At 35.8% G+C, this 72,089-nt stretch overlaps 2 long non-coding RNA genes across 3 annotated transcripts; both read right to left on the bottom strand.

Moving 5' to 3' along the window:
* Window positions 1-25,558: 25,558 nt before the first annotated feature.
* Window positions 25,559-44,621, bottom strand: LOC128169729 (uncharacterized). Of its 2 annotated transcripts, none has more exons than XR_008241583.1 (3): window positions 44,537-44,621; window positions 33,041-33,176; window positions 25,559-26,874 (listed from the first exon to the last, which is right to left on the bottom strand). It is a non-coding gene; the product is annotated as an uncharacterized LOC128169729 (long non-coding RNA). The 2 variants fall into 2 exon arrangements; XR_008241584.1 differs by lacking the exon at window positions 44,537-44,621 and adding an exon at window positions 36,528-36,761.
* A 116-nt stretch (window positions 44,622-44,737) lies between these two features.
* LOC128169731 (uncharacterized) lies at window positions 44,738-48,337 on the bottom strand. Its single transcript, XR_008241585.1, has 2 exons — window positions 47,931-48,337; window positions 44,738-45,909 (listed from the first exon to the last, which is right to left on the bottom strand). It is a non-coding gene; the product is annotated as an uncharacterized LOC128169731 (long non-coding RNA).
* Between the last annotated feature and the right edge of the window lie 23,752 nt (window positions 48,338-72,089).

The following is a 72,089-nucleotide window of genomic DNA, read 5'->3' as shown; positions in this document are numbered from 1 at the left end:
CTGATAGCATGTGTACAGCTCAAGTACAAACACAGTGTCCTCTGATAGCATGTGTACAGCTCAAGTACAAACACAGGGTCCTCTGACAGCAAATGTACAGACTGGTCAAGTACAACAACAGGGTCCTCTGACTGTATGTTTACAGATCAAGTAGAAAGACAGAGTCCTTTGACTGAATGTATACATATTAAGTACAACAACAGGTTCCCCCTTACTGAAAATGTACATATATTTACAACCAAAGGACAAGCTGATCTAAAGTTTTCTCAGTGTTAAATATTCAGTGAACCTGTGAATATTAAACATACGTATGTTGTACCCCTACTCTCTACCCCCCGAAAGAAAACGTGGACACCCGAAGTTAAATGTAGAGTTGAAATAGGTACATGTACTGTACATGTAGGAATATGATACTGTACATGTAATAGCAGAAGAAAGCCCATTCAATAACTCATCTAAACGACGCCTGTAATTTCATTATTGTATTTGTATTATAGCGAATTTTCATTTGTAATCTCGATCTGCCAGACCATGCATGTATATTTGAAAATATACAATGGTTGTGCGATAACTACGAATTTTAGCATTAACGAACGCAATGAAAACTTTCAACGAGTATGTAAGATAAAAGACGATTTACGCTTGCCAATATGATAAAATTTAGCATAGATAAGGTCGAATAACCCACATGGAAAAAGTCATTCAAATAAACAGTGAATTATTTGATTATGAAAGATATAATGATAAATAAACTGTACATATGTCAAATAAGCGAAATATTTACAGTTTAGGGATACAAATTGAATATCTAAAAAATTCAGTAAGTACATGCAAGTTAACAACAAAAGCCCCAGCAGGATTCGAACTCGTGATGTACGGACATTTATCACTTATCTTCATCTTAAGTCCGACATTTTATCTATTCGGCTATTGGATAACTTACATGTTGCCGTCGATAAAATCCTTTTAATAAAACGAAATATCCTTTCGTTCAGAGGTCAGCCATTTTGTTATGATGTGTTATTCCACCTTTGATTTTCTTACGAATAGTTAGGAGTTTTTTTCTCGAAAATATATAAGGAATATTATTAAACTTTGAATCATTCTTTGAGTATTATGAGGTGATAATTTTGGTCGGGGCGTGATCAAATCCAATAAAGCCCGAAGGGCTTGATGATAGATTTGATCACGCCCCGACCGAAACTATCACCTCATAATATTAAAAGAATGATTCCTTATTACTTATATTTATATAGTTTTATGCCATCGTACGATTAAATATACATTGTATAAATATAAATAAGCAAACCCCGCTGGTGCCTCAATTTGGCGTCATTTGTATTATGGGTTATATAGTACAAAATCGGTTCGTAGTGTTATCACAAGCAAAGACACTGGAAAATGTAAATATATGCTGTGGTTTCATTAATATTCAAGGGTATCAATTTTCGTGGATATAGTAAAAATCACAGTTTCAAGGATACGTATATTCGTGGCCAATGAACCTATCAATACAAAATGTTAATAGAAATTGCACTTCAATGAACATTTAATTTTGTGGAGCAACTTAACAACGAAATCAACGAAAATTGGTATTCAACGAATATTGATGAAACCACAGTAGGTCTGAAAATTGTAATTGTACAAATACAGGGTCTCTGAATGCATATACATATACAGATCAAATACAACCACAGGGTCCTCTGACTGCATGTATACAATTCAAGTACAAACACAGAGCCCTCGGACTGCATGTGTACAGATCAAGTACAAACACAGAGTCCTCGGACTGCATGTGTACAGATCAAGTACAAACACAGAGTCCTCGGACTGCATGTGTACAGCTCAAGTACAAACACAGAGTCCTCGGACTGCATGTGTACAAATCAAGTACAAACACTGGGTCCTCGGATTGCATGTGTACTGATCACCACAGATAAACTGTAGTATACGAACTACACTGTGCACAAGTATTTTTTTAGTACATGTACATTTACAATTTTATTTTCCTGAGCCGTCTTCAAACCCCTGTCACACCGGAGCTGCGTTCTCACGGCGATCCCGCTGCGTCCTTAGATAATGTAAAACGCCAAGGTAAACGCAGTAGAGTCTTCTTCAGCGCTGTAACAACATAACTACATCTTCATCCGTCGCGGTGGGATCGCCTTGATCATTTAAGAACGCCATGTGACGGCGCGCACTTTGAACATGCACAAAATACGCGCCGTGGCTCGGCGTTCTAAACATGCCGTAAAAGCGTAGTGAGGTCGCCGTGACAGCGCCGTAAGATCTCCAACAGCGCCACGAGAGCTCCGTCGGTGCGCTCAAGGAACGCAGGGTAGACGCAGTGATAAGTTAATTGCTCTTGCACGGAGACCTAACGGAGTCCTTTGGGATCTCACTGCGTCTCTATCGCGCTCTCAATGCGCTCTCACTGCGCATCTAAAGCGTTTGAACAAGTTGTTTTCCATTTGGCTGCGTTCACTCAGCGACCCCAAAGAGCTGTTGCTGGTTCATAGCGCTCTCGTGACGTTTTTTCTGCGTTTATACTGGGCTCCCACGGCGTTTCTAGTGCGTTGTCATCAGGACCACGAAAACTCGAAAAATGATTGTTGTACAATAGCAAGCGATGTAATAATTATCAAACTGGATGTAGATGACTATGTAAAAAGCAGCATTTGCTAATATTCCAAGACCAATCGATGGACGTAGATGGAATTCACGCCATTTGGTTCTGATGTTTTCACATCTTTTCAATGTTTTCTAACAACTAATAACGGATCTTTTTTGTAGACCTGACTACTAAGAGATTAATCCTAGTCCTTCACAAATTGTTTAGAAGTAACTATGTTTCAATTACAATGTACCTTATCATAAAATCAAAACAATTTTTAAATCATTTATATACTAGTTGTAAATTCTTATTTGTTTCCCATACAATTGTACAAATTAATATTAACCTACCAAGAAGTAAAGAACGTCTTGTGAGCGCAGTCAGCGCACAGAGCACGCCGTGGACGCGCGGTAAAAACTCCTAGCACGTCATGAGCGCTCGGCGGAGACTCAGCGAGAGCGCAGTTAACCGCCAAGTAGAACTCCGTGGAAACGCAGTTATACGCCGTGAGAGCTCCGTAAGACCGCCTAGGTCGCCGTCAGGACGCCATGACTTCTCCAGTTGTAAAATTTTCAAATAAAACTGTACATTTTTTCTGAATTTTCCTTGCGATCCTACGGCGATTCCATGAATTTTACAACGCCGTGGGGACGCAGCCTGGTGTGACAGGGTTTAGTTAAGCCCAACAATGAAACCATTCTAGTAAATACATTTATAAAGAGGTTAGCGACCAGTTTCTCCATTGACCATCAATGACGGCGTGGATACCATACTCGCCCGAGGTTTGCCGATACATTTAATATTGGTACGCATGCATATTATCATAGTAAGCACATGTGCTTACTATGGATGTTCATTAATATTTTATTGGGGCATTGGATTTTTTTTTTTTGTGTTTACCAGTGTTGGCTACGTCTAATCATTATGTACTCTACATAATAGGTAATGCTCGCCATAATGTGTACATATGCACTTCCAGATTCCTGTCACTTATAAGCTGTCTGCTTACCTTAAATCAATACAGTGGTTCAAACACAGTAGCATTGAATTTTAGTATACGACATTCGAATTCCTTGTTCATGCACGGATTTTGATGGGGAAGACCCCCCTCCCTCCCCCAACACTCCTCTGGAAAGAAAGTGAGCGCACAAGATTGTAAGTTTGCAGGAATCCTCGACACGAATCAATTGGGATTTAAATGTCTATAACCTCGAAAGGCTATGTACAGGTTTCAACAAAAATATATTATGTTGAGAGTCGAAGTACATGGCTATTCAGGTTATTAAAAAACTCACAAAGCTTTCAAAAAATGGCAATGAGAGGTAAACCGATAACTAGTTGGAAATGTTAATGTAAACATATTTTAATGAAGTTATATTGTGTATATCCTAAAAAACTAGTAATATGAAAAGATTTTTTTTATAGTGTTCATACAGCAGAACTATAGAAATCAATAAAAACAAATTAAAATATTCCGGTATATTATAATTCAACATCATGTTATAATAACAAACATTTAAAACAAAAAAGTTTAAATTTTTTTTAAAAGACCACCAGTTGGATTTGAACCCAAAACACTGAATGTACGTACTCATTAAATCCAGGACGAAACCACTGCGCCACGGAGACTTGTCAATATATGCTTTAAAAAAGTACTGTTTGAAACAACGCTGTCATATCAATGGACTTTGTTTTTTATCCTTCAAAAAATAATTTGAAAAAGTATATAATTAGTCATCTCTGGGTCATCTCTCCATCTTTTTTCAAAAAGCGACATTTTTAATGTTGAAATATGTTACCTTTACACGTTTCAAATTTGTGGAGAGAAGACCCAGAGACAACAAAATCATTTAAAAACAGTTGTAAATAAGTAGGATTTTGCATGAATTGCATCGTGTTGCTATATTTAGACCCATATAATAATAAAACCTTTTGCATTTCAAATATTTTCCCACTCATTCCACATCCAACAGGAACCAAATAACGGTTATAATTCAAAAAATATTCAAACTTAATTGATGAAATTTTCACTCTCCTTGTGCGCCCAAATTCCTGCCGAATCTACATCTTAAGCGCCCACATTCTTTCAATATTAATAATTTCACAAAGTAAAATTACCAAGAATATGCCTCGGACACCCCCCCCCCCCCCCCCTGCGGCAAATACAATAATCATTCGGGACCCCCACCCTCTCCTACAACAAAATCTGGATCTGCAGGATAGAGAGCTCCACAAACTTGAAAGTGCGAAGGAGCGAAAGTAGTTCGCTTCTTCGCGTTTGCAAGCTCGCACTTTCGCCTTCGCATCTTCGCGCTTCGCCGTCGCATCTTCGTACCGTCACTCCTTCGCCTTTGCAAATTCGCACTTTCGCCTTCACAACTTTGCACTCTCGCATAGATCTACGCCCTGTAGACGAAAATGCGAAGGTCAAAGTAGCCACATCGAATACCGTTTTTGGGGCTTTGAAAAAAGAACCTGATATGGAATTAACCAAATTATCATGATCACCAGGAAATCAGCATTTATATAAAATGAGATTTATTTAAATATTTTGGTGGTTGGTGGTAGTTGGTAGTGTTATTACTGCAATATGTATACATTTGTACCAAAATGCGTTTTTATTGTTACCAATTTTAAATAAAATTAGATTAATTTTGAGTACTCATCTAAATGGTATATACATTCAACATCAAGTTCTTTTCTGGTTGCATGTGTATACAGCTCAAGTACAAACACAGGGTCCTCTGACTGCATGTATACAATTCAAGTACAAACACAGGGTCCTCTGACTGCATGTTTACAGATTTGTGCATTCTAGTAAATACATTTATAAAGAGGTTAGCGACCAGTTTCTCCATTGACTAGCTGCAGATCTGTAGCTCTCTGGTTGAAAAAATTCGGATAGACAAACCAGAGAGCTACAGTTCCAAGCGTTGTAAAAACCTCCGATTTACGCCGCCGTTTTTGTGTCGCTCGCTTCGGGAATTATATCCGACTTTAAAAGCATCCAACCGCCTAAAAAATTGGATTTATTAATTAAACATATAGTTTACCCTAACTCTGCTAACTTTGTTTTCCTTTCAATGGTTCACAACGGCCATCCTTCGCCTTGGAATGTCATCGTTTTAAAAAACTCGCCTTATGACAACCATGTTTACCTAGTAGCGAGATCTCGGTTGCGTCGATTTACCCAAATGGACCCAAATTCAAGCGGAAAACAATTATAATAAAATCCTAATAATTTAGGGAAATTTGGAAAAATAAAAGCCAAAGGTCCATAACAATAATTAAAATTATTTTAAAAAGTTGTTTTATTTTTATATAATATATGTATTTATATTATTTTAATATAATTACATACATTATATACTTTTACAAATCGAGATAAAATGCTCATCTTTATTTTTCAAAAACAATTTTTAAAGATATACTGAAATAATTTTAATTATTGTTTTGGACCTTCGGCTTTTAGTTTTCCAAATTTCCCTAAATTATTAGGATTTTATTATAATTGTTTTCTGCTTGAATTTGGGTCCATTTGGGTCCATTTGGGTAAATCGACGCACCCGAGATCTCGCTACTAGGTAAACATGGTTGTCATAAGGCGAGTTTTTTAAAACGATGACATTCCAAGGCGAAGGATGGCCGTTGTGAACCATTGAAAGGAAAACAAAGTTAGCAGAGTTAGGTTAAACTATATGTTTAATTAATAAATCCAATTTTTTAGGCGGTTGAATGCTTTTAAAGTCGGATATAATTCCCGAAGCGAGCGACACAAAAACGGCGGCGTAAATCGGAGGTTTTTACAACGCTTGGAACTGTAGCTCTCTGGTTTGTCTATCCGAATTTTTTCAACCAGAGAGCTACAGATCTGCAGCTATCCATTGACCATCAATGACGGCGTGGATACCGTACTCGCCCGAGGTTTGCCGATACATTTGATATTGGTACGCATGCATATTATCATAGTAAGCACATGTGCTTACTATGGATGTTCATTTAATTATAATGTTCATTGATATTTTATTGGGGCATTGGATTTTTTATTTATGTGTTTACCAGTGTTGGCTACGTCTAATCATTATGTACTCTACATAATAGGTAATGCTCGCCATAATGTGTACATATGCACTTCCAGATTCCTGTCACTTATCAGCTGTCTGCTTACCTTAAATCAATACAGTGGTTCAAACACAGTAGCATTGAATTTTAGTATACGACATTCGAATTCCTTGTTCATGCACGGATTTTGATGGGGAAGACCCCCCCCCCCCAAACATCCCTCTGGAAATTTCAATATTAATAATTTCACAAAGTAAAATTACCAAGAATATGCCTCGGACACCCCCCCCCCCCCCTGCGGCAAATACAGTAATCATTCGGGACCCCCCACCCTCTCCTACAACAAAATCTGGATCTGCAGGATAGAGAGCTCCACAAACTTGAAAGTGCGAAGGAGCGAAAGTAGTTCGCTTCTTCGCGTTTGCAAGCTCGCACTTTCGCCTTCGCATCTTCGCGCTTCGCCGTCGCATTTTCGTACCTTCACTCCTCGCCTTTGCAACTTCGCACTTTCGCCTTCACAACTTTGCACTCTCGCATAGATCTACGCCCTGTAGGCGAAAATGCGAAGATCAAAGTAGCCACATCGAATACCGTTTTTGGGGCTTTGAAAAAAGAACCTGATATGGAATTAACCAAATTATCATGATCACCAGGAAATCAGCATTTATATAAAATGAGATTTATTTAAATATTTTGGTGGTTGGTGGTAGTTGGTAGTGTTATTACTGCAATATGTATAAATTTGTACCAAAACGCGTTTTTATTGTTGTTTTTATCTACGTACCAATTTTAAATAAAATTAGATTAGTTTTGAATACTTATCTAAATGGTATATACATTCAACATCGAGTTCTTTTCTGGTTGCATGTGAATACAGATCGAGTACAAACACAGGGTCCTCTGACTGCATGTATACAATTGAAGTACAAACACAAACTGCATGTGTAAAGGTCAAGTACAAACACATGCATGGTCCTCAGACTGCATGTGTACAGCTCAAGTACAAACACGGGGTCCTCGGACTGCATGTGTACAGCTCAAGTACAAACACAGGGTCCTCTGACTGCATGTGTACAGATCAAGTACAACCACAGGTTAACTGTAGTATACGAACTACAGTGTGCACACGTGTTTATATAGTATATGTATATTTACAATTAAATTATCTTGAGCCGTCTTTATTTAATCCCAAAAACGAACCATTCTAGTAAATATATTAATATAAAAAGGTTAACGACCAGTTTTTCCATTGACCATCAGTGATGGTATGGATACCGTACTCACCCGAGGCTTGCCGATGAATTTGTTATTGGTACGCATGCATATTATCATAATTAGCACACGTGCTTTCAATGGATGTTCATTAATATTTTACTGGGTAATGCGGGTTTTTTCTTGTTTACCAGTGTTGGCTACGTCTAATCATTATATTCTCCTTATAAAAGGTAGTTATTTCAAGATTTCTATCATTTACCAGCTGTCTTCTTACCTTAAATCAATACTGTGGTTCAAACACAGTAACATTGAATTTCATTATACGACATTCGAATTCCTTGCTCATGCACGAAATTTTATGGATAAGAGGGATCAAGACCCCCCTCCCTCTCTCTGGAAATTTCAATATTATTAATTTCGCAAATTAAAATTACTAAGAATATGCCTCGGACCCCCCTCCCAACCGCGGCAAATACAATAATCATTCGCCCCCCCCCCCCCCAACACTCTTCTAGAAAAAAAAATCTGGATCCGCACGATTGAGGGCTCAACAAACTTGAAAGGCGAAGGCGAAATTGCGAAGATGCGAAAGAGCGATAATACGCTTATAATAGTTCGCTTATTCGCCTTCGCACCCTCGCATTTTCGCCTTCGCATCTCCAAAACGAAACCATTCTATTAAATACATTAATATAAAGAGGTTAGCGACCAGTTTCTCCATTGACCATCACTGACGACGTGAAGCTTTTAAGTTGAAATATATGTTTCAAAAATATTAAATGGATGCGTACTATAATTTGTAGACTTTTATTTTATAGCTTCACACTTCGTATCCGTATTATAAGACAAGTAAGCTTGTTTTGTCAAACAGTTTAAATTCAATTGGAATCTTAACTAGTAAATTGAATGGTTCTTTTTTTCTCACGACACCGTACGTTTTTTTATCGGCTTGTTTAAATAGGTGTGTTTTTTTAATGATGTTCCGATGGGGCCACTTCGACCCTCACACTTTTGCCTCTGGGAAGAAATGGTAGAGTGCGAAGAGTCGAAAGAGAAAGTACGAAGGCGAAGGCGCGAAAGTGCGAAGATGCGACGGCGAAGCGAGAAGATGCGAAGGCGAGAGTGCGAAGTTGCAAAGGCAAAGGAGCAATACTACTATCGCTCCTTCTCCTTCGCAACTTCGCACTGAAGTCTTCGACTCTGTGCGGTTCAAGATTTTTTTTTCGGGGTGGGGGGGACCCCCCCCCCCCGGAACCGCGCATGTAATACTAGTGCTGGCTATTCGACATTCGACAGATTTGTTTATTTATACCTGTAATTAATACACATTCTAATATAAGATTCGTAAGCCGTTATTCGTACTGTGAATATAATTTCTTTGTTTTTACCTTATCGGTCTGCGATGACCGTGCCGGAAGAGTACAGTACTATGTTAAAGACACTTTGGCATTTTCAATTAAGGTGGTATGGGACACTTCCATGTTGTGACGTATTGTTTATCGAAATAAACAATAAAATTTAGTGCATTTATATAAGTAGTTTCTTTACCAATTTTGTCATCTAAGAGCGTAGCGCAGTGAGTTAGAGGGTTTACTATGATTCTATAAGTCATGAGTTCGAATCCCACTGTGGGTTTTACAATTTTTACCTTTCAAAATATTTTTAAAGGTATTTTTGGTTAGGTATTGTAAAATATAAAAATTCTAAACCGGTGAAAGTATTTCAATCATAATGTACTTTAATCCACATTAATATCGACAGATGTCCCATACCACCTTAGGTTTAGGAAGCCCTGTGATTTCCATACCACTGGTTATTGATCATCGTATGTACAATTGACGGTGTTCGAGCAATCGTCCACAAGACATCATCCTTGTCTTTCTTTAATGTTTACGAGAGCTTCTTCGTAAAATAATTCTAAATATTCTCATACCTTATATTGAGTAAACGCTTAAGATGACACACTCTTATATTGCCCCCACGATCGCAGAAAAAGAATTGCACACAAATTGCAAATGTAGTCGTCAATTGTAAAAAAGACCGTCAGGCAGGCTAAGATTATTCTTAAGAAAGTTTATACGCTTAGAAATATCTTAGGAAAAAGTTAAGTCCATCATGTCAAACTTTGCAAAAACCAAAGCTATCATATGAATAATCTATACTAAGATTTCTCCTCATCAAAAAAACCTTGACAAGAAAAAAAAAGAAGCAAATTCTCGAATCTCAAAATCTTGATAATCTCAATTCGTTGGCGGGAGGGGGGGGGGGGTTGCGTAGTTTTTTTTTTGTTTTTTTTTTTTGGGGGGGGGGGCGGTACTTTGTATTCCTTTACCTTCATTTTCACTCTTGATGTCCTTATATTCTCTTTTATTTCTATATGCTACCCCAAAAAGTGGGGGTGGGGGGCACACCACTTTAATTCAATTTTATATATGTAACTTAAGAAATGTGTCTGCTGCGAGAAAAAGTGGGAAAAGGGGGGGGGGGGGCATTCCCCCATACCCCCCCCCCCTTCCCTTCTGCTACGTGTCTGAATTCTTGGGTGTAAAAACATTTTTAATTGATACAACAATGAACTAGAATACATGTACATTGTACATGTACTTTTTTACACTGACTTATATACAGTACCGATCAGACCCAACCTAACACCAGAGAAAACCCCAACTAAACCTGGGTTTACTTTCTGTGTGTACTTTGGGTTTACTTTTTGAAAATTTGGGTGCACTCGGGGTTTACTTTGGGTTTACTCGGGGTTTACTTTGGGTTTACTCGAAAATTGCTTTTGGAGTCAACTATACGCACTTAAGTGTGAAGCAGACATGTATTTTATCTTATCATCCTACTGCCTGTAATTCCTGTCCCTTGTATATTCCGAATACACATGTTGCGTCTGCTTTCGGGGTATTCTTCTGATCGGGGTTTACTCTCTGTGTCCACTCTGGGTTTACTTGGGGTTTACTCTGGGTTTACTCTGGTTCCACTCTAGTAAACCCAGAGTAAACCCAGAAAGTAAACCCAGGGTTTAGTTGGGGTTTACTTTTTGTAAGGTTGGGTCTGATCGGTACTGTATGTATTTGATAAGATTACATTGATTTTATTTTGATTCTATACGAATAGTCCCATTTTTTCCTTCAAATTCTTAAATAGCGCACGCTTATTAGGGTCTTCCATTACCAACGAGCAACGAGATTTGCTCTTGTTGTTTTTATTATTGAAAATTAAACATTTTTTATTGTAACTTGTAGTTAGGGAGGAAAGTTATTATTTTAATATTCATCTATTATAATCTATAATTCAATTAAGGACAAAAAAACTATGAAAGATAAAAGATGAAACATTGGCCACTGTAGCTAAATATTGCATCGAAAGGTCTCCCTTCTCTCTCTCTCTCTCTCTCTCTCTCTCTTAAAAAGCGGGGGAAGGGGTTCATACCACTCCTATCCCCATCTAAATATGCGGTCTAGTTAATACGTTTTATCATTCTCTTGTATTATTTTGATTATCTGACCTTATATACGTATCATTTTTAAAATATCTTGAATAAGATGCACCCATTTTTTGTGAATCAGAGATACATGCATGTATATTCATTTGTTGTCACTCATCATTTATTTCAGTTGTAGTAATTTATCTTGTACTTGTGAATTTATATTCATCAATCATTAATAAAAGCTAACAACATATCAATAGGTTGAATCAAGAAATAATTTGGCAGTGGCAGTAACATTGTTGTGTCGCAGTGTAAGTCGACAATGTACATGTACGTGATGAATATATTGTATCTGGGCCGTCAGAGAAAAGATAACGGGGAAGAATTACGATTTCAAGTTGCTTTGCATGAAACCTTTTTGTCCGTCTGTCTCTTTATTCTCTTTCTCTAGCCAGACACTAGGTTGTCAGATCAATTTATACTTTGCCGGATTCAGTCTGAGTCATCTATTTCATATTTAAATATTTTACCAGATAAAGACGTTAATAATAACATAACAATAATTCTCTATGAGAAACATGATGCATCAATTATTCTATCGTTAACTTACCTTATTTACGTAGCAATATACCTTTATCACCTGCATATGGAGTTTGCTTACTTGCTTTTTTGAAACATTTTATTGAAGCTTTTTTAAAATTTCACATATATATGGTATTGGTGCAAAAAAAAATATGATAATTTGCAAAAGAGTTATATACGAGAGATAGAAAGAAAAAAAGCATATGGAATTTTTGTCTCTCATTTGATTCAATACGCAAGGGCATGCTCTACTTATGAACAATTTCTAAAACGAGGCAAGCTACTTACAAACAATTTGATAAAATACTTCCGCTAGTTCGAATGCTGACTGAGGGTTTTTTAAAATACGTATTGTAAGACCATTATTAATCACCGAATTGTCTACGGGTTTTTCCGTTTTCCCGATTACCACAAAGAGCACACGGCGGGTGTGACCGGTCAGCAGAGGATGCTCACTCCTCCATGGCGACTGATCATATCTCTTAATTTCTTATAGAGTCCCGTTTTCGCTCTGCTCCTGTTTTGTAATTTTCCTTTGGACTTCTGAATTTGAACACTGTTCGTTATCACCACCTGATCCTCTCTTTAATTTTTGTAGAGATTTTTGTTTGCTCTGCTCCTGTTTTGTATTTTTTCCTTTGGACATTTGATTTTGAACACCGTTCGTTATTACCATATTTTACTTACCAATTTTACTTTCTTATTTTAACGTCATGCGTCTAAAAATGATGTGCTAAAAGTATTGTGAAAATAGTAGCTATTTTATCGTTTAAGCAGAATATAAATGATGTGATAAAACGTCTAAAGGTTACTGCAAATTGTCATCTCACGGCTAACACAACGAAGTTTTAAAGTGGCTCTATTGGAACACCATACTCCCATACTCTCGATTAATTTAGCAGTATTTTCTGCAACATCCTCTTTGTTCATAGGATATGAATATCTTTTGTCTTTTTTTTTTTGGAAAGTTTAAAAATAAAAATCATTTGTTTGGATTTACTTAAGGAAAATACAATTCTTGTGCAATTTATTCCGGGGATTACTTTTTGGGGGCCAGTTTTCAGAGAGAAATACTTCTCTATCGAGTTTTTTTAGGGGAATATCTATTTACTATCCACTATTATACATTGGCATGTAGTCATGAATACAACAAGTACTAGTAACATACAAAAAAACACCACTCCATTTAGCATATCGGTTTCTAGTATGTTGGAGGTTTTCCTTTTCTAAAATCAAATACACTGAATTGTTAAATCTCATGATGTAAGCTTTTTTTGCATATGACATTTAGCATATGACATGCATCCTAAATGCTAAGAAGATGGGGGAATAAGATGGCGCAAATGCCCATTCGGTTTAGTAGTGGAATACAATTTTGAATTTATTTTCCCCCAATTACATCTATTCAAATATATTATAATACAACTTTGCAAAAGCAAAATTTCAAACTATTGTCAGTTTTTGATATATTTAACAATAAATAAGAAAAAAAATATTGTCGGAAATTTTGGTGGTATCGAACCCGTAACATAAAAACCCTAAATATATAAGGTTAGCTTATGCCAGGTACTCTAACCACTGAGCCATTTCAGACACAACAAATTGGGCTTTTTAAATTTTATATGTGACTAAGGTCACGAACTACGGGACTTGTATTTATTTTTTCAAAACGTTCAGTTGGTGGGATACAAAGTTATATTTTTAATGTATAGTGGGTCATCTCTCCACGTTTTTGGTGATTGAAATCGGTTTGTTTTCCAATAGACCTTAATTAGACTATGAGAAAAATATGGAGCACAGACCCACTCTATAAAAGAAAATGCCTTGAAGTTCTAAAAAATGACAGTATTTGCAGGTTTTGATACGTATACGCCTGTTTGAGTCAACATATTCCAACTATTGAACATACCTATAGGTTAAAAATCAATGATAGGTTAAATATATATTGTTTTAAATGATTAAAAAAAAAACCCAACAGATTTATTAATACTTTAATTTTTCAGTAGCCTGTCCGATCGCGTATGGGCATTTTACACGCCTTATCCACCCATCTTCAAATTTGATGTAATGAGCTCAGTTCCAAAATACACCAATTTCAGAGGAATTTCTTATCAAACAATATAGACTACATGCATTGCAAAGATTTTATAAAAAAAATTGAAATTGACGACTGTTGTCGACACTGTTTTTTGATAGGAAAATAACCCCTAAAACAAGTAATTTTAAGAATATTTTCTGTTTAAAGTTTAGAAATTTATTAAGTTTATTTCCAGAACTGTTGTCCTTCATAGCTTATGTTTTCCATGATTGGTTACATTCATATGTTTAGTTCATTTTAAGGTATATTCAATCTTTATAAAAAAAATTCTCAGGAAATAATAAAAGTGCCTTCTACTTCAGGATATTACCTACGCATTTTGATACCACCTCCCGATTGTGCATGAAAAATAATAAATCATTGCGAACACATGTCGCACGTTTTTACAGTACATAGTAAGATTGATCAAAAGTAAAAACATTGATTGCTTTGTGGGAGATAAATACAACGTCCTCTCATGGTTAAAACACACACCGTCCTCTCATGGCTAACACACCGTCCTCTCATGGCTAACACACCGTCCTCCCAAGTTAACACAACGTCCTCTCAAGGCTAACACACCGTCCTCTCAAAGCTAACACATCGTCCTCTCAAGTTAACACAACGTCCTCTCAAGGCTTACACAGCGTCCTCTCAAGTTAACACACCGTCCTCTCAAGTTAACACAACGTACTCTCACGAAACCGGAACGTCCTCTAAAGCATAGTGAAAATACCATGCTTTAATTACCTAAATACTGCATACTGCAACCTCCCATCGTGTAACTAGAGCCATATCCTATTAAAGTACCGAATCTTGAAACAATAGCTCAATTAGAAAGTATGGTCCTCGGAGGAAGGTGGGGTGTCATAGTCCTCGAATGGTCGGTAATGCATGTATGTGTGTGTGTGTGTGTGTGTGTGTGAGTGTGTGTGTTGGGGGAGGGGGGGGGGTTGTCCAAACTTTATGGTAGCGATAAGGATGCTTTTGGAGATATTTTCTTAATTCAACGGAGTCCTATAATTTAACAATTTGTTGCATGTACCCTAATAACAGTCGCGTCGGAAGCAAATTGAAAGTGGGGGGAGGGCTAAACTAATCATCAGAAATCTTGACAAGAAATCCCAAAATCATGAAAATCCTAATCGGGGGGGGGGGGGGGGGAGGGTATACGTATAACTCCAAGCTTACCTGCCCAATCCCCCCCCCCCACCCCCCCAAAAAAATCATGAGATTCCTAAACCGTGGGGATAAGGGGTGGGGCGTGCTACTATACCTACTATGACTCCAATTTTCAATATCACTATTAATGTTTCATTCTTTTTAAGATCTTTTAAGGAACAATTTTGTTTGTTGCGAGGAAAAAGTGGGTGGGGGCTGAACCTTCCCTGATGCTATGTTCTTAATGGTTAGGTCTAACAAAAAAAGCCCCCTCCCCGGTTCCAACGCCTATGAATAAAAATGCGTTTATATCTTCATACACGTGTCTTCAAACAAAGTCATTAAATGTATTTTTTTTCAGTTCTAAGAAGATATCTGAAGCCGATCGATCGAATTCATCACTCACATCTTTTATACATTCATTTTATAAATTGTACAACCAATCGCGAAATTGAAATCAAAGTACTGAAGTACTGACGGGAGTTGATTTTATCGATTATCATTTATTTTAAAATCAATTTATCTTGCATGGCAATTAGTTTCTAGTTTGTATTTGAATAAAGCACTCTTTTATAATATGAATTTTTAGACCCCATATGAATCAAATTGTGTAATATTTTAAAAAAGATTTCAACTACTAGTATGTATTTGTTATCGAAACATTTCTAGAAATTGTATGGATCCAAGCACTATTGATAACGAACTCTAGTCTCGTTCAACTAGACGCTCGGCTGTCTCCGTTAATTTCTGACAAGCAAGAGATCCACCTATCTGCTTGTCGCAGATTTACGGAGACAGCCGAGCGTCTGGTTGAACGAGACTGTATTAACTCTGGCGTAGGAATACATGAGACTACAAAAATATCTAATTTGTTCGTACTATATAAAATTTGACTATTTTTAAAGTGTTTATAGATAAGTTTTCTTGAAAACCAATGCTTCAGCATACATTACATCGAATTTTTTTCTATTAATTTTCAAAAACTTAGTCTTGTCAGCGGTGATGATTTGTGCTTAGGTCCAAACATTGTTTCACTTTCGGTTTGCCAGAGTAACTGCAGAGGAGAGTTGAAAAAATCAACTCCCCTAAACAGACCAAAGGAAATTTAGACTGCAATACCTTTTTATCTAAGTCACGGACATATGAGTTTATTCTTTTCCGGTGAAAGCATAACATTCTATTTCAGTTCAAAAATAAAACTTTTGATTATATCAAAACATATTTTTTGACCATTTTGCGTTGAAGGTCAACACAAAAAGCAACAAATTTGAACTGTGCTGAGTAAATTCGGTCTCACACATGTAAGATACCTAGGAGGTTTTAAATAAATCGTTCTTCTGTCAATGTATTATTTATTGCTTATAAGATCAAAGTACTGAAGTACTGACGGGAGTTGATTTTATGGATTATCATTAGTTTTAAAATCAACTTATCTTGCATGGCAATTAGTTTCTGGTCTGTAATTGAATTACGCACTTTTTAATTATATGAATTTTAGACTTTTCCGACAAGAATTTCGAGAAACCCAATGCATATGAATCATGTTGTGTAATATTTAAAGATAAATTTCAAACTATGTATAAATAATCGAAGCAATTCTAAAAAATTGTATTGATCCAAGCACTTTTGATATCGAGCTCTAGTCTTGTTCAACCAGACGCTCGGCTGTCTCCGTTAATTTCCTACAAGCAAGAGAGCCTTTCTGCTTGTCGGAAATTTACGGAGACAGCCGAGCGTTTGGTTGAACGAGGCTATATTAAACTCTAGCGTATGAATACATGAGACTATATAAATATCATAGTTGTTCGTATTATATAAAATCTGACTATTTTCAAAGTGTTTATTGATAAGTTTCCTTGAAAAACAATACATGTACTTCAGCATACATTACTTTGATTTTTCTATTATTTTTAAGAACTAAGTCTTGTCAGCGGAGATGATTTGTGCTTAGGTCCAAACACTGTTTCACTTTCGGTTTGCCTGAGTAACTGCATAGGAGAGTTGATTAAAATCATCTCCCAAAAAATGAGATAAAATGATTACAAAACCTTTTTAAAATTTGTTTAATTACTTTGGTGTCAGTCCCATTCTTCCTTGATTAAAATTGTGATATGATGATAAATGATTTGATAATCATTCATTTGATTGATATCAAAATATAATTTTCATAGGAAGATTTACACTGTAATAAAATGGGTGGATTTTTTTTCACTGTACTTTTGTCGGTTTAGCTGTCACTGTCTCTTTCAAATCGATCTATTGCTGTGGCAATGGATTTCCAGTTTAGTACTTTGATTTATTTACATTATGCATGTGTGTTGCAAAGCAGAAAGCTTTGGATGATGAATGTGTGCACATGCCAATAACCTGCGCACGAGTCGAAGCATACAATAATCCAGAGTTAGTAGGTCTTGGATAAGACTAGTATATGCTGGATTTGCATCAGGATTCTCAAAAGGCCTTCTTCTACTTGTATATGTGAATGATTGACAGTCACCTTCAATATGTTCTTTGGCATAACTGAGGTGAGGCACAACTAGTAACTTCCACAGGTCAGTTCCTGAAGCCTTTCCTTGACCGACTGGGGGAAGTCTACAACCTCACGGACTACTTTCTATAAGAAGAAGCGCTGTTCTACATGTAACTGCTATTCCAGTACCTGCTTTTACAGCTAATCAAAAGAAACCATATTTTTGCTTTAACAGTAGAATAGTTTTAAATACTTGTACCTGCAAAAAGTGCGGCTATTTTATCAATTTAAAATTACTATAGAGAACACTAATAATTAAAAATCAAATATCATTTTCTGTTTTTATGCATTTTTATTATAAACACGTATCTATAAATGCAAATAATTTATTTATATGCAATGTATATAATTAATTTTGAAATGCATATTTTCTCTATGGTAGGTTTACTTGCTATTAATGATAATGTAACATTTCTAAAAAATTCTCAAGGACGATGTTTATTCATAATGAAAAAATCTGCTGATAATGTAACCTTTCTGAGTTCGATATGGGATTCGGCTGCTCTGCCTGAGCAAATCAAAGAGTGAATTAAATGATCTATTTCCTCAATCACAGATTTAAATTTGAAATATGTACAAATAATATCCCCCGGTTCTCTGTGGCGCACGCACTTCAAACTACGATTGCGTATGCGCTGCTCGAAGACAGGAGCGTACGCGCCGTTCCGGGACTGTAGCGTTCTAACTACTGTCAACAAGCCAATTTGTATATTTATTACTCCAAATATACACCTATAGTCTCGAAAGCCTATTACAGGCACGTAAGACTACAGACAGGTTATTCTTACCAACCTTAATTTCTTTCCTGGCTTCGATGTGTTGATGTCTCGGCCGTCAAACACAGACTCTCCGATCCTACTGATTTTCTCAGCTTATATACCCTTCGGGTATCACGTGACCAGCTGAGGATCGAATGGGATTAGTACATGAAACCGGAAGTCAGTCAGCACAATTCTACCACAGGGAACCGAAGGGATATTTTCGATTTTGATCATAACTTCGCTTCACAACCCACACCTCCGAGAAATGCGTCCCGCATTCTCACAAACCAATATCAAAAAGGAACAAGATTAAACAACACTATACATTTTTTTTTTTATTTTTCTGTTTATCTAAGCCAGTAACATATATTTTCAGATGCACTACATCTAATTCTCAGAGCAAACATGTAAAGGTTAATAGTAACAGCAGTGCAATATCTTTGCTCTCTAGCTTGAAATTGACCAAAAGTCATCTTAAAACCACTCTTCCTCTTCATGGACTTCTATCACCGATTCTCCACCAACTTGATACGATTTCTGAACTCGATCTAAGCGCCTCCTCTTAGTTCCTTCTGTCTGCGTGTCAACATTTACTCCCGTTGAAGTCAAGGTCTGGGTAGATGCGTCCACGGTAAGTATACCAGCTTGAACAGCAACGGCCCTTAAGGTGCTTGGTTTGGATGCAGAAGCAGTAATGGTGAGGTCTTTAGCTGCTCGCTCACGTGGAGTTATCATCGGAGTCGCAAAAGGACTTGGAGCAGTTGGAACAACGGCATCAGGACTCACTATGGCCTTTGCTCTAGGAACATAAACTGGAAGTGGTCTCGTGGGTTTCCTCTTCGTCACTTCTGGGGTAACAGGGATTGTGCGCAGGATGTCAGATTCACCTACCACGTCAGAGAGACTCCCAGGATCCAATGATTCCCACTCATGATCAGACTCGCTTTCTGCTTGTACGGTTCCAGAACTACCACCGTGCCGTGTTCTCTCGTGTCTCTGCATATCACTCTTCTTGTTGGTGGCGTAATCACACTGCGTACATTCAAATCTTTTCTGGCGACGCTTCCTTCCACACTCTATAACATGTTTTTCCCAGGAATTCTCTTCCATAATGCGCTCATTGCACATAGGACATCGGTGTCCCTCTTTTCTAGCAGTGGTCTTAGTGTTAACCATTTCCTACAACATAAAATAACAAAACCAAACATTGAATTCTGTCTGCTCACTTTTTACACAATTTAAACAATACAGATATTATAACTGAACTATATTTTGTATTCTACCACAAAATCATCATGCCAAGCAGGTGCGCGTTTCCGGCGCAGGGGTCTACTTTTAAGGTCTGCTCTCGCGCTTTCTAAATCATTATCACACAAATTCGCATTGTCATCAACAGCATGCAAGTTGTCAGCCTCACACTCTATTTCATCTCTCTCTACTGACAGTTCTTGTTCTTCACCTGTCAATATCTGAGATTTACACTTTCGCATGCGATCGCAATGAATAACACCACTCTTGCCTCGAAATCCGCATGCTACTATGTAAAGAAAATCAGACAACTTTTTCTCTATGACAAAAGGACCTTTCCAAAACGATGTCAGTTTTGGCGAACAGCCGCTTTTTCTAACCGGAAAATACACATAGACCTTTTCACCGGGTTCAAATATTGACCATGCTACTTTCGCATCATGATATTTCTTCTGGCGTAGCATCTCTTTTTCTGTATGTTCTCTAACAATTTTGTGCGCGGTTTCCAGGCGTTCACGCAAAATCCATACCCACTGATTAGAAGGAATGCCTTTTATATCAGATGGCATCTCGTACATCAGGTCTAACGGAGTAGTCGCCTCTCTACCCAACATCAACATGTTTGGGGAGAAGTTAGTTGTCTCGTGCGCTGTGGATCTGTAAGCCATTAATAAATAAGGGAGATACACATCCCAGTCACGCTGGTTTTCTTGAACATAGGTACTGAGCATCGAGAGCAGTGTACGGTTAAATCGTTCCACCATACCATCTGATTTCGGGTGATAAGGTGTGGTACGTGTTTTTCTAATACCCAATAACCGACACATTTCAGAAAACAGCTTGCTCTCGTATTGGCGCCCTTGATCAGAATGCAGAACTGATGGTACGCCAAATCTGGCTATAACTTGCTCCATGATTGTGCTTGCTACGGTTTCAGCATCCATACTTTGTAGAGCGAAAGCCTCTGTCCACTTTGTAAAATAATCGGACACTACAAGTATATGGCGATTTCCTCTGTCCGTCTCTGGCAATTCGCACAATATATCAGTTGCAATCCTCTCCATTGGAGTACCGGAACCAGCAATTTGCATAGGAGCTCTTTGCTTTGGATTTGGATTCTTGCGCATGGTGCATTTTTCACAACCGGAAATATACTGATGGTCATCTTTCTGAAGCCCAGGCCAGTAATACCTTTGCCTTATTTTGGCCAAAGTCTTCGTAACACCTAAGTGTCCTGATGTATGGCTGTCATGGCACATATTAAGTACTCTCCGGCGCTCTTCATTGGGTATAATAGCCTGGAATGTTTCCTTGCCTGAGGGTAGCAGTATCCATTTTCGCATTAACAGCCCTTCTTTTATGCACAGGCGATCAAATTGATTCCAGAGTGATTTCACCACAAACCCTTGCTGCGTTATCTTAGAGTTACAAGGTCTTTTCCCACTTTCAACCCAAGAACGAACCAACTGAATGTCCTTGCTTTCACTCTGCGCCTCTTTCAAAGTAAGGTCATCTTTCTCGCTCGAGTCTAGATTTGCGTACACAGTTCGAACTTTTTGCACTGTTTCAGGTTCAAAACCACACTGGGGACATGGTATTCTACTGAGTGCATCTGCGTTACCATGCTTTCGACCAGGGCGGTGCTCAATCTCAAAGTCGTACGTACTGATCACTTCCAGCCACCTCGCCATTTGACCTTCCGGATCCTTAAATCGTAACAGCCATCTTAGTGATCCGTGGTCTGTCCTGATAAGAAAATGACATCCATAAAGGTAGTGTCGAAAATGCTTGATGAAGTGAACAACCGCCAATAATTCTCTCCTGGTAACGCAATATCGCTTTTCAGCTTTAGACAAGGTTCGGCTTGCATATGCAATCACACGTTCTTTATCATCAATTTTCTGCGAAAGCACAGCACCGATTGCTGTTCCACTGGCATCCGTATCCAGGATAAATTGCTTTGTTACATCAGGTAATGCTAAAATTGGCGCACTGACCAATCGATCACGCAACACCTCAAAAGCTTCTTGGGTCTCTTTCGTCCATTGAAACTTCCTTCCCTTCTCAGTGAGTCGATGCAGGGGCTTGGCTATGGAAGCAAAGTCTCGTATGAAGCGCCTGTAGTAGCTGCAAAGGCCAAGGAAAGATCGAATTTCTGAGACATTACTTGGTATCGGCCAATCAGCAACTGCTTTTACCTTTTCCGGATCAGTAGCAATACCATCCTGAGATATTATATGCCCAAGGTACGAAACCTTCTTTGCAAAAACGTTGCACTTTTTAGCCTTTAGTTTGAGACCTGCCTGTCGCAAACGCTTGAACACCTCTCCGAGATTTTCTAGCATGTCTTCAAACGATTTCCCGACAACAATTATATCGTCCAGATATACCAAGCACTTGTCCCATTGAAGGCCTGCAAGCACTGTCTCCATGAGACGTTCGAAAGTGGCAGGTGCGCAACACAAACCGAAGGGCATAACCCTAAACTGATATAACCCTTTGCGCGTAACAAAGGCAGTCTTCTCCTTGTCTCCTTTTTCCATGCCGACCTGCCAGTACCCACTGCTGAGATCTAGTGTAGAAAACATAGCATGCCCTGAAAGATGGTCAAACGCTTCCTCTATCTTTGGAAGTGGATATGCATCTTTAACTGTAACTTCGTTTAATCGACGATAGTCAACGCAGAAGCGCATTGTCCCATCCTTCTTACGAACTAGGACAACAGGTGATGCCCATGGGCTTATAGATGTTTCGATCACCCCTTTTTCAACCATTTCATTGACTTGCTTATCAACCTCTTGAGATAAATGTAGAGGGATTCGTCGAGGCGCCTGTTTGATAGGACGAGTTCCTAGTTCAGTATTTATCTGGTGTTTCACAACATGTGTCCGCCCTAAATCATAGTTCGATGTTGCGAACAAATCCTCGTTTTTGTGCAAGAATAGTTCTACCTTCGAAAACTGCGCAGGAGACAGATTAAGTTTGCACCTGTCAAACAACTCCCGCAAATCACTGCGTAATCCCTTAGCACTATTTTCAGCCTCACCCGCGGAAGCATTTTGCTCTTCCACTGCAGTCATTTTTGCAATCAAAGTACCACCATGAATTTGCTGAACGCTCTCTGTGATATTCATGAGACAAACTGGCACAATATTATGTCCCTTTACCAAAGTTCGGCCAACCAATGCGCGTCCACTCTCAAGAAACTTTGGCTCGGCCTCTACCAAATAGTCTGCAGAACCAAATGTATTTTCTCCCGGTACCTTAGCCTGAATTACAACTTCACTTCTCGGTGGCAGGCACACATCCTTATCCGCCGTTACCCTATAGCACCCTAATGTACCTTCCCATGAGAAGCGACACTCCTCGTTATTCAATTTCAGAGAACTTTGTTCGAAGTTTATATCTCCTTTGCATGCTCTAAGAAAATCAAGACCAAGTATCCCGTCTACACTAATATCCGCTACCATTAGTTTCACCGTTTCCCTCGACCTTCCTATCTTTATAACGAAATTGGCTTTTCCATACTGACAAAGTCTTGAGCCACTGGCACTCGTTATAACTTGTCTACTCTCCTCTAATACGGGCTTGTCTGGTAGTTTGTCATATATTCTCTTAGACAACAAAGTCAGGGATGCACCAGTATCAATGAGAAGTTTTGTTTTGAGGCCGTTTACTTCTGAATCTATAAAAATACCCGCTTCTTCACATAAGTTGCTTGCCCCTACATTTCCTTTAGAACTCTTTCGATTTTTTCGCCTCTGCTTACCGCGAATTCGACGCGCATTCCCCTCTTTAGGCTGCTCACTGCGTCGAGTACTACTGTTGCGCTCTCTCTTCAATTTGGGACAATTTCTACGGATGTGTCCTTCTTCTGAGCATTTGTAACACTTCACTTTCCCGCTTCTTTGTGTATTGGCAAATCTGTGACCTTCAAGAACGCTTTGATTTTTACCTTTCTCCTCAATGCGCTTCTCTAACGATTCTATCTTATCCTGAAGTGTCTGCATCATTTCAAATAAATCTTTGGACTGCGATTCATTCTCACTAGTGGGTTTGGTGAAGTTCACACTGTGCAAGTGGCTTCTCTTTTCAGTCTTGTAATATGCGTCCAACTCAACTGCTAAGCGTATTGCTTCATTTAAATTCTGAGGTCTACTTTGCTTTAAGCGCAATCGCATGTCGGAATCTACCAGCGCATCTATAAATGCCTCTTTTCCAAGTGTTTCTCTTACCTCCATTAGTACTGAAGGATAAGCCAGACAAGTAAGTCTCCTAATTGCTTGACCTAGTTCTGTCAGTGTTTCCGAAGCTCTCTGTCGTCTCTCTTTCAATTGCGCACGGTAAAGCTCAGTTTGATTCGGCGGCGCAAATCGCTCCTCCAGTGCTTCAACCAACAGATTATACTGTTGTCCCGTCTCTGACGAGACATTCCCAAGCACCCCTTGCGCAGCACCTCGCAATGATACGGCTAAATAGAGTCCTTTCTCCCTATCAGACCAGTTATTAATGGCCGCACAAGCGTCAAAATGAGACTTGTAATCAATCCAAGAATGACTACCGTCAAAAGTCGCAGGTTTTATATTGCATTTTGTTGCATTCCTTTCGGTGGTGATTGACATTTGCGTAGGCGGACGACTGTTAAAACTCCTTAGCGCAAAGTCGTTATTTCGTCTCTGGCCCACAGAATCTGTAACTGTACTCAATTCACCTGTAGCTAATTGTTGTTGCGCTTGCGCTGGCACTGGTATCTGCGAATGCACTTGCAGTGGTAAATGGTGTTGCGCATGCATACGATTTTCTTGCGGCGCACTCGCCGTTTGTAGATGCGCATTTGATGCGTTTGATAGCCTATCAGTCACGGCTACCGGCGCATCCGCTTGATACTGTTGTGCACTTTCATAATGTGCATTCTGTGCAGAAGCAGGCTTTCGTTGTGCCGTTTTTCTTAAAGTAACACCATCAATGTAACTACCCTCCGCCTGAGAGTTTTCCGTTTGCCTTAAATTCACGCTCACCACTGTATCATCCGCAATTCCATCAGGTAAGCATTCCCGAACTACAACTTCCTTGGGTATAGTAGCAATGCCAGAATCGCGCATCGATCTATTTCTCACTACTGGTGTCGACTGCTTTTCTATTTCAAGGCGCAATCGCTCACAACTCTGTTCAAGGAAAGAGATTTCCTCATCCAGCATTTCATCCATTGCGCTCATCATTTAACAAATAAAAGAGAAACAAACAAACAGTACTCTATTTTAACAACTAATTTTAAATGTGATTATTTCTTGTATTTGCCGAATCCCACCGCTCGCTGCCACCAAATTTATGTAACGTTTCTGAGTTCGATATGGGATTCGGCTGCTCTGCCTGAGCAAATCAAAGAGTGAATTAAATGATCTATTTCCTCAATCACAGATTTAAATTTGAAATATGTACAAATAATATCCCCCGGTTCTCTGTGGCGCACGCACTTCAAACTACGATTGCGTATGCGCTGCTCGAAGACAGGAGCGTACGCGCCGTTCCGGGACTGTAGCGTTCTAACTACTGTCAACAAGCCAATTTGTATATTTATTACTCCAAATATACACCTATAGTCTCGAAAGCCTATTACAGGCACGTAAGACTACAGACAGGTTATTCTTACCAACCTTAATTTCTTTCCTGGCTTCGATGTGTTGATGTCTCGGCCGTCAAACACAGACTCTCCGATCCTACTGATTTTCTCAGCTTATATACCCTTCGGGTATCACGTGACCAGCTGAGGATCGAATGGGATTAGTACATGAAACCGGAAGTCAGTCAGCACAATTCTACCACAGGGAACCGAAGGGATATTTTCGATTTTGATCATAACTTCGCTTCAATAAAATGAAAAACCCTCTATTGTATGACATAGACTTTTGAATGTAGTGTTATTTTTCACTCTCAATAAGTAGGTCAACGAGCTAGTTTTAGAGTTATTAGACACTTAATATTTTTTGAAAAATATTTTTAGGAAAATCTCTTAAAATTTAACATTATGCTTGAGAGTTTATTTTTTTTTAATTTGAAATATTTATTTAATTAAACTCCTTTAAAAATGATATACAGTTTATGAATGGCACCTAATTGAAACAAATCATGATGTTTTCAGTGACAATATTTAAAAATACTCCAGTCCGAATATCCCCTATCAGTTTTATATTCCTACTGAATTTTTATTCAATTTAACAAAAATTAAATTATGATAATACCAAAACATCTAATGTATTGAAACATTAATGGTGACCTTATTCTGCTGGCATAAACATTTATATGAGGCCAATGATTATTATTTTGACATATGGTGTCTTTTTCGATTTTAAAGAATTTTCAATATTTTTTACATTGCGAGCTATACAGTTATTATAACGATTAAACAAGATAAGTCCAACAGAAAATATGCAAATTATTTTCAATATCATATAAAATTTAACCTTTTAATATTTAAGTACTACAAAAAATAATTTAGAAGAAAATAAATTTTGCAAAATTGAGTCCCACTTTCCTGTTTTGCCAAGGTCAAATTTTAAGCAAAATTCTTTAAAATAAAAATATCGAATGTTTTGTAAAACTTATTTTATAACTACTATTTATTATTATATCAAATTTTATTCATGACTTCCAACTTTAAACCCATACGAATAGGAGAGCTACAACCTTGCGTAAACAACACCCTTAAGGTGCATAATGCGTCAATTTTTTCTTTATTATTAAAATGAGTGCAAAGGAATACTATAAAATATATTTTCCGTTGAGAAATAAATATCACAATAAAAACTCACAGTCTACTACATGTTACAACTATGAAATATGCTCTAAACAAGTATACAGACAAGCAAATGACAGTTTCAGTATTAAAATTATGTCTGTTCTAGGATGAAAAAATAATAATAAAAGCTAATCAGAAAGTAAAACGCAATCCCCTCTCTAAGGATAAAGGTAAACAAGAAATCATTTTGCATTAAAAGAGAAGTTAACGTTGATTAATTGTTTGTCAGTATCAATTATTCCTCAATTCAACATTGCATATCAGTTGGCTAAATCGTTTATAAATCTGTAGCAATCTCGTTTGTGTTCGCTGTTGGTTATACCACTGGAATCTAACCATTCCAGGAATTTACCCTTGCTCCCTAATTCCTTATATTTGTTCAAGACGTCACCCACCTATAAAATAGAATAAGAAAATAAAAGATATTAATGTTTATCTCATACGTGTGGTGTATACTACCCGTGTGATAAACCTTTGCTATATCAAACGGGCCATGCTTTATCAAATACTTCCGGTCCGAACTATTTTAATTAAGCCCCTCGCTTCAACGCTTCAAGGACCTATTTTTGAAGATTTGCTAGTAATTTTAACATAACTATATCTAGTACAAAAACTTGATATAAAAATGATTTTGTCAAAGATTAACATTACAAATATAGATGAACTACATAACTGCGTAGCATAGACGTCGGAAACGAGAGGCTAAGTGGGGAGGGGGGTTAGCCCCCTACACCCACCCCATCCCCAACCAATTTTTTGCAAAGTTATACTTAACAGTAACCAAAGACCTTTTCTCTTGTTTGTCAAGATTTTTCATAAGTTTAGCAAACTTTTCACCTTCAATTTAATTTTATGTAGTTTATAAAACTGCAACTCACGTTCATTATCAAGGAGTTCATCCCGACGACGCGATGAAAACTATTAAGGGTAACCTTGTTCAAACATCTAGACATGTAAACTTGTAAATCCGAATATGCAATCGTGTTGATGTGTGAGCCTGAGTATGGGTATGTGTAATTCTGATCGTGTAACCTATAAAACTCGGGCATAAACACATGTAAGATTTGACTCAGTTCCTTCGCATGATGCACATTTTACAACTTTATTGTTTACATTAGTTGATTAAACCTTCAACTTTGCACACTTTTAATCCGTAGGTTCTGCATTTGTCACTTCAGGCTCGGCAATAGCACATCTGACAAATCGACAAATGTAAAGTCTACAGGTCTGTCGAATTTTGACCTGACCTTATATGGCAAGGGCCATACCCTTAACCTACGCATCGTCGAAAACTCATATATACATATTTGCTGTTTCAGTGGTTGTTAGGCCAACTCTTAAAGATCGTGATGCTTGGATACTTATAGTATTGCAAATGTTAAAACCACGAATTTCTAATTAAGATAATATAAACACTTTGCCCACATATTCCCACATTGATTTTTGAATCTCTCTTCAAGGCGGATCATGTACAAATTCTAAACTGTATTCCTATATACTGTAATTATCTCATTGAGGTCACAGTCCAAGTAATTTTAGAATATAAAAATCACTCCTAGCTATTTTAATGACTTGATGCCTTGCAGTTACCTGTAAGAAACAGATTGAGACTGATCATGGCGTTTGGCTCTGGCAATTTCACATTTAGATTCAAATTCGACTTAAGTATTTAGAAAATATGTCGGTTTTATTAGATCACCTGTGTCACCCAGGTGACCTTATGCAATTGGTCTTCGTCCGTCGTCGTGTGTCGTGCGTTAACAATTTTACATTTTTAACTTCTTCATAAATATAATTTAATTGTTGATTTCTACTGATTTTTATCATAACTTGTGAACCCTTTTTCTGACTCCCTGGTGATAAAGATTTAAACAAACTTGAATTAACTTATATCAGGAAGGTGAAGTTTTGATATCGCATAATATTTGGTTTCAGAAGATTTTTGTATCCTATCCACCCTCTTCAAATTATCTTTCCCTTTAAAGTAATCTGACTTTTCATTGCAACAAACCTGAAATCTTAAGTATGCTATGGGCTAAGTGTTTCTGAAGAAGAAAATGTGAAAAGCTTATGACGACGACAATGATGTCGATGATATACAAAACAAATGTTTATCAGAAAAAGTCACTTTAACGTTTGGCTAATTGTTTTACTGACACAATATTTGTTTAAAAAATCATATGACTGTTATACATTATAGGGATGTAAATCATTATTCAAACAGTTTAATATAAAAAGAATAGAGAATTATGTCGAAAAGTTTTCGAAAGAAACAATATTTTTTAATTACATTTTTAGAATCCCTTGGACTTGGATTGTACTATTTAAGAACGAAAGATGTCAAATTCAAAGTTTAAATTAACTAGAGAAAACACAAACCTGGCTCGTGTGGCACATATGATATTGGGTCCATGCACTAACGCACTACGTGATGTTCTCAGGAAGGAAATTTCTCCGTCCAATTTGGAAACGAAAGTCAGAGCTTATATTGCTAAAACAAAGAAACCACTGACCAACCAACACCAAGAGACACTCGTCTGCAGTAAAGATTACTTAAAATTCGATGTTACGTTTTTGTACTTTTTATTACGGAATTTGTAATAACCCTAACCCTAACCCTGGCATGCCGTAATCGCCGGAATGGACGAAAAATAAAAATAATATTCAGCTAAACTGTTGCAATAAGCTTGCAATGAACGACACCTTTTCTATCGAAAATACCGGTATTATTTTTATTTTAAAAAATGAGTTATGATTGAAACTGGGCACAGGAAGAGGTTCTTATATTCAAAAAAATCGTTGCCGATGTGACGATTGCGCTAATTTCCGTAATATAATTCTCATGGTATTATAAATGGAAATGCCTAATATTCTATTTCTCTAAAAGAAAAAAAATTGACATGTAATTTAAACTGGAATATAAGTTAATGCGTACTCTTTTCTCTTGGCTGTCAAAAAGGTACCTTTATTGTATCGATAACTCCTCGATCAGTTTTCAAGATAGGAAGTTGTTCTTTTGCAGATCAATTATACATATATCAGAGGTTTGCAAGTTGCTAGGATTATGATTTCGATAATGTATGAAAAAATATCAGCTGTTGAACTTAGTCATTTTTGGGGCAAAAACATTGCATATAGAGTACCCCATTTCTTTGGATAGGTAGTTTTTATCAATTCAGGGTTGACAAATTGTTTATGGATACTGTTCACACAAAAGAAAACCTGGTTTGCTGTCACATTGAAAGCTTTACTCTTGTTATTTTTCTGAATTAGTTAGAATAAACGACCTGCAAAGATTTGGAAATTTTTCGCGGAATAATGCATGTTACTTTCGATGTTACAACCTCTACTACAAAAGATATGGGAAGAAGAAAAAGTTCCAGATGCTTGGAAAACAGGATACCTAGTAAAACTACCAAAGAAAGGTGACCTGTCGCAATGTGGAAATTGGCGAGGTATCATGCTTTTATCCATTGCCAACAAAGTTCTAACAAGAGTAATCTTGGAAAGAATGAAATAAGCATTGGACAAGGAACTAAGACCAGAGCAAGCAGGGTTTCGCCAGAACAGATCATGCACAGACCAAATTGCCACCCTTCGAATCATCATAGAGCAGTCTATTGAGTGGCAGTCTCCACTATACTCAACATTTGTGGACTTTGAAAAAGCTTTTGACAGTGTGGATAGGTCAACCATCTGGACGCTAATGGAACATTATGGAATACCACCGAAGTTCATTAGCATCATAAGAAACCTGTACGACGACGCCACATGTCACATAATCCACAATGGAAAACAAACTAACACATCCATTTAAAGTAGAAACAGGAGTAAGGCAGGGCTGCATTCTTTCACCAACAATATTTTTAATTGTTATTGATTGGATCATGAAGGAAACAACGCAAGGCAACAAGACTGGAATCCAATGGACCTTCACCAAACACCTCGAGGACCTGGATTTTGCAGATGACATTGACCTGCTATCCCACAAACAACAACATGCGCAGGAGAAATTGTCACGCCTCGCAGCACAAGCAGAAAAGACTGGCCTAAAAATAAACATTAAAAAGACAGAGGCGACGAGAATAAACAACAAACAGAATACACCAATCCAGTTAAATGGAGAGAACATCAGAGAGACCGACAAATTCACCTATCTTGGGAGCATTGTCAGCAAGGATGGGGGCGCTGACAACGACGTTAAAAGTCGTACCAACAAGGCAAGACATGCATTCAACACCCTACGTCAAATTTGGAATTCAAAAGCACTCTCCATCAACACCAAAACAAGAATCTTTAATACAAACGTAAAATCAGTCCTGTTGTATGGCTCGGAGACCTGGAAGGTAACAAAAACAATAAATAACAAACTCCAGTCTTTTGTCAACAAATGTCTCCGCCATATTCTTAACATCAGATGGCCAGACACCATATTAAACACAAGCCTATGGGAAAAGACCAAACAAGATCCCATCCACATTGAAATAAAGAGGAGGAAATGGGGATGGATAGGCCACACTCTACGTAAATCCCCAGAAAACATCACAAGGCAGGCACTGGATTGGAACCCACAGGGAAAGAGGAAGGTGGGGAGACCTAGGCAAACCTGGAGAAGATCAGTAGAGTCAGAGGCAAAAGAGGCAGGCTTCACCTGGGCCCAGTTAAAGAAAGTCGCCCAAAACAGAGTCCGCTGGCGAGGAGTGGTTGCGGCCCTATGCTCCCCAAGGAGCGAACACGAATAAGTGAAGTGAAGTTACATGTATTTATACTTTTTTTGTTGTGTAAGTGAAAAATGAATAATAACACAATCTTCAATAATAATGATAAACTAGCGCATATTTTGTGAGCAGTAAATTGAAGTTTTTACTATGGGAAGCACTGTAGCTCCCAGGTCGTCCATCCGAATTTTTTCAGACCGGGAGCTACAGACCTGCAGCTAGTTCACAAGTGGCTGTAAAGCTGTATTATAATAGCTCTCCAGGAAATTTTTCTCAACCAACTTCACAAAGTGAGTCTGTATTGAACCGACATTCAGGACGTCATACTCTTATCCCGTAATCATTGCTTGAAATAAAAAAAATGTCAATTTTTACCTGCATGATTTTTTATAAAGTGCTGACAAAGTAAAGAAACATTTCTTAAAATAATGTATGCACATTTTTATTTCACGACAGTTAACCTTATCTTTGGAATTTTCATTTATTTTTTTTAAAGAGGGAAACGCTTCTTATGTCTCATATTAATCACAATCTCAAAACCAATGTCTTTAAATAGTTTGTTTTTCGTGGGTGGGTGGGTGTGTGTGTGTGTGTGTGTTGGGGGGGGGGGTGTCCAAACTTTGTGGTAGCGATAAGGATGCTTTTGGAGATATTTACTTAATTCAACGGAGGCCTATACTTTAACAATTTGTTGCATGTACATGTATTCTAATAACAGTCGCGTCGGAAGCAAATTGAAAGTGGGGGGAGGGCTAAACTAATCATCAGAAATCTTGACAAGAATTCCCAAAATCATGAAAATCCTAATTCGGGGGGGGGGGTATACCTATAACTCCAAGCTTACCTGCGCAATTTTCCCCTAAATCATGAGATTCCTAATCCGTGGGGATAAGTGGTGGGGCGTGCTAGTATACCTTCTATGCTTCAAATTTTCAATATCACTATTAATATTTCATTCTATTTAAGGTCTTTTTAGGAACAATTTTGTTTATTGGGAGGAAAAAGTGGGTGGGGGCTGAACCCTCCCTGATGCTATGTTCCTAATGGTTAGGTCTTACTTGGCCAAAAAAAAAACCTCCCCGGTTCCGACGCCTATGAATAAAAATGCGTTTATATCTTTATACACGTGTATTCAAACAAAGTCATTAAATGTATTTTTTTTCAGTTCTAAGAAGATACACTGTATCTGAAACCGATCGATCGAATTCATCACTCGCATCTTTTATACATAAATTTGATAAAATGTACAACCAATCTCATAATTTAGTTTTCCGAAAAATAAAACTTTCTATTAAATGTTGTCATCCAGATATTATATGATTAAAGGCCTGCCTAATATTTTTTTTTAATTTATTCCGTACCTATTCAGGCGATTACGGCATGCCTTTACCTGCAGCTAGCCTTTTTCTATCAGTGACGTCACTGTTTCCATATATGGTCATGTCAAAATTCAACAAATTTGTAGACTTTACATTTGTCAATTTGTAAAGTGTCAGCCGTGATATTTCAAAAAACGGAAATACAAATGCAGAGATTACAGATGGAAAGTGTGTATTATTGTAGCAGGTTACATAAGGAATAAGGAATCATTCTTTTAGTATTATGAGGTGATAATTTCGGTCGGGGCGTGATCAAATCCAATAAAGCCTGAAGGGCTTTTGATTTTATATTTGCTATATCCAACTCGTTGAACTGGTTATATTCCATCAATATATAATAAAATATACCATTTCAACTCGTTGAATACAGCAAATATAAAATCACACAATATAGATATCCTCTATATATCATTGGTGTGTGTGTATATATATATATATATATATATATATATATATATATATACCGTATAACAGCCTTCAGCTCTGAGTTTGCCCCCATTTATTTTTCCGATTCCAGGTATTGCTGTCACATCCTTACTGAGCGTATCTCCATCCTTACCACGAGTCCATTTTCCTGGATTGTAAGCCATTTTAATAAACCTGAAAATGTAGGGTTTTTTATGTTGCAGTTAATTGGACTTTTTTACTCCCTAGCTAAAAACATATTAATTATACCAGATATATACATGTTCAAATATGTTCAATGAATACGTATTCAAATGATCAATCGAAGTCTCTATTCTGAGCAACGATTTATGCTAAAAGATTAAAATACATATTTTAATAACCAACAAATGTTTAGCCGATAAAAAAAAAGTCATTGCCTCATAGTATAGATATTAGATCATTCAGTCCTTTAAAAGGGTTTGTAATTAGTTTATAAAAGGTTTCCCAAATTAGGTTTGAAATGGATGCTCTCAGAATATCTATGATAAAATGTGGTGATAACGAACTAGAAACGAGCTCACTGCAAGGCGATTACCAAGTCTTCCGTTGCAGCTGCGTCATATTTGTGACGTACTACAAAATTAATAACCTGTCCTTGATACAATATTAGATGTATAGCACTTACTAAAAGAGACAAATGCTACTGATATGTATAAGAGTTTGTTTCATGATGATTTGTATGTAAAAATAAAATTGCTCTCAAGTCATATACTAGTACATGTAAATGAACACACTAATTGATAGGCTATCGATATGTTGTGTTTTTATATTCCTATGACAGCCCTTGAAACGTTTTACTTTCCCACATGAATGGTGAGGGAACGGTGAGCGCATGCTAAACGGAATTTGGTGAGCGCTTATGAACAGTAAGCGAACGCAGAGCGCAAACACGAGAGCAAGGTGAACGGTGAACGCACCCTAACCCTGAACGATATCTGAACGCTATATGAACGCAAGATGGTCGATGAATTTGGAGTGCCTCGGAAGGTATCCTTACAATATGATTCGTCGGTAATCAGGAGAAATTGTTTACATGCAACAATGGATGTATTGTTATCAGCTTAAATATAATACCATCTGACTAAACGATAAGTGAACGCTGAACAAATGGTGAGCGTAGGGTAAATGCTTTGTAAACGCGCAGTGAGCGCTTTGTGAACGGTAAGTGCGAACGGAGCAGAGCGGAGAGCGCATCTGTGAGCGCACGGTGAAGACAGATATTAAGTGACTTCATTATGTCTTAAAAATATCAAAGGATCCACCTCAACTTCACTTCCGTTTTACGTTAATTAAAAAATTTAAAAGTCATTTTGTCCGCGGTGTTTCTCAAATATGCTTCGATATAAAGGTTTGCAATTTGTTGTGCTTATACAATTGTCATTGAACCTCAGTACTAGGGCTTTAAATGAAAATCTGTCACTTCTGGTCGAAGCGGGAAGTAAATCTTATTCAAAAATTTAGATTTTTTATCAAATGAAAAGCGTACATGTGTTTTGTTTAAAAATAGGAAATCGCATTATGGAGATATAAGGGCTCAAAATTGATTTTCCAGAAAATTTTCAATCTGCGTTCTTTGTTTTAAAAAATAGCGAAAATTTTAAAGTGAGATTAACTCGTACCAAAAATAATTCGACAATTGTTAAGCTGAACCACATTCGGATTTTTTTTAAAGTCGTTCTTCAAATTGTAAAGAGTTTTGTTCATTCGTACTTAAAATTATTCAAATTTTGTGAAGTCGTACCAAGAATTATTCGAATTTTTAATTTTTTTTGCTTATTTACTCTTTTTATTGGTTTAAGAACTCTGCTTCTTACAGAAACTTCTAGATTTAAACTCAACATTAACGGACGAACCACTAGTTGCTTTGCAACGAGTTTTGCTCTAGTTAATCATTGTTTAAACATATACAGAATCTTATGGACGACGACTTTATTTACACAGTGGGTTCACTCAGTATGAACGTCAAAAGTCATTATATTTTACGAGCGTTATTTATCGAACGGAGCAAGCGCTAGTAAATCGTTAAAAAAAACAGTAATATCCTGAACATTTTTACAGGGGGTTCTGGGCAACAATTTTGTTTCTCGAAGAGGGAGCGGGGGACTAAAACCTTTCATCGGGCATTTTAATCATTTTCAAATCATTGGAATGCCGATATAACCTTTTAATGCAGCGCTTAAAGTTAAGATACGAACCAGTTAGTATCAATGAGTATTCAGCCAACCTGCGTATGCATAAGAAATAATCAGCAATATTCAAGCATCCGATTTGTTTTTAGAATGAGAGCTACAGGTCTGCAGCTACGCTGTTACTAATTACCTCACATATTTCAGTGTTATCATATTTAAAGCTGACATAAACTCATAAAAGCATTTGGTAACCATATTATTTTTCGATCTCTCCTCAACTGTACATATATATACCGGTCAAAAAAGTTACGGTCGGTTGATTTCCGATCGAGGTATTCAGGTTGCACGGACTTGCATTGCATGAATTACAAGATGTAGTAAAATGTTTGTAAAAAAAAAAAGCGGAAACTACAATAAAACTATAAATATATATATATATATATATATATATATATATATATATATATATATATATATATATATATATATATATATATATATATATATATAAAGCACTAAAAATGTCTAACGACATTTTTAGCCATTTTTAGTGCTTTATATATTCAGTTTACTGGCTTAGTATCTATATATTAGATCCCACACTTTAAAGATGCCTAGTGCTGTTGATTCTATTCAGTGCTCTATATAAATAACAAGCACAAACATTGCAATAACTCTCAAATTTACATATACCTGCCCATAGTGAATGATAAAGATATATATCACCCCTGCGAATGTTATTGTCATTCAAATTTTAGACCACGTGGTTTTATTTGACCCTTTCAGTTTCGCAGTAAAAATCGTACCTCGTGTATAAAGTCTATTTCACAGTTCGTGTATCTAGGTTCTTAATATAGTAGTCAAATATAAAATCTAGAGGTTTATTGATTTTAAACTTTATCTTCATTAATTGGTGAATAAAATGTGTTCTAGAAAGAAATATGACTATACAAAAATTAGTTTTTGTCTGCTGTTGCAACAACTAACATGCTTAAAAGAGATCCCTCCTGAGGATTAATTTTCGATCCGCGCCTGACCTAGTAATAACATCAATAGTGAAACAGACTTTACCATTTTATGCAGAATGTACCTTGAAAATGGCTCGATATACTAAGTTTTAATGCAAAACAGACACCCATTATTTTTTTTAAAACATGGTATTGCACACCACAAGCATCAAACATGGCTATGAATTTATTAAGCAACCCAATGGTTATATTTTCAACCACTCTACACGTGTTTGCACACGAACGATAACTCTGTTCTGAATATTATCGTTTAAATAAATAACTGCTAGATGGTAAAATCTTGAAATTTTTTCCCGTTTTAACATAAATCACAGTAGGATATGATATGAAAAACGACCAGTACTTACGTATTTTGAGAATATTATCCGAACACTTATACTTCCCCTCGAAATTTCACAGGAAGTGAACAAATATTGGTGAAGTCTCGTGAACTTTCATTCGAGCACCTCTGGATTTATTACTTACTTAGCAACGATAAAGAAAACATTCCGAACACATTCGCAGGGGTGTATATCAAGCACAGAGAAATTCACTTTTGTTGGAGCTCCACCATCCGCCCCGACCGAGGCTTGAACTCACGATCTCTGGAACCCATTCTCCTAGCAGTGAGCGGCCACCGCGCTCCCCACTCGGCTATCTAGGCAAGACAAAAATCTTACTTTCGATAACGAATGGAACCTAGCGCGCTGGCCGCGCACGACACAGTCGCTTGAGATACAGGTGGAATACAGTTAAACGACAATCTGAGAGGATCGGAACGATACACATTGCATAGATACAAACATATATAACAAGCACAAACATTGCAATAACTCTCAAATTGACATATACCTGCCCATAGTGAATGATAAAGATATATATAAAGCACAGAGAAATTCACTTTTGTTGGAGCTCCACCATCCGCCCCGACCGAGGCTTGAACTCACGACCTCTGGAACCCATTCTCCTAGCAGTGAGCAAGATTTTTGTCTTGCCTAGATAGCCGAGTGGGGAGCGCGGTGGCCGCTCACTGCTAGGAGAATGGGTTCCAGAGGTCGTGAGTTCAAGCCTCGGTCGGGGCGGATGGTGGAGCTCCAACAAAAGTGAATTTCTCTGTGCTTTATATATATATATATATATATATATATATATATATATGATGAATTCTTTTGAAGATTATGCCAAGGTATGGACAAAATCTGAAAAAGAAGACATTGATAACTTGTCAGAGTGGGTTAAAAGCATCAGATGTTTATTAAAATCTCATATCAAACGACTGAGAGGCCAAATGAAACCATATATCCTTCTGTTTTCAATGAAGCAGAAGTGAGAAAATAACTAGATAACTTGCACGATCAGTAAGTACTGCTCCTTGTTGATAAGGCAAGTAACGAGATTGTGTTTGTTTGTAATTGCATTTTCAAAGAACTAGGTTTCAATTCTACACATGGTAATCCTACTTATACCAATAGCAGCCTTTCCAAACAGGAAATACTTCAAAATCATAAATCGGTTTTGGAAATTTTATATCCCCAATAAACAATATGAATTTGATTTACCTTATTTGTACTGGATTTCAAAGCTTCACAAAAGTCCTTAAAACCAGAGATATATAGCCGATTCCAGTAAATGCTCTACCAAACCTCTCTCTTTACTCCTTAATATGTTTTACGGTGAGACCGTTGGGGCGAGCGCAGCAGGTGATTAAAATGAATTATGATAAATCAATAAAAATAAAAGTAGTGACTTAAAGTAACTGAATTTGAATGCAAAATAAAAGAAATATACCTATTTTTCCCGTACATTTTCATTATTCATAATTCATAAGATTTTTTATTATCAGATCTTTGTAACGCTCCGAAATTCTGATAGTCGCTAACCAAAGTGTAGCGACATCAGAATTTGTCGGAACGGATCAAAAATCTGATTTTAATCAGATTGTTTATATACTGGTCGCACGCCAATATAGAATTTATCTCAAATAAAATGTTGTTGAATAATAAAGATTTTAACATAATGTACATTGCAGTTTATTTCCTCTTTTCTTGCACCAGACATTTTTATTAAACTTACAAATAAAAATTGACTCATCACAGATTCCCCCCTCCCCCGTTTAAAAAAAATCAAATTTACGTAAAAAAAAAAATTTGTTGATCACATAAGGAAAATGGATCTCCCGGGAGCATGTATTATCGTAAATAGTAGTGAATATAAAGACACTTTTGAGCAGCTAAAGAGCTTAAGGCATACCACGCACTCCCCATTCCCCACCCCGATTAGAATTTTCCTGATTTTGAGAATTTTATTTTTCTTTTTGCTTATGAAGATTTTTTGTATGATGTTGCCACGCCCCATTTAAAAAACGTTCCTGGAAATAACCGTAAATATAGTGAATAAAATAATTTTGAGCATTCATCCAAATGAGAGCAAGTTACAGCTGTTTCCTATCTCTGAAGAAATGTCCCGATTCGTTAGCTCTGCCAGATTTTGAGAAGATTTTGGTATTTATATTTCAGCAGATTTACAATAACTACTTCGAGTAGTTTCCCCTTATTGTGACGTCAAAGTTCACGTCAGTCAAGTGTAGTCTGTCTCTTTGAAAACACACTAGAAAAAACTACGCGAAAAATACTGTTTGGTTTACTTAAAAAGCATGATGTTCTGGAAATTACACAATTTATCTGCTTCTCAAAAGTTTTACTTTGATTCTCGCGAGATGGTATCCAGTCTAGTGAGATCGGCCGACATTGAGGAATTGCATTGTGGGTCGAAATTTACTGACTCCGAAAAATTCTGTCGGATCAATGTGTAAGAAATCCATTGTGACGTCACTCGAAAGGACGATAACTCCGGAAATTGGCGTTATTTCAATGCATGTACGTAGCCTTTTATCTTGTTCTCGTGAGAGTGTGAAATGGGAAACCATAATTACAGGGAACTACTGGGACGATTAAAACAAGGCATTACTGGTCCGATTTACTGACGCCAAAAAAATCCGTTGAATGAATGTGCAAATAGTCCGAATTTTCTATTCACACACGCCTTGCCGGTAGAGCTCGCTTCGCGCCGGCACTGGGCGCCGGCGAGCTGCGCTCGCTACTAAAATTCTTACAGAAGTGAAGGAGAAACTTCAAGAGTATTGTACAACAATATACTCTAGAAGCGGTGTGAATCAGATGCGGATACTAAAAAACTTTAAAGAATTATTAGAAACTTTAAGGTCACAAAATCTTACCTGAATCAATAACATCAAAACGTATGATTTTTCAACGCTTTATACAACTATTTCCCATGACAAATTAAAGTCTAGGTTTTTTTTATATCATCCACAGTTGTTTCTTCAATAAAAATGAATGTCGTAAAAATGATTGCCTTGTCATTAGAAATCTAAAACATTATTTGTTAAAAACCATTCTGATTGCACACACAAGTACTCTGAAGTTATAATTAAAAAGAGGTTTGAGTTTCTAATAGACAATATCTATGTAGTTTTTAGAAATCATCCAACAGTCCCATGTTGGTAATCCCATGGTACCAATTGTGCCCCATTGTTAGCAGACCTATTTTTGTATTCTTATGAAGCAGATTTTATTAAAAAAACTTGTACGTGAAAAAAAATAAATAGATAACTTTGGCATTCAACTCAACAATCAAGTATAACGACGACGCATTATCAATTAACAAGTGTTATTTCCATACTTTCGTCGACTCGATATATCCCAGTGAACTTGAAATAAAAGATACCACAGAGTCTGCGTCATCTGTTTCATATTTGGATATTTTTCTAGAAATGAGCATTGATGGTAACCTATCAACAAAACTTTATAATAAACTCGATGACTTCAATTTTTCTATATGCAACTTTCCTTACTTACGTAGCAGTATACCTTCATCGCCTGCACTTGTTGTTTCTGTCTCACAGTTAATTCGATACACAAGGGCATGCTCTTCGTATTAAAAGTTTCTAAGGCGAGGCAAGCTACTGATAAACAAGTTGTTAAAACAGGATTAACAATAGTCTCGTTTGAAGTCATGTTTTCGTAAGTTCTATCGTCGATACAACGACCTTGTCAGCAAATAAAATTTTCCACTGGGTCGCATACTGAGTGACTTTTTCATAGTAATTGTTACATACCACAATTAATCACCTAGCTGCAATAATGTAGCCCTCTCCCGATTTTTTTTTTGGGGGGGGGGGGGGTGGGGGGAGGGCTACAAATCCATAGGATCTCCGTAATGGTGCAAGTGCGGGAGTGATTCACTCCCGCAACGATTTCGTCTCAAATCGTTTATAAATGACAATAACATTTGTATTTCTTACCTGAACTCAAACGTTGTAGATGTCTATGGCATCAATTAATCCAAAAATATCAAGTATAGTACATATATCGGTTATTTTTCGTGTATGTCAACAACGAAATTTGAATTTGTCCGCCATGTTTACTGACCTTGACCGGTTTTATTTTGGGACAGCCAATGAGAACTCAGGAGCGGATCTTGAACTGAATATAGGAATTCCCCTATTTTAAACATAATTAACGCGGTAAATATAATTTTCCATTATAATATATACCATTTCCATAAATGATGTTTTAGTGATATAACGAGGTAAGATCGATTATTTACACTGACATTCACGTTATCAAGCCCATCAAAACTCCAAGCGTACATCCAATAAAATCACGCGAGAACTGTCATGGCTGCTGAAAAAGACGTCTGGTAAACATGCTGATGTGTTTTATCTGGTTTTGATTTATATACGGTTAATTTTTTCAACCTAAATTAAAAAAATCATTTTATCTAAAGGAAGTCAAATATAAAAACGATCTTTTCAGACCGAAGTCAGCCGCATTAAAAAATTAATTTTGCACCATTACGGAGATTCTGTGGAATTGTAGCCCTCTCCAGTAAATATCAGATATAAAAAATCGGAGAGGACTACATTATTGCAGCAATTAATTACCTAATTGTCCTCGGACTTTTCCGATTTTTTCCCGATTACGACAAAGAGCACAGTAACAGAAAGTAACAATATAACAGCGGTTCCATCGGTTACATTATAAATATATAATAAATATATCAAGACAATCATCTTACTGATGGTTATAGAGATATATAAATATGATATGTAAAAAAAAAATACAGCAGTGAGATAAATATCATAAAAAATCCCTTAATTGGCATTTTAAAAATAGAGAACATCACTTAAAACTCACATATATAAATTAGTATACAAATATTTAATGCTTGAGCAGTCAATGGACCCGAATATTACTGAGAATCATACTGAGCTGTTCCCTGCACCAAGGGAAAACATTCGGGGCTACTGACTGTTCTTGAATAATTGTTTTATTGCCTAATTCCGTTTTTTTTTTCTATTTTGTGTTCACAATTATAAATTACAGAAGGTTTTTATACCAGTATGCATTTAGGTCATTGTTAATTAATACCAAGATGACCGAAATGATAAATTTTAAAAACAATAGTAATATAAACAAATTAAAGTTTTCTTTTAATCTTGTAGAAATTAAACTTTTTCTAAAATACGTTGCTGGTCCAATAGTTCGCAGTCTATTGACTGGCGGTCCAATAGATCACTTTCAAACTTGAAAACACATACAAAATAGACAAAAATATTTAACATGTTATAAAACAACAACATCCCTTTTATTAGGTAATAAAAGTGTCTATGATTTATAACCCTATGAAGCAGCTCAACTTCTGTTTCATAGATACATGTAGAATGAATCATTTTCTAAATAAGGTTTTGTGAAAAACTTCTGAAACCCATGTAAAAGAAATCATTACTAGACCATTCACTGAACTAAAACAGGACTGATAAAGCCCACTAAAAGGCTTGTAATATAACAATTCACCTTGATTTAAACTACAAATTATAAACATGTCAAGGACACCATTTACTATTTGCTCAGAGAAAAATTACTTGATAACAATAAGGAGTCATTAATATCTCAAATCAAATCAATGAACTGAACAATTTTTATCAATAATATAAGGTAACAAAGAATAAAACAATGTGTCGTATACAAGATATTGTTTAGATACAAAATCAAGCATTTTATGTCCAGAAATGCAACTTAAAGCATGGTCATTCAAAGCATTTGCCCACTTTTCGTAATCTCCAGAAGGAAACACACTTATAACCTCCATACGTTCAAAACGTGAAACATATTTGGCATGATAAATATATATAAATAAATTTATAACTGTAAATGACCTTCAATAACGGCAAAAAACCATCCTCACTCAAGTTTGGTTAACTACTAATGAACTAATGACGAGTTTCTTCATACATCTGTACTTTGAAACATGTTCAACAATGTTTCTATTGCAAATATTTGCATCTTTGAGCCCTTGACAACCTTGAAACTACTCAAAACATCACAATATTGCAGGAGTGTTGCATCAAATGTAAGATTAACGCACGTATTGAAGATTTACAAAACCTCAACAGTGAAGATGTCTTTCATTCACTCAATGAAAAAAAACCCAAGTAAGTTATTTAATTCAATACAAGGCCACTCTTAAAAAGAGAATTCAGTGATATGCAAAGTTTACAAATCTGGAATTTGAATGTTTGTCAATATTATGCATATTTCCGTAGACAAAATAAATGATAAATTCTTAGAAGCTAATCAGAACATCATTACAAGTGTGGATGAATTAATTCGTCCCATGAAGACCATAATCTGAGCCATTGTTGAAATGTAACATTGAAAATTGATTACACGAAAAATGAGAATAGTTTGTAGGTTATGTTAAAACTTTTCTATATTAACTTATCATTTTAAGGAAATTAATTGTATCATTAAAAATAAAGTAATAAATTTTACTTTAAAAAGGATTTTCAATAAAAGCTGTTTGGGCTTAGGATTAAAATGAATTGACCCTATAGGACATTAAAGTTGATGAAATTCCAAATCATTGATAGGAGTGCAGTGTTTTTGGCAATTTTTGAAATTGCTTGTAATATTAACTTCTCCATTTCAATGGAGTTAATGAAATGGAGTTAAGGTTCTCCGATCTTCAGCATCAAAGTATTTTTTTTCATCACTTCTAGACCCAATGGAAAAATATAAAATCAAGGAAAAAAGGTTGTATATATGCGTCATTGGCTCGAACCTCTGAGAAGTAGGTTTCCGCAGATTTATTGTATGAATAGAAACAACTTCGGATAATTCAGAGTTATAATCCATTGCTGAAGATCGGAAATCGTTGAGCAAATGCAAATTTATCGAAGTATCAAATAAATCATAGTCCTGTGAGATCAATTTTCTGAGATATGGAGTTCCATTGTGCCATAAGAGAAAGTGAGGAAATTTTGAAACTGTCTAAAAATTCAGATTAGGAACATGGATATTAAAGATTTTATCCACAGAGGAACTTTTCGTGGCTATTTTCCTTTTACGGTACTGTAAAGGGAGGGGATATTGTCATTGTGTGCTTTTTCTGTCTAACAAATAAAATAATATCATATCTATCTTAAAAACTTTAAGGAAGAGTTAGCCTTACAATAGGTGTACGCTATGCAATATTTTGCCAAAAATGACGATGTTCAAAAGGTGATATATTTACACTTAATTTTTAAAAATCAAAATCCAAGAAATATTCACATCTCTGATTTATGTACAATTGATCTGCAAAACAACAATTTTTTATCTTGAAGATTGTATGAGGAGTCATCCGTATAATAAAGCTTCATGTACAAGTGCACTTTTGGCAGCAGCTTGCATATCCATCCGCCATTTTCAGTATTTCAATAACCGAATTTTTCCTTTGGAAAACCCGGATAAGGATGAAGAATCAAGCCATGAAATGTACGCTTTCCTAACCCACAAGATGCATCGTTCTATATTTTACAAGAATTAGCCAAGAAACTGTTCAGGAGTTGAAGATGTTAATTTGTTATCACAAATGTACGACAACGGACGAAAACCAATGGCAATATATAATCTGAGTTATGAAGTACAAAACAGACCAGTTTAAAGAAAATCAATAACGTGTTTGCAAAATAAACAGAACACAATGACAAACAAACAATTATTTTGACAAAATTTTATCCTGGAGAAATCCTTACATTTAGAAAACGTATTATTCGTCTAGAATACGTTTTCCTAAGAGAAAACATACTTGTGTACGTCGTCTACAAGAGAAAACATATCCGTTTACATATTTTCCAACAAGAAAGACACCCTTGTGTAATCATATCTACAGAGCGGAATTGCTGAAATTGTGTATTAATGTAAGCTTTACTCTTTCCGTCCTCATATGGCTTAAATGGGCATACTGATTACTGCTAAATCATTTTTGTTTTCTACATGCATTTAAATGAAATTAACACATCAATGGTACTTACATACATGTATATGAATTCAATCCTGTGTAAAACGGTTGGGGTGTTTTTTTCTTAATTTTACGTTGCTCAGGAGAGATAAGGTTACCAATAACATTTATACCCACGTGACGACTGAGAGTTGAAAACTGGGACATTCTTTAAGTACCTTTTCGCCAAGCCGTTATCATGGAGTGTGTAACACAGCACAAAGGAAACAGAGTACTAAGTTCAAATAACTTTAATAAGGTTACGAAGCAAAAGATAAAGTTAATACAAATCAGGTAAGAAAGTTATCTCGGTTACAAAGTCCAATAATAGTGTAAAAGTATAGTTATCGTTCCAAGCAACAAGTACACCAGACAACACAGTCTCTGACGGGAGAAGTTGTTCTACAGTCTGTGATTGTATATCTTTAAGGTTTCAGGATGGCTGGAGAGTATGCTCTTCCTCAATGATGATGATTTGAGGACTGATCTTTTCTAACCAAGTCCGAATATTTATAATCAGACATGGATGTCTTAAGATGATAGAACATTCAATCATTACTCGATGGTCTTGTCATAGATGATGCATGATCTCCACGGTATTGGTCAAAATGTCCCTGAGTTGTCATCAGGTGTTGGTGCATCCACCCGTCACTCCAGCGTAGAAGGTAAAGTCGGTGACCATATCCCTCGAGGCGTCGTATACTGATGTACAAGTAACGGTCCGTGTCCGCATGAGCAAGCACGGCTCTAGTCGAGTGCCTGGGGCTAGGGTGCTTCTCTGTACAGGTATTAATTAATGTCCATGCAGACAAGTGTAAAATAGATACGTGAAAAATAAACAAGGATAATAATAATAACACAATTTGTTGTAGCTAATTGTGTTACATTCCTCCCTTGCTTAAGATGAATTAAGTTTAATTCATAAATTCTGCAACTGCAGAATGAAAAGTCCATAATCCTCTCACCATAAATGTCTATAGAATTAAAAGTTTTTACACGTTTACACATTAGACGACGTAATAAAATTGTTCCATCACCACAAAAGAAAGTCTATATTGAATACGAATAAAACGACAATTGGTCCCATCTCCCGTAATAAATTATAATCAACGTATGTACACAATGTTCAAGTTCACGGTAGTGACAATACTTCAAAGTTCATGAAATATAATTTTCACTTTTGCTCTTTTCCGGATTCCCAATAATTAATGGGTACATTACGTATTGCATCCGGTTCCTCTGTCCCTGTACTGTAAACAGTAGTCTCCATTGTTGCAGAAGGATTGATGTTCCTGCCAGCGTCTTTATCGCCAACCGAGTTAATCGTCACCAAAGGATCACCCTTTTTGTCCTCTATCTTTAGACCCCGTTGTCTCTGCCACAATTTACCCGACCAACGCTTGTTAACTTTACAATATACAAAAATTATTATCCTCAAAATCAAAACACACCCTATTTCCCATCACTGCCTACGCCTAATTTAGTAAACCAAAAATGTTAAATAACGGTAACACTGAGTTGACTGAATTTACCTCTTTTAAAATTCTTTAAAAACAATCGCGAAATTCATTGACATACAATATATACATATTTTAGACGCGGTCATTGTTTACTGCAAAGGCTTTATTCTCTAAATCGTCACGCGCGACTATTCAGCAGCCATCGGTTGAATAAACTGTAACATGACAATTTCAACTAATGTATGTTCAAATGCAAAATTAACGTTTAAGGTAAAAGGGTAGAGAGGGTAAAAAAAAAGGTAATGACATATTAAATAAGTTTAAGGGCAAGGCGCATGAATGATTTCATATTATTCATTCAGAATCGATGTTTCTGATGTTGTCAATCTTAACTTGACCTCTTTTTTTCGTTTGAAGATCAAAGAGAGGAATATCATCCTCTGAGGAAGAAATATCACATTCTTCATCAATACTCTCATTGATCTTTAATTAATCTGTATCTGAACTTACAGATACAGCATCTGATTTAGAATCAGAATTTGGTTTCACTAAATTTGATTCATTATTAATAGAGTTTTCAACGTCATTATCGTCATTGTCAGATTCACATTCTTGACAATTTACATATTCTACTTTGCATAATGGTCTTCCACCATTGTCTTTTGGAATGTCCCATTGATTCCCCAAATCAAGAAAAAACATGACAACATTTTTATTCAACCAATCTCTCCCTAATAATAATGCCATGTTAACATTTTTAACAACATAAAATCCATGAGACAATGTGACAAATCATCAATTTTAGACTCAATATTTGTACAATTTACAATTATCAAATCGGCGCCGTTCACAGATTTTAAAAAAAACTTTTGGTTTCGACAACTTAAATGATCATGGAGGGACCTATAAACATCAAAATTCACAAACGACACAGCGGCGCCTACATCTAAATGAGGTCTAAACCTTTGTTTCCTAATTTTGATAATACATGAAATCGGATTTTCTACAGCATTAATTGTAACAGTCGGTAATTTTTTTAACTAATTTTACATTTGCTCCCCTCCAACGGTCCCATCTTGGACGGAGCCCCTTAGTTTAACTCTTCCAGATTTTCTTTTTCCTCTGCTTCTGGACATAAAAAAATATAATGACCCTTCTCATGACAGTCCCAGCAAATAATTTTAGATCTGGCCCTGGGTCGAGTTTTATCAATAGCTAAAACTTTTCTGTGCACAACCTTAGACATATCAAAATTCTTTGGCTTGCGTCTTTGAATTTGTTGATTACACGGTTGTCTAATGATCAATTTTCATTGGCTCGTTAGAATCATTCCGCGGAGCAAAATAATCTCGGCCAGTTCGTAATTAAAATCTCTGTTGCAAATTAAACTCTTGTCTCGCGGAACCAATAGCTTCAGCCATTGTAGTAGGATTATCGCGCATTACTTTTAGCTTTAGTCGGTCTGAGTTTAGTCCGTCAATGAAAACCCCTACTAGTTGTATTTCTGTTACACCACGAGCTTCTTCGGCAAGAAAAAGTAATCCTTCAGCATAAATTTGAATATTTTCATTGTTTTCTTGTTTCACTCGCCCTAAAAGCATAAATGCATGCTGCGCGTCGGTCACGTCAGCAAATCTCTGAGATAATTCAGTTCTCAGTACATCCCAACTAGCCCCAGGGTTCCTTTTAAAACAGTTTTCAATGAAATCACTAACAGCCCCAGAACTGGCTTAAAATGCAATGAGCTTTATTTTTTCCTCAGGAATCCTCTCTAATAATGCATGTTTCTCAACAGCCTTAATCCATCTTTTAAAAACTTTAGGATCTCCCTCAAAAGGTGTGATTTGACTTGTTCCGAAATTTTGATTCAAATTATTTATATTTACTGATAAACCCTGAACAGTAGATAAAAAAGCTTCTTCGGTCATTTTGGTATTTTTGTGACAAAAACATAAATAAAGTACTTACGAAAGAGAACGTAAGATGTGTTCCTCGGCGACTGAACCCGTTCGCTAGCAAGAACAGCTTATCCTGGTCATGGCACCATATTGACTCTGTAACACAGCACAAAGGAAACAGAGTACTAAGTTCAAATAACTTTAATAAGGTTACGAAGCAAACGATAAAGTTAATACAAATCAGGTAAGAAAGTTATCTCGGTTACAAAGTCCAATAATAGTGTAAAAGTATAGTTATCGTTCCAAGCAACAAGTACACCAGACAACACAGTCTCTGACGGGAGAAGTTGTTCTACAGTCTGTGATTGTATATCTTTAAGGTTTCAGGATGGCTGGAGAGTATGCTCTTCCTCAATGATGATGATTTGAGGACTGATCTTTTCTAACCAAGTCCGAATATTTATAATCAGACATGGATGTCTTAAGATGACAGAATATTCAATCATTACTCGATGGTCTTGTCATAGATGATGTATGATCTCCACGGTATTGGTCAAAATGTCCCTGAGTTGTCATCAGGTGTTGGTGCATCCACCCGTCACCACGGTAATGGTTGTTATCAGGTGTTGGTACATCCATCCGTCACTCCAGCGTAGAAGGTAAAGTCGGTGACCATATCCCTCGAGGCGTCGTATACTGATGTACAAGTAACGGTCCGTGTCCGCATGAACAAGCACGGCTCTAGTCGAGTGCCTGGGGCTAGGGTGCTTCTCTGTACAGGTATTAATTAATGTCCATGCAGACAAGTGTAAAATAGATAAGTGGTAAATAAACAAGGATAATGATAACACAATTTGTTGTAGCTAATTGTGTTACAAGTGATGACAAGTTTAAAAGGATCAAATGAATGTTTTATTATTTACACAAACTGAAATTACATTATTTAAAAAAGAACTTGGATCCATGGCTATATATTTTTTATAATCGATTCGTTCCGAGGAAAAAAAATTCCAATGAATCCACAAATAAGCAAAAATGAAAAGACAACTTATATATACACAAAACATATAAAAAAAAAATAATAATAAAATCTTTTCGCCATATTACACATTGTATCAATTTTTTATTATCGAAGCTTCACAGGTATGTAGAGAAATGTTCGGACAGTTGCTGATAACTATGAATTTTCCTAATGTAGAAAGAATTGCAATGATCATATGTGATTAATAAGGCTGTAGAAGTAATAGCTTTCCAAAAAGCTTACTTTCCGAAATTAATTCATTCCATTAAATGCATATATCAATTACTTGATAACAACAATTTTAATTTTCGCTGCAAACGGAATGTGCAGATTCTGGGAGGTTTCATTTTAGTGCATGAATATTATTGACAATTACTGAAATTATATTAACTGATTTCAGGAAAGTATCACATTGTCAGTTTGAAAATTAACTTAACATTACATAAGGCGTTTCACACCTCTAAAATTGAGTTATCTTGCCAAGCTTGGTAATACGTTCAATATATCATAGACTATAACTAGACACGATCTCATTGCGAGCAACGAGGAGGTTTTCCGTCTGATTTTAGAATTTGAAATATATGTTTGATCTTGATTTTGCTATTTTACAGCTAAACATGATTTAAAATAGAAAAACAGGGTCTACTTTCTCAGGTCCAGATACTATTTTGTTTCAGGTTTCAGATGATTATTCAAGTGTTTAGAAATTCGTCTCCGTTCTTGAGATATCTGAGGAAAAAAGTTCTAAGGACCGGTCCCTTATCTCCTTATTTTGGCCGCTGAGCCAAATTTGAAGGTTGTATGTTGTTAAGTACACCATTTTGAGCATCTTTTCCTCAATACTGCATTTCAAAATATTTTTCTTTTTTGAGATATAGATGATCAAAGTTTTGGACTTTTGACCCTTAAAAACACTAATTATGTAACTCATAAGAAATTCATTATATTGTATGGGTACATAACAGTAAGATAAACATTTTTGCTTCTATAACCTATTGCAAAATACCCCTAAGTAAATAGCTATAAGTAAAATACTTAACACCCGTCTGGGTCCTTGATTTTAGGGGCCACCCCTTTTTGTTGGTATCAAATGAAAGGTCAACAAGCGTTTACAAATTTGTTACCATTCTTGAGATATCTGAGAAAGAAGATTTTAGGGGCCGACCCCTTATCTCCTTATCGGTGCCGTTTAACGAAATTTTGACGGTTGAATATTGTTGAGTACGTCATTTTGAGCATCTTCTCTTCTGTACTGCTTTTCAAAATATGTTTTCTTTACCAGATATAGATGATCAAAGTTTTGAACTTCTGACCCCCAAAATCCCTAATTACGTCATACATGAGGAAATCTTAATATTGTATGTGTACATTAAAGTAATATAAACATTTTTGCTTCTATAATCTATCACAAAATATCCCCCAGAAAAGAGCTATAAATATAAGACTTCAGACCCCTCTGGAATCCTAGTGTTAGGGGCCAGCCCCTAATTTTTTTATTTTTTTTTTTATCAAAGCCCTTGTTTATAATTACTTTTTTTACATGACATGTCCTAATAAACTATTTCTCAAAAAAGAGATATACAAAGAAAACCATAAAAAATAATGACTTTTTTAAATCTCAATTTTCGGATCCGGGCGAGCTTCGGCGCTTTTCGAGATAAAAATGATTTAAGACCTTAATGCAAAACTTCAGTCTTTTGTCTACCAAACCTGAAAATTCCAAGTGTATATCTGCAATAGTTAAAGTAGAGTTCCATCGACAAAATACCCCTATAAAAACATAAAATCAACGATATCTCAAAAACGGAAGTGACGTCATCAATGAAAAAAATTTCAACAAGGTTTAGATCAATACCTATTAGATTTAAAAGTTTCATAAAAAGCAAATGAGCTGTTGCTGAGAAATGGCGTGCACAAAATTTGTAAGAAAAAAGATAATAATAATAGGGAAGAAGAAACCTAAGAAAAACAATAAGGGCTTCCGTTGGAAACGGAAGACCTTAATTATCGACTTTCCAAGGAGAAGTAGTCTAGTAACTATGTTCATTCTTTTCCAAAATTAGTATTATTATATTCATACACAGAAGAATAAAAAACTAATATTACACTTTTACAAGAAAACATATCAATAGAGAAACGTGATGGCTAAATTGTATGATAGAAACTGCAACGGCAAAGCAATACATGCTTTCTCCGACTCCCCCTTTAATAGAGGCGTTTCCGTTTTATTTAATAAAGAATGTAATATAGATATTTTAAATGTGCATAAGTCAAATGATGGAAAGAAACTTCTGGTAAATGCTAAAATAGATGAAACTTTATTTACAAATTGTTAACTTATAAGCTCCCATAAAAAAGTGATAGAATAATTTTTTTAACTCGCAAAATACATTTATGAATGTTACTGACAATTACTGAAATTATATTAACTAATTTCAAGAAAGTTTCACATTGTAAGTTTGAAAATTACTTTTAGTAATTACATTAGGCGTTTCACAACTCTAAAATTGAGTTATCTTGCCAAGCTGTTTAATACGTTCAATAAAATCGACTGTGAAATCATAGAATATAGTTATCGACTTTCCCAGAAGAAGTATGTTCATATTTTTTTTCCAATTTAGTAATATTAAAACTCAGATTAAACTTTCTGAAGACAGAGTGTCCGACAATATTAATGCATTTTCATAGGGAATACTATTATTATGTATACCAATACCCATCAAATAGTAAAAAGATCTTGATATTTTTCCCTTGCTTTTTTTTTCATATAGCATATAAAGTATATTACTACTTTTATTTTTATTTTATTTTGTTTTGTCAACGAATATTTTGAAATATGGCAAATTTAGATTTAGTATCAGTGAATGTAGGAGGTCTTAATTCGTCAGAAAAAAAGAGATAAACTCTTTTCATGGCTAGAAGAAAATAAAACTAATATTACACTTTTACAGAAAACATATTTGATAGAGAAACGTGCTGAATTGTATGATAGAAAATGGAACGGAAAAGCAATACATGCTTTCTTCGACTCTCCGTTTAGTAGAGGCGTTTCCGCTTTGTTCAATAAAGAATGTAATATAGATATTTTAAATGTGCATGTCGCCATTTGGCTTTGCAGCTCCAAAATAATAACTCGGTTTTAAAAGGCTTCTATTCAGGGGATAATTTACATATAGATTTTCAACTGTTCCGTAGACTTCAAATAACGGTACAAAAAAGGGATCTGAAATATAAATGAAATGATAAATACACAGATAACATTTTTTTACTCATACTTGCATTTTACTGCACATTACTTTACGCAATACATTTTCCTGTATTTACACTTACATTTTGCTGTACATAACTTCACTACTTCACTTCATATAATTTACTTTTAAAAATCGTTATTGTCCCCCGCCGCAACGCGGAGCGGGGACATAGAAACGCCGGGCGTCCGTCCGTGGGTCCTTGTGTCCGTGGGTCCGTGTGTCCGTGCGTCCGTGTGTCCGTGTTTCCGGCCGTCACAATTTTTTGTAAGCGCTCTCATGCCTACAAATTTTGACGGATTTTCATTAAATTTATACCAAATGTTTATACTACTATTACCTTGGTCAAGTTCGAAAATCAGCATTGATCGATACTTCTTGTTGGAGTTATGGGACTTTTACCACAATAATGACTCCGTTTTATCCAAAATTGACCTTGAAAGCGCTCTCATGCCTACAAATTTTGACGGATTTTCATTAAATTTATACCAAATGTTTATACCACTAATACCATGGTCAAGTTCGAAAATCAGCATTGGTCAATACTTTTTGTTGGAGTTATGGGACTATGACCACAATAATGACTCCGTTTTATCCAAAATTGACCTTGAAAGCGCTCTCATGCCTACAAATTTTGACGGATTTTCATTAAATTTATACCAAATGTTTATACCACTAATACCTTGGTCAAATTCCTAAATCAGCCTTGGTCGATAGACTCGATACTAGTATACTGCTTGACCGGCGGGGGACCCAGGAATTCTATTCTTGTACTCGTACATGTACTTCACTTTCGTATTCTTGTGTACTACATAAATAAATTTATTTTACGGCAACTACTTCGCGCCTTACTCTGAAATACATACAACATGCGTTTACATTACAACAATACCTATACTTTTACTTACACTAAATAGTTTTCATATAAGCAAATACTCATTATCACACTTTACTTCCAAATACTTCTCAATTACTCACGAATTGGCCATTTTAGGAATAAATACGGCGTTAAATCCTTTTCAAAAGAATAAAAATAAACTTACCCAGAATAGTTGGACTTTGGTCAGTAATACTTATATTACATGAAGAAATGCTTTACATAAAATGAGGGAGCTGGTTGGAAACGTCCGCTCTCTCCAACTGCTACGACCAGACTGAATTCCTTAATGCACGGGATTAGAACCCGCTCAGTAAAACCAGTTGAGTGAATCTATACTACTATATTAAAATAATAGAGTCGAATTTTTGGTCTTTAATACCGAGAAAACGGAAGAATACCGTCTTTTGGTTTATATATTTTAAACATCATTGGTACTTGAAGATTACCAATTTGTTTTTATTTTTTCTCAGTTAAGCTTCGCTAATTTAAAATCAACGAAAACTCCAAAAAAAAAAATCCCGGAAATCACCTGAATTTTTTGGATTTTACAATCTTGCGCTTGCGCAATACATTCACGCTAACTGGATCTTTAGTTTATGTTTCCACAATATCACATCTGCATAAATAAACTCAGAAATGATAATACAAATACGGGTAAATTTTCATATGACTTTTGCTGTATATTCTGTTCAAATATATTAATGATTTCTTATGAAAGAAAGTATAAAATAACAAATATACATTTCAGCTAAGTACTTACTTTTGTCTTCGTGATGACAAAAAATATTTGTTTACATGCAAAAAACGTTACAATATATTTGTTAGGAGAGTGAAGATAGAATATGTTTTTATCGTAAAAATGAATAATGTTCTACGGACCCAGTTTTACAAAGAAAATACGTGTACGTTGGTGAAAAAGTGTTGAATTTTTCCATTCTATGGATTAAAATTTTTAGTTGAAAGGTATTTGCAGTCTCAAAAAGGTTTGTTGTGATGAATTTGACTGTTATTTTCAAGGCAACTTCATTAACTTTCTCCAAAATCGAATCTGCAATTTTCTGGTACATTACGGGTATAAGGGAGGCATTCTAACTGTGATGAGGGTCTTTCCCAAGACACAGTTAGATTATTCAAACTAAGGAAAGTGCAGTAAAATTAAAAGCATTATTGTAGGCTTATAGCTTTGTTTTGTAAATGTCAATAATAAGGTGTGTCGATGTACCTATTTCGTAAATGTCCGATATGCAATGTCCGATGTGCACGCACGGGTCAAAGTCTAGTTTTAAACTATGGAAAGCAACTCTGATAATAAATTAGTAACATTATAAACGTTAAAATATTATTCCGATAACATCTACGAAATTGAAAATGATCAGAAAAACCTTAATAAACTTACAAACTCACTAATGGGTAAACAAAACGTCCCAATATTCCCTTCGAACAGTTGTGAACAAGGTCTTGCAAACACTTTTGGTGATTTTTCGTACATAAAATTACCACTATTAGAGACCATCTCTCTGTCTTAAATACAAAGACGAATGTGGACGTTTTAGAAGCAGACATCAAATTTAAAGGTAAACCTCTCGATTGCTTTACATCAGAATCAGAATCAGAAGTTCGGATGATCATGGCTTCTCCACCAAAATCGTGCGAATTAGACCCGATTCCAACATCTGTTTTAAAGTCCTGTGTTGATAACATTCTTCCAGCAATCACAACCATAATAAACAAATGTATCTTAGAATCAACTCTCCCGACATCACTGAAAAACGCCGTTGTTCGTCCTCTTCTTAAAAAGCAGGGAATAGACAAAGAGTAGTTAAAGAACTACCGTCCTGTCTTAAACCTTTCATTTTTTACTAAAATCCTTGAAAAGGTTATCAATTCTAGGCTAGAAGATCATTTACAATCAAACAATCTGCATGATAAACAACAATCAGCATACCGTGCTAATCATTCTACGGAGACAGCACTCTTGAGAGTCCATCATGACATATCATCTGCTCTAGACAAAGGCATGTGTGTTGTTCTGTTGATGCTGGACTTATCTTCAGCATTTGATGTGATAGACAACACTATTAATCGCCTAGAATTATCTTTTGAAAAAACAGATGCTGCCTTGTCATGGATACAGTCGTACCTCGGTGATCGACATCAAAGTATCGCTATAGGCCAATCTAAATCCAGAGACTTTCAATTGAATTTTGGTGTTTCACAGGGTTCGGTCCTTGGATCAAAGCTTTACAGCCTGTTTGCTAAACCAAGTTGTGATATTTGCCGTAAACACAACAGGAATTTTCAGGGCTATGCTGACGAACTTAATTGTATATGGCAATTACACCTACTAGCAACTGGATAGATATATCATCTCGTTTGCCGATTTGCCTGTCTGATATTGTATCTTGGATTCGTTCTTACTATTTGAAGATTAATCAAGAAAAAAAACAGAGCTAATTGGCTTCGCTCCAAAACACAAAATTAATCACTTCATAGAATTTAGCATCAACTTCGACGGCAACAAAATTAACGTCTTATCAAAAGTAAAAATATTTAGGTGTCATTTTTTGTTCGATACTGAACATGGATCACCAGGTTCGGAACATCGCAAAATCATGTTACCACCAACTACGGAACATTGGTCGCATTCGACCCTTAATGTCAGAGAGCGCTAGTACAACCTTTGTATGCTCACTTGTGACCTCTCGTTTGGACTACGGCAATGCCTTACTACATGGTGTATGTACCAGTTCCTTGTAAAGACTTCAAAGGATTCAAAACACAGCTGCTAGGATTATGACCACATATCAACAGTGCTGGTCAAGTTACACTGGCTTCCAATTGATCAACGAATTCAATACAAGCTGGTCCAACAGACTTTCAAAGCCTTACACAGAACATCGCCATTGTATTTACAAGAACTGGTCCAGGTCTACAGTCAAATAGGTCTACGCGCTCAGAGCTCTATGCTACTCGTTCAGTCGCGTGCGCGGACTAGGTCGTATGGTGACGGTATAGGCGGTTCGATGTAGCCACTTCTACATTGTGGAACAGCCTTCCCCAAAATTTTAGATTAGAGGGAAATTTTATTCGTTTTAAAAAAAATATTGGAAACTTATCTGTTTGCCTAGACTTATCCAGACTATTCTTGAAGAGACAGTACGGCGCATTTTATCAAAAAACCGGATTCGGTATTTTTGTACTACTCATGAATGTATAAACTTTCAGAAAATACATAGTTCTCCATGAAATAAATCTAATGATTTTATTAAAATTAATAATTACGTATAACCTATACATAAATTCATGGCAACGTGTTACGGGGTTCAGCCTTCTATACTAATACGCATGCTTATTTATCGTAAACAAAACACATGCAGGGCTCGCGAAGACTCTCTTCGACATGTTTGTTGATAAAATTGTCATTTCTACTTCTCCCAGGTAATAATTGTTCAATTTTTTAAAAAATAACCACAATTATTATTTTGTATGCATGTATTTTGCGTGTTTATCATAGGAGTTGCTACAACCTACATTTATTTTTGTTAATGAGGCTCCTTGAGGGGTTATTTGACATATTTATGTCTGTTCATTTTAAAATAAACCGGCATTGGTAAATCATCAATAAATTATCGAGAAGGTGATGGTGTGTTTCATTTAGAGAGTCCCTTTAACCTCGAATACCATGATGACCGTAGTTTGACGAAGATCTTGTAGTTTTCAGCACGTGTCAATTACTGTCAATCGAAGTCCACGTGGTTCAATTAATTAGGTATGTGAAAGGGATTTTAATGTATTTCAACTATTATAATCAAAGTTATTTCTTATTTGCTAACGATACAATAGGTAAATCTGAAGCTATTCACACATGTGTTTTCAGCTGGACTGTCTCTTTTTAAAGTATTTACGCATTTTACTTTATTTTATTGAGTTCAGAGACAACTCAGCATTGACATTTACAGGTAAACAAAAATTAGTGTTATATATGTATGTAGTTTTTAATTTAGTGTATTTAGGTATATTATTTATGTTCTTAGTTTTTATGCCAATAACTGTTATACGTACACGCTGTAGAGTAATTTTATATAAATTAATTATAAATTTGGTATAATAATAATAAAAAAAAACAAAGCAAAAGGTATGTAAAGTAGTTATGGACATATATTGTGACATACCTCCCCACTTGAATAAAGAAATATATATTTTTATACACAACAATTTAAGTAAATGAACTGTGTTTTTTTAACGTATTTTTTATTTTTACATAAAAACAGGATTAAACTGTTCATTTCCTCATTTTAATTACACAGAAACACTCACTTCTATTCTGACCCACGTCTGACAAAACATCACTATACCTGTACAGAAGTTCTTTCATTTTCTGCTTTTCCTCTCTACTAAGCCCTGGATTTACATCTACATCAACGTGCGTTTCTCGAGACTGAACTTCCAAGAAATCTGTTTCTTTACTACACTCAACATCTGAGTTATCAATCTGTTCTGAATCTACAAGTGACATAACACAATTCACAACTGGTTCACATCTTTCTACAAATTTCTTCAACATGTTTGCATGATATGTCTCCCCTTTACATCTGACTGATAGTCTACTTTACCTAATCTTTTCACAATTTGGTATGGACCTTGTCACTGCATCAGGAGCTTGTTACTATCAGATGGCAAAAGAACCAAAACTTTCTCACCTGGTTTCATATTCCGCACTCTAGCCTTCTTGTCAAAATACACTTTATATCTTTGTGTTTTTATGACTTTCTTCAGATTCTCCTGCGCTAACTCCCATGCTGATTCTAACCGCTCTTGGAGATCTAAAACGTATTGGTATGTTGACTTTACTTGCTGATCTAAGATTTCTTTTGTCCACAATTCTTTCAGAATTGTCATTGGTTCCCGAACGGTACGGCCATACAATAATTCAAAGGGAGCTAACCCGAGGCTTTCTTTGGGAACCTCCCCATATGCAAAAAGCACAGTGGGTAAATATTTATCTCAATATTTCGGTCTATCTATACACATACGCTTCAGCATTTGTTTGAGTGTATTGTTAAAACGTTCCACTAGCCCGTTACACATAGGGTGATTTGGCGAAGTGGTCCGCTGTTTCAATGAAATGAGCCTACTTACCTCCTTCATAAACTCTGGTGTAAACTGATTTCCGAAGTCTGTCAAGATTTCCTCTGGTATACCTGTACATTTCAAGAAGAGCTTCAGCTACCAGCTCTGTATCTAATCCAGGAATAGCCTTGGCTTGTAGAAACCTTGTAGTGTAGTCTACTAATGTTAAAATGAAGCGATTATTTTTATCTGTAGGAGGATGTAATGGACCCACACATCTATCAAAGGCATGCTATCTAGCGGAACTTTACTCATCTTTCCTTTGAACACGGTCCTTCGACAGGTATTACAAGATTGACAGAACCGTTTTTCTCTGACTGCATACCTGGCCAACATTCGGACAAAATTCTAGAAATTGTTCTCTGTATCGCTAAGTGCCCTGACATGATTGATTCATGAGCCAACTTCCTAACAATATGGCGAAGCTTTGCAGGAACAATGAGCTGAGAATAGTTTTTACCTCTATCTTTTTCCAATCAAGGTACAGTAAATATTTCCTTTCAATCCATTTCACTTTACCATCACGTGATGTTCGCCCTTCTCTTGCATACTGAAGTGCTGTTTCTATCGAAGGATCTGCTTGTTGTTCTCGCAGTATGTCCTCAGGACTGATTTCTTCTTTGACGATTTCAGGAACCTTAAGTAGTGGGTATGCTTTCTGTTTGTCTTTTACCTGCTTTTGCGTCTCCACAGTAGACACAGTGTTTGGTTTCCATTCTTGATCTAGATCTGGATCTTGTGCTTTTCTTGCATTATCTACTTCAACTATGATCAAATCAAAGACAGGGTTACCCTTACACTAAACTTAGTTTTTTAAAACTAAGATAACTAATGCATAGGGATATTAAATGACAACCTTTGCCACTGGGACCACTATTCTTATCCTATCTGCTAAAATACAAGTTTCTTGTTTACCTGTAAAGTTGCCATCTCTTACCAGACTTTTCCAAACTACGATGTTCCGACAACCAGAATCTCTAAGTAACGTCACTGGTTGACCATCAAAGTAACCCGCTGGGAGTGGCATTGGATTTTGCACAACATGAAAAGCAGATGTTAAAGGGGCATGGTCACGATTTTGGTCAAATTCTATTTTTCTGTTTTTTTTATTTACAGTTTTTTTAGGAATGCATTTCTAATGATCAAATGAAATTTAAGAGTCATTCTTAGAGTTATAAGCAATATACAGGGTTCACCATTCTTTGTCGTGTTAACAAGGTCCGTGCCCCGTTTTTGTTTACATAGGTTGAATATACCTTTAAAACATCTTTTTAAAGCTGATTTATTTATCTTTTTTTTCATTTGAAGCATAGATAAACAGTTCCTAAAGTTTAACACTTTCATTTTAAGTCTAAAACTGGAATTTCAAGTTCAAATTCTAAAATGTAAACAAACGCTTTGTTTACAAGGTAAAGAATTTCAAGCTCTGTAACTTGCCTAATACTCAACGAATGACACTCAATTTTGGTTGCTTAATAAAAATGCCCTACTGAAGCATTGTAGACAATAAAATCGAAAAAATAATTTTGGACCAAAATCGTGACCATTACCCTTTAAGACATATGTTTGGTCACTTACTTGAGTATAAATAAATGGGTTTTGGTGTAGATAAGAGCAGCGCAATTCTTTGCAGTAGCGTGACAAGTGGCTTGTTTGTCTATGTTGTCCTCCCCATATACTGCTGCACTAGAATTTCTGTTTCTAAATTTGCACTGAGATGCAATATGACCATGTTTGTTACATATATAACGCACTCTTTAATTCGTTGGAACAAACCTTGACTTCTGTTGCTGCTGAGGGTGTCATTCTTTTTGTTTCTCCGGTATCTTGTTTACTTCTGGTTTCCTTATGACTTTTGTACATAGATTTATAGCACTTGTAATCCTTGCTTCCCTGAACTGATCGGCCAGTGTACACATCTCATAAGCTGTCTTCGAAACGTTTTGCTTAAGAAAGACTGACAATTCAAAATTACACACATGTAAAATTTGATCACGAAGCATAAGATCGACTAGAGATTAAAAAGTACAATTGATTTTCGACATTTCAATCAAACGAGTTAAATACGAAGACAATCTAACTGTGAACTCAAAAATATAACCCTAACCCTAAACAATGGTAGAAAACACAGCAAATTTAGATAAATATTCTACAAACTAATTAATCTGTTTTCTTCTAATAACTTTTATGTCAAAATTCTGTTTAAGATTTTTTTTCAAGAAACAATTTTTTTATAATTTACATAAAGTTTTGTTTTTAGAAACAGTCAAACTCGTTTGAGGAATTGTTGTATAACGTTTCTGGGTTTTAGTCAGGACATCGTTGAGGAGTATAGTAATACTATAGATATTTGGTCTGCAAAGTCGAACTGTATTTAATTCCAGTATTTTCATTTAGAGGATGACTTCAAAGATAGTTGATATGAGTAGTTGTTCTTGTAGAATCCTTAGTCTGTTGAATTGAAATCTGATGTAGGTCTTGAAATCTTTGATTTGGTATCCTTGGAGACGTATCCCTGGATATGTATCTATGTGTATGTATCTTTTACGAAACGATGCAGGATCACTGAATATGTATCTTTGTAAAGATATTGCTGGATCCCTAAACAGGTATATTTGGATAGGCACTGCAGCATCCCAATTCTGACACCATTTGTCGCCGGGTTGCGTTGCAGCTCCAAAATAATAACTCTCGGTAAATTTTAAAGGCTTTTATTCAGGGGATAATTTACAAATAGATTTCCAACTGTTTCATAAACTTCAAATAACGGTACAAAAAGGGATCTGAAATATAAATAAAATGATAAATACACAGAAAACAATATTTTACTCATACCTGCGTTTTACTGCACATTACTTTACTCAATACATTTTTCTGTATTTACACTTATGTTTGCACATTTTGCTGTACATAAATTTACTACTTTACTACATATACTTTACTTTAAAACAATCATTAGACTCGGACACGTACTTTACTTTCATATAGTTGTGTACTACATAAATACATTTATTTTACGGCAACTACTACCTACTATATTGAAGAAATGCTTTACGTGAAATGAGGGAGCTGGTTGGAAACGTCCGCTCTCTCCAATTGCTACGCCGAGACTGAATTCCTAAATGCACGGGATTAGAACCCGCCCATTAAAACCAGTTGTATGAATTTTAAACTATGAAAAGCAACTCCGATAAAAATTAGTAACATTATAAACGTAAAACAAGAGGTATGGAAAGTAATTTTTGACGTAAATTGTGACAGTGCATAAGTCAAATGATGGAAGGAACCTTCTGGTAAATTTTAAAATAGATGAAACTTTACTTTCAATTGTTAACTTAAATGCTCCCATAACGAAAGTGATAAAATAATATAATATGTTTTTACTTTTTAAACTCGCTAAATACATTTATTTTTTCCCATACTCCATAAGATAGTAAACTATTCATCGGCGGTGACTTCAATTGCAATTTAAATTTTAAAAAAATGACAAATCCATGTAAAAGTAAAGTAAACTAAGAAATTACTATAGTAATTTATCGTAAACTGTATTTAAAACCTTCAATAGTTAATGAAAAAGAAAGATAACTCTTGCTGATTGAAGCAGTTTTTGTAACAAATCTAAAAAAACAAAATGCTATTCTGAACTAAAAAGCAGCGCTTCCTAATGTTTTGTAAGATGATTTGACATTGTATATAATTATAAATTATTATCATATGCATTTAATATTTCTATTTTTATGCTGCGATGGTAAAATTTCGGTTTTTTAATCACTATGTCTAATTTTCCTCACAAAATGATTACACACATTATCAATTTTTGAGAAATCTAGCAGCGTTTCATCACTTTAACTTTGTTTAATTAGAATCTTTTGGTATTAACTTTGATGAAAATCAAAACGAATTTTTAAAGAATATATATGGTAAAATTAATAGCAGAGGGATATTACACCTTGAATATAAAATGTGTTGTAGATCTCAAAACAAAACAGATACATACTATGCATTAGTTTTATCTGCAAAAAAATATAAGAAACAATATTGATGTACTTGTAAATATGTCAAAAATACGAATGTTTATATTTAATATTGTGAAATTTGCAGATATGCTGTAGTTGTTATAATTTATGTCATGTTACTTTATTACTAAATATTTTGGCCCGAGATAGTTGGATATTGTTAATGGGCTGCTTTTGTAATGTGAAATAAATGGGGGGGGGGGGGTCTTGCCCAGCGGTTTGTATTTTCCCTGATGCGCCTTAATCTGGGGAAAATTACTCCCTAGATTATAATACGTGGAAACCCGGGTTTTAGGCCCAACAGCTTTCACATCACACTTGGTGTGAATGTTACTACAAGTTTCACACACTTTAACATAACTTTTCTGATCAATTTTTGTCCGGCGTGCGTCCGTCTGTCTGTCGGTCTGTACAAAACCACTTGGCCAATTTCAACCAGACTTAACAAAAAGCACCATTGGTCAAAGAGGTTTTAAGTTTAAATGAAAACGAAGGAACACGCTCTCTATCAAGGGGAGGTGATTAGGATTTATTTATTCTATTTTTAATTATTTTGCAAAAATTGTTTTCTCTAAAGCCATTTGACCAGAAAATCTGATACTTGTGTGCAAGCATTTTCAGATAGTGTAGATTCAAGTTTGTTCAAATCACGGTCCTCAGGGGTAGGGAGAGGCCACAGTGAGGGGGGGGGGGGGGGGTTATATAGGAATATATAGAGTACATCTTTTAAAATCTTCTTCTCAGAAACCAATCAGCCAGGAAAGCTAAATCTTGTGTGGAAGCATCATCAGGTAGTGTAGACTTTAAGTTGTGAAAACTATGATCTCCAGGGGTAGGGTGGGGGCACAATGGGGATGTAAAAATTTTACATTGTAATATATAGAGTAAATCTTTAAAAGTCTTCTTCTCAGAAAAACAATAAGCCAGGAAAGCTAAAACTTGTGTTGAAGCATCCTCAGGTAGTGTAAATATTAACTTGCGAAAACCCAAATCCCCAAGGGAGGGTGGGGCTACAATGGGGAGGGGGGGGGGGGCAAACTTAAACATAGGAATATACAGTATTAAGTAATTTTATAAAATCTTCTTCTAAAAACCAATCAGCCAGGAAAGCTGTAACTTGTGTGGAAGCATCCTCATGAAGTGCAGATTTACATTTGTTCAAATAATGGTCTCTGCGGGTAAAGTTGGGCCACAACGGGGATTCAAAATATAACATAGGAATATATAGAGTAAATCTTTTAAAAATCTTCTCAGAAACAAACAAGCCAGTAAAGCTGAAACTTGTGTGAAAGCATTCTCAGTTAGTGTAAATCAAATTGGTTCAAATCATGACCCCCAGGAGTAGGGTGGGACCACAATGGGGGGGGGGGGCAAATTTTTACATAGGAATATATAGTGTTAATCTTTTAAAAATCTTCTTCTCAGAAACCAATTAGCCAGTTAAGCTGAAAATTGTGTGGAAGCATATTAACGTAGTGTAAAATCTAAATTGGTTCAAATCATGAGCCCAAAGATTGGGTGGGACCACAATGGGGGAGGGGGGGGGGGGGCAAACCTTAACATAGGAATATACAAAGTAATTTTTTTTAAATCTTCTTCTTAAAAACCAATCATCCAGGAAAGCTGAAACTTGTGTGGAAGCATCCTCTTGTCATAATTCCCGGTGGTAGGATGGGGTCACAACGTGGGGGGGGGGGGGGGGGGGCAAAAATTAACATAGGAATATAGAGAGAAAAATGTTTACCATATCTTTTTTCTAAAAACCACTTGCTTAGAGAAACTGTAACTTTACTGAAAGCAACCTCACATAATGTAGATTCAAAATCTTGAGGAGTAGAGTGGGGCAACATTGGGAATCCAATTTTACAAAGAAAAATATCCTAATTATTTGCAAAAACTGAAGTGTTATGATATGTGGTTTTACTTATATAAAAGCATTTAGACATGTTACCGATTCTTTAAAAATGTTTAAACTTTGGCCCCTGGACGATTCTTGTGTCTCAAAAGGGGTTCAGAGTTTGATCCCATATATAAACAACTGTTTTGGATCTTTTTTAGAACTGCAATGCTCAACAGGTGATATGACTATAAAATCATCCTGTTAGATGAGGGACTTGATTATAAACATAAGAATATCCAGGGTGAAAAAATGGACTTTAATTTATATAGAATCTATATAATATAATTAGGAATGTCAACGAGTACTGGATTACTTGACTATCGCTCGGTCACACCGATCATGGACGAAAATTTTATTGCCAATTACTCGTAATAAAGTGAATACAATTTAGAAAATTATTTTCTCTTAACCCGGCAGTATTTGTTCTACGAATGTTGAAAACAGTTTCTCTTTTATCGACATGTTTGATCCGTAAGTTACGCTCTTTTCCATCGATGTCCCGTGTGTATAATTGAAGCGGCTAATAATTAATCTCTTTTAATTAACTTAGACAGACAGATACCGTTACTTGAGAATAATTTGTATTTCTTTTAAGTTATTAATTGGAGGTTCACCTTTATTGAATTAGATGTTTTATAATCAAAACTTTAATATTATCAATAATTATCTTAAGGCGATTGTGTTTATAATCATTAAACTTTGATTGTTGATTAGGCAAGGACAATGACTTAGTACCGTGGAACAGGTCACATTTGATTTGCCTAATCTGATACGGAACTCAATAATATGTAAAAGTTATTTTAAAAAAAGGGAAAGCCAGAATATTTTTAACGGATATTTAGATAAGATACTTCCCAATTTTCTCAAAATCAAATACATTAAGTATATGTTATAATTTTGAAATGTTCTTCAATTTAAGATAAGATCATATGGCAGTAACATCGTTTGCTAAAAAAAACACACAGTTTCAAATACGATTAAATCATCGAGTACTCAACTCTCGCTTAACTACACCCTCCGATTAATCGACTTAGCCAACCGAGTAAAATTGACATCCCTAATTTTAATACATTGTATAGATAGTTTGTATTATGACCCCGTTAAGCTGGTTTTATCATACCTATTGTTGCTCAGGTGAGCGATGTGGCCTATGGGCCTCTTGTTTTGTATTTCTTATGCTATTTGTTTGTGTTCTTATTATGGTCATCATCTTACAATTTGTAGTAAATTTGCGACGGGTCACCCCATTACTTATCTTCACTGAAATTGACCCCCCCACCCCCAAAAAAACCAAACTACATGTAATAGGCACCAACAAACAAACAATTTTCAGCCTTTAAAGTGCTTGTTTTTTATGGTGTCAAGGCCAAGTAGTGATGTTGTTGAGAAATAAAATTTCTTCTTTAGTTCTATGTGAATATGTGCTTTAGAATGATGTTTTTCTTCTTTTTCTCTTTCCTCACATGGTTCTTTTTATGCAAATCACTGCAGTTTCGATTTTTACTCTGTTTAATTTTATTACAAGAATTTCTTTTTTTTTCCATTCAGCACAAATACCACTGATCCATCTTTTAGGAATATACATCTATCAGTGAGGACAATGACCAGAATAGTAAAAAGGTAAAATTTGCTTTGTTGAGGGTTTTTTGTTCACGTTCAAAGTATTAAAAAGCATCAAGCCGCTGTGTTGACACAGAAAACACCGTAATTTTGAACAACATGCCATTGCACAAATGCAACTTAAGAAAACACGCCTTCAGGGTGTCACACAACACGTCGTCATGTTTAGACACGCACGCCGACGCGGTGTCCCAAATCACATCGTCATGGTGTCAAACAACACGCTATCGCGATGTCACAAAAAATTTGGAGTCATGGTGTAACATAACAGGCCGTTGCGATGTAACAATATGTAAATAGTGAATGTTTTGGAGAGTAACAATTGAAATTGACACCAAGAGAAAACCATTGTCAACCGACGTGAAGCGGGTCTCAGTTTCGATTTCAGTTTCAATTTCAACTGTTACCCTCCCAAACAGGCACTATTTATTTTTATTATACTGAATGTCTTAATATTTTAAGAAAACTTTACTGATTTTGTATAGGAATGACATGAATATTACGACAAACCGAACGGGCATAGTTTACGAGTATGTAACAATCGTTGTGTTACCCGTTGCCAAGGGTGTTGCTAACGCTGAGTGTAATAGACCGAATTTTTTTACTGCGTCTAAACCAATCAGATATCAGTATTTAACATGAAAGTATAATAAAACACGCCGTTGCGGTGTCACACAACACGCCGTTGCGGAGTCACACAACACGCTGTCGCGGTGTCACACAACACGCCGTCACAAGAACACATTGCTATCCTGACAGAGCGACGGAGAGTTGTGTGGCAGTTGTAAGCCTTCTGTCTTACGGATCCAATTGAGGGTCAGCTCAAACTTAGTGATGACAAGTACAGTATTTCTTTCATAAGCGGTTTTATTAAGCGTGATCGTATAGTTACAACAATTAACAGCAGCCCAAATCAAGAGTCTAATAATCTCTATAAGCGGAATCTCTCTAAATCTCTCTTAGCGGAATCTCTTAATCTGTTCAACATCATTTTACATCGGTATATATAACATTTTACTTATGATGGACAGTTCTGACAAGTTCGGCCCATATACGACGATCATGAGTGAACATTTAGTGTTCAAAATTTAGATTAATATTTCATTCCTAAATAAAGTAACAAAACCGTCAAAACTGCCAATCAAAGAGTCTGGATGCAGGATGTGAGTCTCCGAGTCCTGGGTCTCGGAGTCCCCCACCTAGTATGAGGCATCGCTTACTCATAATACGTTCATTCATACACGGCATAAAAGGTTACAAAGGTTAATATATAGAATACACAATACATGAGTCAATATAGAGTACTAGAGCTATCGTTGCAGACACAGAATCGCCAAATATGACACTTGTTTTTAAACGCTCAATTTGGATATTATATGCCCGTATTTTTCGCCTGGTTTTATAAAATCATTTAGGAATACTACGCAGTGCTTCAAGATTCACAGAGTTCATTCTGTTAATTATCATTAACACCATTCAGTGCGCAGTACCTAGGTATACTTAAATATCATAGTGACCATTATTTAATACTAGCAATTTAAGGTCATAGCATGGCTATCTGTTTACACAGTACGATGGCTTGTTCTGCAAATGTGTTGACGAAACTCATCGCTTTTTGGCTTGAAAGTGCAACATGGCCTTTTCCGGACACCATATTCTTCCAGGTTTTAAGATAACTCTTAGTTCATTTCCTGTTCTTTGTTGATAATTTTTGCAATATATATCTGGTAGCTTTACATGCTAAAAATCTTACCGGTCCATAGCCTTCTTCAATCAGAGTCGTAAGCGTCGCATTATATTTTTAATTTTTGGAAGTTGATTTTAATCAACTCTCCTATGCAGTTACTCTGGCAAACCGAAAGTGAAACAGTGCACAAATCATCATCGCTGACAAGATTTAGTTCTTCAAAACAATCGATAAATTCGATGTAATGTATCTTGAAGCATTGGTTTTTAAGAAACTTATTTATGAATACCTTGAAAATAGTCAGATGTTAAATAGTACGAACAATTTAGGTATATTTTTTCAATCGTATGTATTCATACGCTAGAGTCCAATAAAGTCTCGTTCAGCAATCGGCTGTCTCCGTAAATCTCCGACAAGCAGAGAGTCATTCTATATTTAGAGGTCGCGTCATCAAGCTATCACGTGACCTGGTGTACACATTCTGGTATCACAACACTATTTTTTCGAAGGTTCACGTCAAAACATGGCTGAGTGAAAATAATTCCCGAATTCCCCTTCGTTTTTAGGAGTTTTCCGCCAGCGACAGGGACTGTACTTTTCTATGAGATAAAAAACAACATGTAAAATGCCTGATTTTCCCACCTATGTAAAAATACGAGGTCACTTGAATTTTTGATGCCAGTTGTTTAGGCAGGGGGGTGAAAGGGCTCGGACATGATTTTCAAGCACATGTGTAACTTTGATGTAAACAAACTCTCGTGCCTTTGTGGATGGCTGTGTGTTTTTTGCTACTAAATTGGTTAGGAACAATTGTTTTAAAAGTTGTAAAGAGGAATTTTCCCAGAAGTTTGATATAAACTTGCTACCCGTATCTAAAGTTGCGTAATTTTGGTAAGAATATATAGTAAAAATTAATAGTGTTGTGCAACCTGAAGGAAAATTGTTATGATGTGTTTTAAGTCATAAAGTGGAGTTTTTTGGCGTTCTATCGATGTGTGTAGATTAGAAATCACCAACAATGAGCCTTTGTGGCCGGCACCTCTCTTATTTTGCTGTCAATGGCGCATACAAAATTAGCCCAGATTTCCTCTGAAATTTCGTAGAACATCAAACAGCGACCCGATTATAGTGTATCGGACCGTCCAAACTGCCCCAAAAATATACAGCAGCTTATCCAGAAAGTTGGTTTTATCGTCGTAAATTAAAAAAGCTTCTATGTAATACGAATTTTGTGTAAAATGAGTTATTTAGACGCTTGTATGGTATACAGAATCTATAAAATTATGCCCCTAAAACGCCAATATTAAAGTGAAATATGAATTTAGCTATGATTCAGCACCCGCATTAGTTTTATTAGGACCTGACAATGCTAATTTATATGAAAATGCACGCCAATTCTTAAAAATTGAATAATATAACGGCAGTTTTTCAACCCCTCCCCCTAAAGGCAGGGTCCCCTAAACTTGTACATGTATATATTCTCGGGTCGTCATGATATAAACAAGTTTGCATTGTCTTGTGAATAGACATGCATATTTGCACAAATTAGAACCAAGAAATTCATTCAAAATTAACACGCCGTGAAATTACATACAGTATAACTTTTAACATATTTTCATAAATCAGAGGCCACCGCGAGCACCATGGTTTTAATAATCGCTCATAACTTTTTGATATAGCTACAGAATTCAGTAAAACTTTCCACATGTGTTCCACAATAAATGTTTTTGTGTTTTCAGATTTTATTTTTGCGAGTGTAAAATAATAGATTACTTGCAGGTATCACAACACTATTTTTTCGAAGGTTCACGTCAAAACATGGCTGAGTGAAAATAATTCCCGAATTCCCCTTCGTTTTTAGGAGTTTTCCGCCAGCGACAGGGACTGTACTTTTCTATGAGATAAAAAACAACATGTAAAATGCCTGATTTTCCCACCTATGTAAAAATACGAGGTCACTTGAATTTTTGATGCCAGTTGTTTAGGCAGGGGGGTGAAAGGGCTCGGACATGATTTTCAAGCACATGTGTAACTTTGATGTAAACAAACTCTCGTGCCTTTGTGGATGGCTGTGTGTTTTTTGCTACTAAATTGGTTAGGAACAATTGTTTTAAAAGTTGTAAAGAGGAATTTTCCCAGAAGTTTGATATAAACTTGCTACCCGTATCTAAAGTTGCGTAATTTTGGTAAGAATATATAGTAAAAATTAATAGTGTTGTGCAACCTGAAGGAAAATTGTTATGATGTGTTTTAAGTCATAAAGTGGAGTTTTTTGGCGTTCTATCGATGTGTGTAGATTAGAAATCACCAACAATGAGCCTTTGTGGCCGGCACCTCTCTTATTTTGCTGTCAATGGCGCATACAAAATTAGCCCAGATTTCCTCTGAAATTTCGTAGAACATCAAACAGCGACCCGATTATAGTGTATCGGACCGTCCAAACTGCCCCAAAAATATACAGCAGCTTATCCAGAAAGTTGGTTTTATCGTCGTAAATTAAAAAAGCTTCTATGTAATACGAATTTTGTGTAAAATGAGTTATTTAGACGCTTGTATGGTATACAGAATCTATAAAATTATGCCCCTAAAACGCCAATATTAAAGTGAAATATGAATTTAGCTATGATTCAGCACCCGCATTAGTTTTATTAGGACCTGACAATGCTAATTTATATGAAAATGCACGCCAATTCTTAAAAATTGAATAATATAACGGCAGTTTTTCAACCCCTCCCCCTAAAGGCAGGGTCCCCTAAACTTGTACATGTATATATTCTCGGGTCGTCATGATATAAACAAGTTTGCATTGTCTTGTGAATAGACATGCATATTTGCACAAATTAGAACCAAGAAATTCATTCAAAATTAACACGCCGTGAAATTACATACAGTATAACTTTTAACATATTTTCATAAATCAGAGGCCACCGCGAGCACCATGGTTTTAATAATCGCTCATAACTTTTTGATATAGCTACAGAATTCAGTAAAACTTTCCACATGTGTTCCACAATAAATGTTTTTGTGTTTTCAGATTTTATTTTTGCGAGTGTAAAATAATAGATTACTTGCAGGTATCACAACACTATTTTTTCGAAGGTTCACGTCAAAACATGGCTGAGTGAAAATAATTCCCGAATTCCCCTTCGTTTTTAGGAGTTTTCCGCCAGCGACAGGGACTGTACTTTTCTATGAGATAAAAAACAACATGTAAAATGCCTGATTTTCCCACCTATGTAAAAATACGAGGTCACTTGAATTTTTGATGCCAGTTGTTTAGGCAGGGGGGTGAAAGGGCTCGGACATGATTTTCAAGCACATGTGTAACTTTGATGTAAACAAACTCTCGTGCCTTTGTGGATGGCTGTGTGTTTTTTGCTACTAAATTGGTTAGGAACAATTGTTTTAAAAGTTGTAAAGAGGAATTTTCCCAGAAGTTTGATATAAACTTGCTACCCGTATCTAAAGTTGCGTAATTTTGGTAAGAATATATAGTAAAAATTAATAGTGTTGTGCAACCTGAATTCTCTTGCTTGTTGAAGATTAACGGAGACAGCCAGGCATCTGGTTGAACGAGACTAGAGTTCATTAGTGCTTGGATCCATACAATCTTTTGAATATTTCGATTACTTATACATAGTTTGATGGAATCAATTCTATCTTTAATCATTACACAACACGATTCATACGGGGTTTTCCTCAAAATTCTTGTCGGAAAAGTCCGAGAATTCATATTATAAAAATGTGCGTAATTCAAAAACAGATTATAAACTACTTGCCAAGCAAAGTAACATATTGTTGATTTTAAAATGAATAATAATCGATAAAATCAACTCCCGTCAGTACTTCAGTACTTTGATTATGCATGCTTTGAAACAAATGGGATACTAAAAAATGAAAAATATAAAGAACACAAATGGAGTTCTATTATTCATGTTCCGGTATTTGATTTTTAAAAATTATTATTTATACAGTAATGTTTTAATTGTTCAAAGACAACTTAACCCGTTTTTAATTAATCATGATAATGCACTGGAACATGATTATTCTCTCTCTCTCTCTCTCTCTCTCTCTCTCTCTCTCTCTCTCTCTCTCTCTCTCTCTCTCTCGCTAGTCCATTCGCAACTTGAAGCCTGTATGCATTGAACACGAATCTGCAAATGTCTAGTTCACACAGAATGCACACTATGATAAGTTGTTCAAAAATTTAATGTACTGAAAATTTAACGAAATGTTTCAAATACATTGTAAAAAAGATATGAGACAGAGTTATCCTCTCCTTTGTACATGTATGACATACATAAAGTACCAGACATAGCAACAAAAATATATTAAACAATTTACAAAATTTCCTTTAATCTACTTTGATGTTAGTAAATGTGTACATTGTCTCTAGAGTAAACGTCAGAAACACACATAGACAGTCTATAAATTAACGAATGTATGACCATTCATTCAACTGCGACCAATTGTTGCCAAAATCAAAATAAATACTAGTATACGTACTAAAACTAAATTAAAAATATATATGTACATTTTGAGATCAATTATTTGTGTCTTCAACCCTCTTTCCTCTCTTTGCATTGCATTGAAGTGCAACCTGGTGAAGGTCGTTAAGCGCTGAAAAACAGAGAACACGTGGCGTGCCTGGGTTTTTTTAAGTTTTCCACTCGTTTTTTTTTTATTTCTTCCTGTCATCATCAAAGTCATCATCGTCATCATCTTCG

The sequence above is a fragment of the Crassostrea angulata genome, unplaced genomic scaffold (assembly GCF_025612915.1).
Source record: "Crassostrea angulata isolate pt1a10 unplaced genomic scaffold, ASM2561291v2 HiC_scaffold_192, whole genome shotgun sequence".
Lineage (NCBI taxonomy): Eukaryota > Metazoa > Mollusca > Bivalvia > Ostreida > Ostreidae > Magallana > Magallana angulata.
Note: the sequence above shows the minus strand (reverse complement) of the source record. Positions and strands in the feature narration are given on the sequence as shown.